This window comes from Eriocheir sinensis, unplaced genomic scaffold (genome assembly GCF_024679095.1).
Source record: "Eriocheir sinensis breed Jianghai 21 unplaced genomic scaffold, ASM2467909v1 Scaffold156, whole genome shotgun sequence".
Taxonomy (NCBI): domain Eukaryota; kingdom Metazoa; phylum Arthropoda; class Malacostraca; order Decapoda; family Varunidae; genus Eriocheir; species Eriocheir sinensis.
Window position 1 is genome coordinate 546,174 of NW_026110917.1, and position 72,089 is coordinate 618,262.

The 72,089-nt window shown below is 45.4% G+C and overlaps 1 protein-coding gene and 1 long non-coding RNA gene across 8 annotated transcripts; both read left to right on the forward strand.

Moving 5' to 3' along the window:
- The first annotated feature begins 33,023 nt into the window (after positions 1–33,023).
- LOC126990336 (uncharacterized) lies at positions 33,024–51,649 on the forward strand. Of its 7 annotated transcripts, XR_007744218.1 has the most exons (7): positions 33,024–33,174; positions 33,633–33,974; positions 34,559–34,722; positions 35,745–35,972; positions 36,500–36,593; positions 41,542–41,653; positions 41,997–42,495. XR_007744218.1 is itself a non-coding variant. In XM_050848907.1 (6 exons), the coding sequence occupies exons 3-6, from the start codon at positions 35,798–35,800 to the stop codon at positions 42,012–42,014; spliced, it is 399 nt and encodes a 132-aa protein (XP_050704864.1). In that variant the 5' UTR covers positions 33,527–33,974; positions 34,559–34,722; positions 35,745–35,797; the 3' UTR covers positions 42,015–42,495. The 7 variants fall into 7 exon arrangements, 2 of the variants coding, with proteins under 2 accessions (XP_050704864.1, XP_050704865.1); XM_050848907.1 differs by lacking the exon at positions 33,024–33,174 and having other exon boundaries at positions 33,527–33,974; XR_007744217.1 differs by lacking the exon at positions 33,024–33,174 and having other exon boundaries at positions 33,532–33,974; positions 36,442–36,593.
- Positions 51,650–51,707: 58 nt separating this feature from the next.
- On the forward strand, positions 51,708–58,759 carry LOC126990335 (uncharacterized). Its single transcript, XR_007744215.1, has 3 exons — positions 51,708–51,726; positions 52,480–52,646; positions 58,471–58,759. It is a non-coding gene; the product is annotated as an uncharacterized LOC126990335 (long non-coding RNA).
- The last annotated feature ends 13,330 nt before the right edge of the window (positions 58,760–72,089 follow it).

Below are 72,089 nucleotides of genomic sequence, written 5' to 3' on the forward strand. Positions count from 1 at the left end.
TCAACATTCAAACCTTGTCTGGCAAAGGAACATTTCATTCAATGGGTGGAATAAAGTGCATAACTCCATCAAGAACTGTAAGAACTCAGGAAACCTTAATCTCTACTCTACAATGTAATCTATATGGCATTTTGATGAGGAATTATCAGTTTCAGAGTTATAAAGCGAAGCGTAAGGACAAAATGATTTTTTTTAATATCGGCGAAAATGAGTCTACTACTTTCGACCTCATTTCCGCAAAAACCGTAATATTTAGAGCAAAAAGACATAGAGATGAAGTTGTGGAGAATTAAATTTTCTATTTTTTTGCTCCACATACCTTTTACCCGTCCGATGCACCGTTTTTGAGAAAAAAGAGTAAATATGAGAAGTACCCTCCAAAGGGGGGTTTCCCCCAAAAAAAGGGGGAAGCACACACTTGATGGAGGGGAACTCTTTAGATCTTTGTTCTATGACCCTTGAAGAGTCTTCCTGCCAAATATAAAAAACTTATGATATTTTTCCCCTAAAACTGCTAATTTGCCTGGACTAATAGTGAAAAAAATCAAGTAAGTTAGTCAAACACGAAAGTTTACTACGGAAGCCATGTTGCGAATTATTTATTATATTATTTTCTTCGAAGAATTTCACCATATTGTCGCGAATGATAGTCTCCATTAACTTACAAACAATCGATGTCAGGCTAATTGGTCGATAGCTTCCTGGATGAGACTTGTCCCCCTTTTTGAAAATTGGTGTGACATTTGCAAGTTTCCAATCCGACGTAACTTTTCCATCTGTTAAAGATTTATTGAATATGATGGAGAGCGGTTTACAAATTTGATGTTTGATTTCTTTTAAGACCCTAGGGGTAATTTTGTCTGGACCAGGAGCTTTGCTTACTTTAATCTTTTCAATTGTGCGTAAAATGTCACTTTCTACGATGAGCACGCCACTTAACATCTTTTCGGCCCTTCTAACCTCCGGCGGTTGAGGTGATAAACAATCTTCGTCGGTAAATACGGATGCGAAAAAGTTATTTAGGATTGTAGCCATTTCATTTTCATCGTTCGTGTGGTTACCATTTTCATTAGCAAGCGGTCCGATACCACAAGTGAGTGACTTTTTATTATTTACATAGCTAAAAACTTCTTTAGGGTTAGATTTACTTGTTTCCGCTATATATTCTTCAAGATTTTTCTTGCTTCGTTTTATTAATTTCTTGGTTTCGCGGCGAATTCTGTCCAACTCTAGTTTGTCAGCCTCGCTCTGAGTTGATATGTAACTACTGTATACGCATTTTTTAAGAGATAGGCTATTTTGATTTTCGTTATTCCACCATTTGGGTTTCTTCTTTGAAGCTGAACGTCTGTTACGATAGGGTACGCATATGCTTATGGCATTGTTCAATATTGTGGTGAAGGCCCCCCAAGATTTATCAATATCTGTTTCCGCCGTGATTTCAGTCCAGTCAGAATTATTTAGAATTGATCGGAGTCTTACGAAATTCGCTGTCTGATAATCAGGCACCTTTTCTTTACTAGGAGTTACTTTACTTTCTTTCATATTGATGCTGAATGTGATTGTTCGGTGATCGCTAGAACTAAAAATTGGACCAACATTTACTTCGTTAACTAGATCAGCTGTCGTTGAAAAGATAAGGTCAAGTATATTATTTTCCCGAGTCGGTTCTTGAGCGTGTTGATGCAAATCACTTTCTAGTAAATTTGTATACAGGTCGAGCCCTGTATGACAGTTCAACGGTTCACCCCATCTTTTCACTGGCAAGTTAAAGTCCCCAACAATTACTGCCTCGCAACTGCTACTTGTTTTTAATAATAATTCACTTAATGCATGGTCGATATCAAGAGTCTGCCTTGGCGGTCTGTAGATAAGTCCAATTACTATTTTACAAGATTTATTTTTAATTTCAATGAAGACCGTGTCTACATTGGTTATAATATCTGTTTTCACGGATACTGGATGGAGAGAGTTGTGGATATAAAAGATAACGCCTCCACCCTGTCTGTTCTCTCTTTCATGACTAAAAATGGTATAACCCGGTAATCTATATTCCGCAATGAAATCTCTATTTGAAGTGTCTATCCAAGATTCTGTGACTCCGATGATGTGATAATGATTTGTAGCTGCGAGGACTTCTAAGTCTTCAAATTTGTTACGTAGGCTACGAGCGTTTACATAGCAAGCTTTAATGTGATTCGAGTCGGGAGTTTTGCGGGTTGAGTGCACCCTTAGGGTTGAGCTGCTGGTGTTCTCGCCTCCGCGTTTTTTGGCTTTCGAAGAGCCACTTGGTCACAGAGCAGCCTCCCGAGACGGGCTGCTCCAACAAGGTTTAAGTGAATGCCATCAGGAAGGAACAAGTCTGAATCGTAGTAAAAATTGTTCCACAAGTTAGCGAACTGGACGTTTTCTTGTGAGCAAAGGGATTGAAGTTTGTTGCTTGTGCTGAAGGCCTTACTGTAAAAGCTAGACTCGGCACCAACCCTCGGGAGGATTCCTGAGATTATGATGTTACTGGCATCCGTTTTACGTTTATACTGCTTGATCATGCGGCGGTATTTCTCAAGCAGTTCCTCAGAACGGGTTGTCTTTACGTCATTCGTCCCCGCGTGAATGACAAAGAGGGTGTTTCGGTCGGCATTTCTCGTGACATCATCGCACGCTGCGGTGATGTCGTCCAGTCTGGCACCTGGATAGCAGTAACGTTTTCTGCGGCCGTTTGATGAACGACCACAGAACTCAACCAGCTGGCCACGCACCATGGAGTCCCCAACTAGGCGAGTCTCGAACTCATCCTCCATGGTGTCTGCCAGCACCTGGAACCTATTGAAGGTAGTGGGGGTCAGCAAATCCTTGGTTGCCTGCTTCGGTTTGGCTCCATTCCTTACAGGTTGGAACCCGACATCCTGTGAAGCAGGAAGAGAAGCGTTAAGTGGGGCAGGCTGGAAGTTGTCCTGTGAGGCAGGCTGGGAGTTAGCCTGTGAGGCAGGCTGGGAGTTAGCCTGTGAAGCAGGCTGGGGGTTAGCCTGTGAAGCAGGCTGGGGGTTAGCCTGTGAGGCAGGCTGGGGGTCAGCCTGTGAGGCAGGCTGGCGGTTGTCCTGTGAGGCAGGCCGGGGGTAAGCATGTGAGGCAGGATGGGCGATAGCCTGTGAGGCAGGCTGGGGGTTAGCCTGTGAGGCAGGCTGGGGGTTATCCTGTGAGGCAGGCTGGGAGTCAACCTGTGAGGCAGGTAACACGTCCTCCCGTGAAGCAGGAGGGTCGTCTGGAGAGGGCACAGTCTCGGTGGAGGGCCTCTCCACCATCGATGGTGGAGTCACTGCCACATTAGTTAAAACAAATTCCTGAAGGGCTACAAATTTCTTTTCAAGATCATTGTGCTTGACTTTCCATTCACTCACAGCCTTCTGAAGATGTAATCTTTGAACGCAGAGGCGGCAAGTTTTACTCAGCTGGAAGAACTGAGCTGCAAAACGTCCGGGACAGACGTCACACTTAATGTTCGAAGGCATTGTTAGAAATTTAAGCGAGTTAACAGTTTGGGCAAATATTATAAGCGCTTTCGAAATAACTTAAATTGTGACCATAAACTAAATTGTATAAAAATTGTGCATGGACATTAGATACTGCTGTGTTAGATGCCTCCAACACTGGGAGTTCGCTCCCACAGGGTTTTGAAACGCCTCAAAGACCAATCGCTTGTCCTGAGCCTCGGTCACGAGAGAGACTTTCACAACCCGGCGCTTTTCAGCTATTGTCCTCGAAGTTTTGTCCCATAGAACGGGGCCGGCGTAGTCACACAGAGCAGAGCTGGCAAGGGAGGAGAGGAACCAGCAATTCGTTCCCACTTTCCGAAACGTCTAACCCAACTCTGCGACCCTTTCGAGGCCTCGCCAGTGGCACCTGTCACCAGGTGTTCTCCACCAACTCTAGAGAGTATCAGACGCCCTTCCTGAGAGACCAAAAGACTGAAATATTCCTTGAGTATAAGAAAAAACCCTCAGAAACTCCACCTAGAAGCCGGGAGGTACAACCTCAAATGGCCCACGGAAGACATTTCTTTCAGGAGAAAACAAGAACCAGCTGTTATGCAGAATAGGGATGGGATTACCGTCGATAGAGGGGAGGGACTGGGAGCTCACACCGACAACTGGTTCCCAGGGAGGCTTTTTAGTGTAGAGGTCGCCACACTCCTCTACACCGCAGGCCTAAATAACTAGGCACGGTCCAGCTGACTAGGACCCTGGAACTCCAGCCATCGTCTCATAAGGGGAGGCGGTGGCTGAATCAACAGAGTAACACCACCGCGTTCAGGAGGACGCGAGTTCAATCCCCGCCCGGTGCCACCAAGCTGGGATTTTTCAGCCGCCGCCGAGTGGCTTAAAACTACCCACATGCTGTCCAGAAGACCACCTATCAACCCGGACTCTAGATTCTAGGATTAAAGATGAGCTCCGGGAGGGCAGCATGAGCCAATGCAAGATGGCGCCACTATAAACACTCGCCTGCGCCAGAACGGGCTGGGCCGACCATCAGGACCCACCGGGAAGAAGCCTTGGGCCGACCATCAGGCCCCACCGGGAAAAAGCCTACCGGCGCTATAGGCCGCGACGTAAAAAAAAAAATAAATAAATAAAATAAAGAGATCCTCTGCCTGCAGTCCAGTCCACCACTGCTGCTGCCCAGAGGCTTCACCATGACCCTGGCACGGGAGACAGATCAGGTATTACACCTTGTCCAAGGGTGACCTGAGACTATGCAGGGCAGGGACGTCTAGTTCCCTGAGATGAAAACAATTTACCCGCATACCGGGTCGTTTCTAATACCCTGATATGTAGGCGATCAGACCCCTTATCTTAACCTCATTAGATGGTAACGCTGCCCCCTAAGTACTTACAAGTTACACCCTAGTAGCTCCCATTTCCCCCCTCCCCCCTCCCCCCTCCTTCCCCTTCCCCTTCCCCTTCCCGTTACCCCCATCCGTCTGGTAGGCTCCCGGGAAGGTCCATCAGGTTAAGCCGCCTCCCCACGCTGCCCTCATCTCCGCATTTGTTCTCCACACTGTTAGCGGGTTTAGTCTCCTTGCTGGCCTCCACTTATCTCCCGTGCCCTGAATACCTCCACTTCAACAGCGGTCTTGTATCCTCCCTCTCACAATCTCCACTACTGATCTATCTCTTGCCTTGCCTTACCTTACCCTACCTCACCTTACCTTACCTTTCCTTACCTTACCTTACTTTACCTTATCTTACTTTCTTTACCTATCTCCACTGGCCTCCACTTGCTATCTTTCTATTTACCTTTTATTTTTCTTCTCTCCCAGCATCCTCCACGAATTGCCAGTCATCCACCTGCCTCCTCCTCCTTTCTCCCTCCTTTCTCCTCCTCTAGGGATATCCACTGCCCACCTTTCTCTTATCTGTCTCCCCTTCACTTCATCCTCTTTTGTTTCTTTTTTCTATATTTTCTTTTCTACTACAAAACCACCTTTCTTTACCTGCCACCACTTTGAACCAGTCTGCATCCTCTTCCTCTTTTTCTTCCTCCTCCTCCTCCAATATCCACCCCAAACACCTCCATCTCTCCTTCATTTCCCTCAGTGTGATGTCAACTTATGCTAATCTCCATGTTCTTCAATCCTACCAATTTCCTCCTCCTCCTCCTACTACTACTACTACTACTACTACTACTACTACGAACATGGCAAATGAATTTCAATATTGAAAAGTGCAAGGTTATGCATATCGGAATCAACAACGATCGTATTCATTATCAAATTAACGGAGTGCGACTTTCTGAAGCTAGCAAATAAAAGGATCTTGGAGTAATAAGTTCGAGCGATCACCTTACTATAGAATGGATATCAAAATGTTAGAATCGGTGCAGAGGAGGAGGACTAAGATGATTCAGGGGTTAAGAAACTCGCCATTATTATTATTTTTTTTTTTACGTCTCTGCCTATTGCGCCGGTAGGCTTGCTTGAGGGGCCTGGATGGTATTCGACCCCAGCCCGTCATGGCGCAGGCAAGTGTTTATAGTGGCGCCATACGAGGAAAGACTCAAACAGTTAAACTTGCATTCTCTAGAAAGGCGAAGGGTGCGTGGAGACATGCTCGAGGTTTATAAATGGATGAAGGGCTTTAACAAGGGGGATATTCATAAGGTTTTGTTGGTAAGAGAACCGGATAGGACTCGAAGTAATGGGTTTAAACTGGATAAATTCAGAGTCAACAGGGACATTGGCAAAAATTGGTTTACTAACAGGGTGGTGGATGAGTGGAATAAGCTTAGCAGTCACGTGGTGAATGCCAATACAATTATCACCTTCAAAAATAGATTAGATAAATTCATGGACAGCGATATTAGGTGGGGTTAGATACACGGGAGCCTAGGTTCAAAGGAGCTGCCTTGTACAGGCCTACCGGCCTCTTGCAGACTCCTACGTTCTTTTGATCTTATGTTAGCTGAACTTATTCAGCTTATCAAAGGCAGGCTAAGAGGTGACCTTGTCTAAGTATTTAAAATGTTCAAGGGATTCGACAACGTTAATGTTCATGATTATTTTACAGTCTCTCAATCAAGCGTAACAAGAAACAATGGATACAAAATAACGAGGAAGCGTTTCAACTCAAATGAATCAAAGCACTTCTTCTTTACACTCGTCATCAATGTATGGAATGGTCTGCCTCAAAACGTCGCCGGAAGCGAAACTATTTGCACGTTCAAAAACCGACTAGACATATTTAGAAGCTAACCCGAACATCCGCTATTTTGCTCCGGTCCAACAGAAAGTAGTGTTAGCTTAGTTGTCGTGTATGATCTTCCTTCTGTCCATGTAAAATTCCATTGTAGTTTTTTATATACTACATGGTATTCAATATTCATCCTTTTCATGCCAGCCTCGGCTGGAGGGACTGATGGGAGGGGAGGAGCCTTCTTCTTTGCTGTCCTGTGTCTCTGACTCGTAGATTAGAGTAGATGGTAGCAACAATAAAAAGGCTACAGCCTAGTTAGTACCAAGAGGTCTGTTGATGTTTGCTTTTCCTTTGTACTCCTTTGTTCTACTACTACTACTACTACTACTACTACTACTACTACTACTACTACTACTACTTCTTCTACTGCTGCTACTACTACTACTACTACTACTACTACTACTACTACTACTACTACTTCTTCTTTTACTACTACTACTACTACGGGCCTCCATCTATTAGAGATGCGTTGTGAGCGGTATATTCTCTCATATCCTTTCACAAAGCAATTCATTGGCCCCACCCCGCCAATGACTGTGGCCGACAACCATCTTTATTTAATATTACAAACTTTACTAAACATTTTATTTTTAAGCTAACAGAGCTTGTGGTTGATACGACTATCAACCACCGTCGCCTCAAAGTCCAGGTCAGCAATGCGGGTGGTTTTGGGTGCAGGTGACCTGGTTCCTCTCAGGCAGACTAAGGCTGACCTCAGGAGGGAGAAGGACAGCCTGCACCTCATCCAGGCGACCACACTGCTTCTTGGCTGCTGTTTCCTATCCGCCAGTGTTTCGGCGAGTCTTGCGTAGAAGCTCTGCGCCCTTGGTCCCATCCCTCCTGCCGTCGTGAATACTACCGGGGTGAAGGAGCCCTGGTCCACATTCTGTATTCTTTCTTCATATGCTCTGTTCTTCTCTTGTTCGTTTCTTCTGTGGGCTGCATCAAGGGTCAGGTCTCTGTGGCAATGGGCCATGGGATCAAAGATCCTTATGTCAAAATATGCCCTTTGTCCACGAGTCCAAAACCCTCTGGCGCTAACATCCACTCGTGCTTCGTTCGAAACATTAGCGGTGCGTCTGGCGAGGTGTTCGCCTTGCAGAGGGAGCAGCATGGGTTCCACAGTCACGTCGTGGCAGACTTCTTTCAGCATCTGAGCTGTTACGTCTCTTACTTCATCATGTCTCATGCAGACGAAACCTCCTCTCTTGCATGTCATGGCATGATTTTGGTTGAAGGGTGAGCCACAGTTACACATGTTTGGGAGCCCATCCACTGGCCAGCCATACCTGAGGGCAGGGGCATCAGTAAATTCTTTTTTGTTTAAGTTGAAGCCTTTTGCCCTGATAGGTAGTGTGGTTAGCCAGTTTGAAGCGCCCACTTCCTGTGCAATATCTGTCCTCCTAGTGACCTAATATCTTGAGGGTTGTCTTCTCCCCTTTCATTTTGATTGGTAATATATCCGGTCAATGAGGCTGGGATTCGGATTGAGTTCCCGAATTCAGACACAGCCAGATTTTGCGGGTTGGTGATGCCGAGCCCACCCATTCTTGGCGGCAACTCCAGCAATCTTCTCTCCTGGTCACTGGGAAATCTCCCATTTGCTATCGCCGGTATGAAGGTGTTTCTGATAGCATCTTCCAGAGGTTTTAGTAACGGAGCAACATCAGGAACTGTCCTCATGAGGTAGTTCCATTTATGCTTGACACCGTACGTAAATGCTGCGTAGGCTGCCTGCGGTTCTGTTTTGGCGATCTCGCTCAGCCTCTGCAGTTCGGACTCCCAGCGCTTTACAGCCGTTTTCACATATTCGGTTCTGTATTCAGCTGTTCCAATGGCTGCCCCGAGGTGTCTTTCTCCAGTCACTGACAGTTTCACGTTACTGCCCTGGAATGCTGTTTTGGCCCGATCGTATGCCTCTGGTTTTACAATCACCACAGACCTCGTGGCGTTGGGACGGTACCTTATTTTAGGGCCGTGTTCATTGACGAGGTCCCACCATTTCCTGAGGTCTGCAGACTTTCCTACCCCGGTGAGGTCATCCGCATACGCCACCTGTTTGACGTTGGTGTTTTCATGGCGGATGATGTCCTGCAGCTTCATCATTCCCAGGGCAAACATTGCCATGGCCACTGGGTTCCCCTGGGTGGTGCCCTCTGAGGATTGTATGGCCACCGGGTCTCCAAGTCGTTGGTCATTATGACTGCTGATGAACAGTCTGGCAGGTTCCTTGTATGTATTTTCAATATATTGGGCGAATATAGGGCACTTGATTTTGATGTTGTGCAGTGCTGTTTCCCTATTGATGTTGTTGAACGCATTTGCAGCGTCCACCATCAGCACCGCCTCGCATTCTGGGTCTTCGAACATTTTCCTGACGGCGTGAATGGCCGCTTCACATCCAGCCTGCTGACCCGCACACACTTGGAGGTTTCCCACCGCCTTCCTCACGTCGTCCTTCACCACCTCCATGACAGCCTTGCCTATGATCCTCCTGAGCACCTCCCCCATCCCGATGGGGCGACAGCCTGGTTTTTTATCCAGCGGGATGAGCCGGCAGGCCATCAAAGGCTCGAGGTGTTGGCAATTCTCTGACGCCAATTTTCTTGCTAGGGCGGCTATTGCGTCGCGAAGATCCACAGCTGGATTACCAAAGATGTTCTTACTGAGGAGGTGTTTCCACCCTTTGGCATCCAAGCCTGATGGTCCAGCCGCTCCCTGCGTGTGAAGGGCGTGCTTCCAGATCACGTCACCGCTGATATGGTTGAAGACAACTCGATGCGGCGGGGTGTAGTCCCCAAGGAACTTCATTTTTGGGTGTGCAGGTTTAGCATCTGGATGCTTGTCCTTAAGGATCTGGCGTGTCTCTTCCGTCATGGGAAGGACTCCCGCTGCCTCATCTTCTAGTGACAGTGACCTATTTGCCATGGCCACTTTGCCTTGTCTCATCTTGTCAGCAAAGTTTCTAGCCCTGTCGTTACTGTCCTTCTTGCGACTGTTACGTCTGCCTAGTCTCTCCTGCAGTGTTTTTGCCTCGTCAAGTAGCTTCCGGACGTCTCCTTCATTCTTCTTTGTACCGCCTTCACGTCCTCAGATTGTTTCGACTTTTTGTGAGTCCGTTGGCATATGAGGTGCGGTAGTATGGCCAGAATCTTTAAAGCGTAGGGGGCGATTTGCGTGGAGTTGTTGTACGCTCTAATGAGGTAGGTTTTCTCCTCTATCAAGGTTTTGGTGGCGTTACATCTCTGGGCCTCAAATACGTTATTGGGAGAAAACGTTCCCACATGATTGTAAGCGTCTCGCACCCACTCCTCTGACTCCTCAGTGTCCACCTCTGCCAGATGCTGAGCTCGCGCGAGGCGTCCTCACCCTGGTCACCTTGCCCTTGTCTCTCGCCACCTGCACCCCCTCCACCTGATCATCTCCAGCGCCTTCATTGGCCTGTCCACCCAGCACCACTTGTGGTTGCTCCCCATTTTCCACATCCTGCCGTTGAGGGTTTGAGTTTCGACAATCTCCACCTCTCTTACAGCTCACGAGCACTGAACACAGTTTTGATTTCGAGACGAACAAATGCAACATTGAGGGGGCTCCATTTCGGTGCCATTATGCATGCTAGTGTATCTTAGTTGCTATTTGTGGTGATGAATAGAGCAATAGTAGTAGACCCCACTTTGACTCATGTCTCCCCCCATATACCTACACACAGACATACACTTACATATGCTTACTCTGCCTTTACGGTAATACTAGAATGATTGTTTATTTTTCACTACCATTGCTCCTCGCCAACACTTAGATATATTGTTAGGTTTATAATTAATACAATAGGCTGACACATTGTTTTCAAAGGGTGAAAGAGAGAAGAGAGTAAGAGAGAGTAATTGCATCAGAACAGAAGTAAACAAAGTATTAAAAGTATATTAATGTCACTAACGTCAATAATAATGTAAGCAGTAGTTTTGATAGCAGTGATAATATGAACACAATCAATATGGATAATAATAATAATGACAAGGATATTATAGTAATACTAATAATAATAGCAACAACAACAATGGCAACGCTAATAATAGTAGCAATGACAAAAAAAAAAATAATAATAATAATAATAATAATAATAATAATAATAATAATAATAATAATAATAATAATAATAATAATAGTGTCACTAAATAAACGTTGTAGCCTATTTCAAGGTGTATGAAATGATTAATTGATTCATATGACAAAATTTAAGCTGCAAAGGCGCTGTAGCTGGCTCCGTTTCTTTCCTTTACGTTAACTTATGTCTCCATATCAATCATTTCATTACGCTAAGTAAATATATTTGCTTTTTTTTCTGGTGGATATGAAATATAAATGAAAATATTGATAACACTGATTCGACCATACCCAACAACAACACCGCCCCACCGGTGCGCACCGTATGCAGTTGTCTGCGGGTCGACTGCCAACACCGGTTTTTCACTCTCTTTCAAGGCTAATATGAACTAAATACAAGTAATAAATTAATTATACATAGCTACAGAACCGCCAGTTTGGGAGGTGCGGGGCGAGCCTCTCTTGTCGCTTCATATGGTTTTCCTGTGGGTAGCTGGCAACCCTCCGTCCCAGCCCATTAACTGCACGGTCAGAGGTCAGGGCGGGGCATCGACGGTCGCCACCCGCCGTTCTCTCTTAAGATGCCCAACCCGTGTGTTTTACGATATTTCTTAATCACACATCACTATAGACACGAGCCTACACGTCCATCGAGATTTCCTTGCTGCACTGATATTCACTTCCTTAATCACTACGTCTAATTTTACAGACTCAAGGTGTTTGCACCAGAAAAAAAAAACAGCATATAAACACGGAGCGACCCACAAACACGCCCTACCCCTACCAAGGCTACTACTACTACTACTCATTATCGGACTCAGCCATTTAACGTGTGTGTGTGTGTGTGTGTGTGTGTGTGTGTGTGTGTGCGCGCGCGCACGTGTGTGCTTGTGCGTGTATGTGTGTGTGTTGCTGCCACGACCCACGATTTGATATGCACAATGAAAATGTATAATGTGTGTGTGTGTGTTTGCGCGCGCGCGCGCGCGAGAGAGAGAGAGAGAGAGAGAGAGAGAGAGAGAGCTGTGTTGCTGCAATCAATACAACGTTGAATGTTATATAAAACGTAAACACACACACACACACACACACACACACACACACACACACACACTAACTACCACATCCCTATTGTCCTATTAAAGCCACTTCATCCGTCTCTTGAGGTACAGGTGTTTAATTAGACAGGTGTACAGGCTCGAATACGAACAGATAAAGCCCCAGTCACACTGACTTTACGACCTAATAACGACAATCAGCGACCTGTAATTCGCGGGAGGTTACACAGGGTCGTGACTGTGATCGGCACGTGTTTCCGACCCCCGTACGATCGAAAAGGTCAGCTTGAGGTTATTGGTGCTGCACTATAGCGTTACTGGGGCGCCGAACAGCAGATAATTTACATGACAAAATCTGCAGCCTATCACGGTTCAGCAGCAGCCTTTGGAAACCGTTGAAATGACCTGGAAAAAGATTGAGTAACTTTAAAATGGTGTAAAAGAAAAGGCCGGCAATGGGCACCTATAGAGGGAGTCGACAGAGGAAAGAGACGGAAGAAAGGATGATGAAAGAGAAGGAAAAGGACACTGCAAAAAACAAGAAGTGTTTGAACAGACACAAGCTAGAACGGAACACGTCAGGTTTCGTATGGTGCGGCTTCATTAGATATACATGTCGGTTACGGGAAAGGAACAGAAATATCAAACGGGTGAATGTATAGGAAGATAGAGACAGTAACCGCAAGGAAATATAAAGACAAATAAATAGAAAGTGAGATAAGTAGAGGAATTCATAATAGGAGGAAAAGTTGAAAAAGGTCAATAGATACAGACTTAAGAAAATACTTGCATTTACACATAGCTTGAAAGATGAACTAGTATGAATATAACGTAGAATCACTTGAATTGTCTGTGGCTAAGAAAAAGAGAAAATAAAGTAAGTAAGAAACTTTGTCACTATGTATAACAGAAAACAAGAAAAATATAGTAAAAAGTAAAAGTAAAGCACAAATTATAATAAGTAAAATAAAAAAAATAAAAAAATGTTGAAAGAGACTTTATTACTGTCGGTATAAAAGAAAAAAACAGTAAAAAAGGAGAAAAAGGAAGAAAAAGACTCACTGTAAAAAGGAAATATCGATAGAAGATAGAAAGGGAGGCACCATGGCGGCGGAATTTAAGAGGTAGAAGACTATCAGTAAGAGGAGGAGAGCTGATGAGACGAAGAGCCTTAGTAAACTCTCCTGACCAAGTAAATTATTCATACAGTACATCATAAAATAGGGATGTGCTACAGAATGAAAACCTGATGTGTTAGCAAAAAATGGATGACATATTTAACATCAGCACCTTAAAACTACCTAAAACAAGCAACCACAAAACCTGAGTCAGCAAAGAGTGTGTTGACCACTGATATAATCAATAAAGGACAGCATCTCTCTCTCTCTCTCTCTCTCTCTCTCTCTCTCTCTCTCTCTCTCTCTCTCTCTCTCTCTCTCTCTCTCTCTCTCTCTCTCTCTCTCTCTCTCTCTCTCTCTCTCTCTCTCTCTCTCTCTCTCTCTCTCTCTCTCTCTCTCTCTCTCTCTCTCTCTCTCTCATCATCACCATCAGCCTGTAACGTTCCCCTGCAGAAGTCCTCGGCCTCACACAAACGTTTCCACTCGTTCTTGTCTTGTGCCTCTAATTCACAGCCTCTACTACACGTCCCTCATTCTTCTCTGTATCACCACGCCATCTGCTGAAAGCCCTTCTCGTCAGTGCTTTTATAAGCATTAATTTCTCTCCGTCACTCTTTTAATCAATCTGAAGTCCTCTCTCCTATATGTCTTGATAATTGCATTTTTTAAGTGGCTTTATTGTGTCATCTAATTATATCTTTTCTCTCATCCATTTGCAGTCCCTTTTTGGTCTGATACAGTGACTCCTGGAAGTAATCTCTCCATTCCTCTCTGGGCACTTCGCAGTTTCCATTCCAAAAGCCGTGAAAGTCTATCCTCTGTGTCTCAGGCCCACAGGTCGTGACAAGAACAACACACTGCTGGTTATGTCTTGCTTCAAGCACATTGGTATGGAGCCGCTCGATATATTACCTTGTTTTAAAAGCTCCAGCTTTATGTGTATATTGATTTCCTGTTCGAATAAAGGGAGTCATCGCGAGTGGCCCAAGGCTGTCCTAATGACCATCACAAATGACCTCCGGGAGGCAGCATGAGCCAAGCAAGTCATCCTCTTCCAGTGTTTTTTTGTGTTTAAACCCTTTTCTGGATGTTCTGTGATGGTTAGGATGACCCCCCCCCCCCTCAGAAAAGACTCGCCCTTTTTTTATGATGTTGGTGCTCAGACATTAAGGCGAATGATGTCCTTTTCTTATATTTGATCTTTAAAATATTTTTAAAATTTTATATAATTATATTGTTGTTATTTATTTATTTATTTAACTTATTTTACTTTAAACTATTTTTTCCTTTGCTTGGTGTTTTCTTTTTCTTTTCATTTTTTCTGCTTTTATCTAATTTTCTTGGTGTTCTTTTAGTATCATCCTTTTTTATGTTCCTTGGTCTGGATGAGCCTCTTTCACCCCAGAAAAGACTCACCCATGATTTTGGATGTTAGTCAGGGCCGAAACGTGGATGATTTGTCTATATATTTATTTTTATCGATGTGATTCCATATCATTTTTTTGGTGTTCTTCATCTATATTTTCCTTCTTTATTCTTTTTCTAAATTTCGCCTATACTCTGGTGTTGTTTTGATTCTATACTCTTTCCTCGGTGTTCTCTTCTATCGCCTTTTCTTGGTGCTGTGTGCGGGTACTCGTGAGTCTCCTTCACCCCAGAAAAGACCTACTCGTACCAACACACAACACCACACGCCTCAATGCTTGATATGTTTGCCTTTTTGCATCTGATTTTTTTGTTTATTTTTGTAGTTGATGAGATGACACGATGGTTTCCTTTTTCGATGTTGTGATCCTGTATTATCATTTTTTGGTGGTCTTTTTCTATATCTTCCTTCTTCTTTTATTCTCTTTCTTTATTATTACTTTTCTGGTATTATTTCTGTTCTATCCTTTTTCTCGGTTTTCTCTCGTATCGCCTTTTATTGGTGCTGTGTGCTGGTACTCCTGAGTCTCCTTCACCCCAGAAAAGACCCACTCGTCCCAGCATACAACACCAAACGCCTTCTTCTTTTATTTCTCTTCTATACCATTCATATTTCTGGTGTTGTTTCTTTTCTATCCTCTTTTCTCGCTGTTCTCCTGCATCGCCTTTTCTTGGTGCTGTGTGCTGGTACGGGCAAGTCTCCGTCACCCCAGAAAAGACCCACTCGTACCAACACACAACACCACACGCCTTAATGCTAGATATTTTTTGCCTTTTCGTTCCTGTGATTTTTTTGTTCATTTTTGTAGTTGATGAGATAACACGATAGTTTCCTTTTATCGATGTTGTGGTTCTGTATTATCATTTTTGGTGGCCTTTTTCTATATCTTCCTTCTTCTTTTATTCTCTTTCTATATAATTACTTGTCTGGTATTGTTTCTGTTCTATCCTTTTTCTCGGTGTTCTCCTGCATCGCCTTTTCTTGGTGCTGTGTGCTGGTACGGGCAAGTCTCCTTCACCCCAGAAAAGGCTAACTCATGCCAGCACACAACACCACAGGTGACACGCCTTTATGATAGATTTTTGTCTTTTCTGATTTTTTCTGTTGTTTTTGTAGAGATGGCACGATTGCCTTCAGTTCTTTCCTTCTACAACCTGTAATGAGCGTTTCATTACCTGGGTCGTCTAGTTATTGAGAAGGTCTTGCTGGCCCCGCCCCCCGCCCCTGGACCCTCGGGGTCTCCAGCACCGCCATGAACGCCCCGGGGGAGCCGAGGCGCTCTGCCAGGACTCCTGGGCCCTGCGACGCCCGCCAGGAAGACCTTGGGCCCCCTGACGCTCCCCAGCCCGCCGAGGCGAGGAGGGTTGGAGCAAGACTTGCCTCTTAAAACCACCAGACGGGAATATTAAGTTAATCGAAAATACCGTGAAGGCGCCGATCACGGAGTTTGTCGGATCCGGGATGGCAGGACGAAGGGCCGAAGGAGCGTGACAGATCATCCTGAGAAATGGAATGGTTTCCGGGGCAGAATCCATTTGTCTCTTCCCTTCTTGCTTCCTTTTTTGCTCTCTCTCTCTCTCTCTCTCTCTCTCTCTCTCTCTCTCTCTCTCTCTCTCTCTCTCTCTCTCTCTCTCTCTCTCTCTCTCTCTCTCTCTCTCTCTCTCTCTCTCTCTCTCTCTCTCTTAAACAATATAGTAGTAGTAGTAGTAATAGTAGTAGTAGTAGTAGCAGTAGTAGTAGTAGTAGTAGAAAAAGTAGTTAGACCAAATCTGAGTACTGTTTCGTGTGTGTCAGGTCTTGATATGCCTTAACTACACATACCTAACCACGGCCCGGCGGACATAGAATCATAAGAGGGCAAAGGACGGAGCCTAAGAGTAATTACTGGGCTGCAAAGTTGGAACAGGGAAGGGAGGGCTGAGTTATCATTAGGCTGAAAGAGTGTCTGGGATGAAGGCAGGAAGAATGGGAAAAGAGGAGGGGAAGGAGGAACTGGGAGGGAGAAAAGGAAGAAGAGGAAGGTAGAAAGGGGATTGAAGAAGGGAAGGAGGAAGAACAAGCAGTAGAAAACGGAGGGAATTTAGGAGGGAGAGAAGGACATTAAGAAACGAGAATGGGAAGGAATAATGGAGATGAACGGGAGGTAGAAAATGTGAGAGGGAGGGAAAAAGAGTAAGTTGTATGAGAAGCGAAGAAGAGAAGAGGGAGGAGGAGAAGGAGCGGGAAGATAGAAAAGGGAACGAACAGGAGAAGGAAGAACGAGAAGTAGAAACAGGAGGGAACTTTGGAGGAAGCGAGGAAGGAAAGGAATACTGGAGATGAACGGGAGGTGGATAATGTGAGAGAGAGGATGGGGAGTAAGGTGAATGAGAAACAGAGAAAAGAGAAGAAGAAATGGGAAGAAACACGGAGTGGAAGGGAGGGAGTAGGGTGAGGATGGGGAGTAAGGTGAATGAGAAACAGAGAAAAGAGAAGAAGAAATGGGAAGAAATACGGAGTGGAAGGGAAGGAGTAGGGTGAGGATGGGGGGTGAATGAGAAACAGAGAAAAGAGAAGAAGAAATGGGAAGAAACACGGAGTGGAAGGGAAGGAGTAGGGTGAGGATGCATTCTAAGGTATGATGAATTGGTGATTGGTGCGTGTGCGTGTGTGTGTGTGTGTGTGTGTGTGTGTGTGTGTGTGTGTGTGTGTGGACGCGCGCGCGATGCGTGTCTAATAATTCACTGGCCTACAAATTTTAACTTTTTTCTAGTGACCTAAGTTTGAGACCTGTTTTTGGGTAATTTGGTGTCACTGAGTTTACAAAAGACAATAGTTTTTTTCTATCACGTCAAGTTTTTTTTATCTATGGGCTGGTCCATATTGGCCCCAGCCATAGCTATAAGAGATATCACAGGTAATCATATATGTTGATATTTATTTTATCTATTTATTTAGACAGTTATTTATCTATCTAGACACACGCAAATATATAAATATATTGTATCTGTTAAAAGCGATGGTTGCTCTACACGAGTCTACAGTATGATCCTCATGAATGGAGACTCTTTATAGATAGTTCAAAAAAGATTTTAAAATATGTATTACTCCTACTGGTCACTCTGTGCATTTAAAGAGAATCCTGAACACATTAAAACTGTATTAGACTTACTCAAGTTTGATTAACACAAATGGGTCATATGTGTGGATCTGAAAATGGTCAACTTTTACTCGGCCAACAAGGAGGGCATACAAAATATCCGTGTTTCCTGTGTTTATGGGACAGCCGAGCGAAAGACAAACTTTGGGAACAGAAACTCTGGCCAGTTAAAAGAAGAAAGTTTGACTGTTGGGAAGAAGAATATCATGCACCAACCCCTTGTTGAGAAGGAGAAAATCATCTTCCCAGCCCTTCATATTAAACTAGGACTAATGAAGCACTTTGTCGAAGCTCTTAATGTGTAGGGTGACTGTTTCAAATTCATATGTATACACCATTTCCTGGCCTAAGTTATGATAATATAAAGGCTGGTGTTTTTGACGGGACAGAAAGTTAATGAAATGCCAAGACTTCTCGAGCTCGATGACTGACGTAGGAAAAAGAGCTTGGGACTCATTGGTGGCTGTTGTGAAGGGATTTTTAGGGAGCAAAAAGGCAGCAAGCTACAAGGGTTGGTGGAGACATTGCTTGATAGCTCTCATCTTTTAGGCTGCAGCATGAGCATAAAGGTTCATTTCCTCTAGAGCCATCTCGATGATTTCCTGCTACTCTTGGAGACGTGAGCGATGAGCATGGCGAGCGCCTTCATCAAGATATCAAGGTTATGGGGGAGAGATATCAAGGCAGGTGGCACACACACATGTTGGAGTTAGACCTCATCTTGACTATGCGGTTCAGTTCTGGTCACCTTACTATAGAATGGATATCAAAATGTTAGAATCAGTGCAGAGGAGGATGACTAAGATGATTCAGGGGTTGAGAAACTTGCCATACGAGGAAAGACTCAAGCAGTTAAACTTGCATTCTCTAGAAAGGCGAAGGGTGCGTGGAGACATGATCGAGGTTTATAAATGGATGAAGGGCTTTAATAAGGAGACATTCAGAAGGTTTTGTTGGTAAGAGAACCGGGTAGGAGACGAAGTAATGGGTTTAAACTGGATAAATTCAGATTCAACAGGGACATAGGCAAAAATTGGTTTACTAACAGGGTGGTGGATGAGTGGAATAGGCTTAGCAGTAATGTGATGAGTGCCAATACAATTGTCACATTAAAAAATAGATAAGATAAACTCATGGACAGCGATATTAGGTGGGGTTAGATACACGGGAGCTTACGTTCAAAGGAGCTGCCTCGAACAGGCCTACCGGCCTCTTGCAGACTCCTGCGTTCTTATGTTCTTATGTTCTTATGATGGCAGACTACTACTCAGAGTCCTTTCCTTGTCTCTATCTTCACCTTCTTGTCTCCTTTTCATCTCCTCACCTCTACCACACCTTCTTGTCACCTTTTCATCTCCTCACCTCTACCACACCTTCTTGTCACCTTTTCATCTCCTCACCTCTACCACACCTTCTTGTCACCTTTTCATCTCCTCTACCACACCTTCTTGTCTCCTTTTCATCTCCTCTACCACACCTTCTTGTCACCTTTTCATCTCCTCACCTCTACCACACCTTCTTGTCACCTTTTCATCTCCTCTACCACACCTTCTTGTCACCTTTTCATCTCCTCTACCACACCTTCTTGTCACCTTTTCATCTCCTCTACCACACCTTCTTGTCACCTTTTCATCTCCTCACCTCTACCACACCTTCTTGTCACCTTTTCATCTCCTCTACCACACCTTCTTGTCACCTTTTCATCTCCTTCTTGTCACCTTTTCATCTCCTCACCTCTACCACACCTTCTTGTCACCTTTTCATCTCCTCACCTCTACCACACCTTCTTGTCACCTTTTCATCTCCTCACCTCTACCACACCTTCTTGTCACCTTTTCATCTCCTCACCTCTACCACACCTTCTTGTCACCTTTTCATCTCCTCACCTCTACCACACCTTCTTGTCACCTTTTCATCTCCTCACCTCTACCACACCTTCTTGTCACCTTTTCATCTCCTCTCCTCTACCACACCTTCTTGTCACCTTTTCATCTCCTCACCTCTACCACACCTTCTTGTCACCTTTTCATCTCCTCACCTCTACCACACCTTCTTGTCACCTTTTCATCTCCTCTCATCTACCACACCTTCTTGTCTCCTTTTCATCTCCTCACCTCTACCACACCTTCTTGTCACCTTTTCATCTCCTCACCTCTACCACACCTTCTTGTCACCTTTTCATCTCCTCTACACCTTCTTGTCTCCTTTTCATCTCCTCACCTCTACCACACCTTCTTGTCTCCTTTTCATCTCCTCACCTCTACCACACCTTCTTGTCACCTTTTCATCTCCTCACCTCTACCACACCTTCTTGTCTCCTTTTCACCTCCTCACCTCTACCACACCTTCTTCCCCTCATCTCCTCCTTCTAACCTTCATCCAAGAAGAGCAGGAAGAGGCAGGAATAGGTGACCTCAGACCTCCCTTTCTCCCCTGTCTTCTCACTTTCTTTCCTCTCTTCTCACTTTCCTCTTCTCACCTTCTCTTCTTACCTGTCCTTCATATCCTTTTTCCAGGTCTCACACAGTATAACCAGGAACAGGAGGACTAGGTTAACTCTGAACTCCTTTAATCACCCATTTCCTCTACTCTTTTCACCTTCTTACCTCTTCTCTTCTCACCTTATCTCCTCACCTGTCCTCCATCTCCTTTTTCCAACTCTCACACAGTATAACCAGGAACAGAAGGACTAGGTTAGCTCCGAACTCCTTTAATCACTCATTTCCTCTACTCTTTCCACCATTTTACCTCTTCTCTTCTCACCTTATCTCCTCACCTTTCCCTCATCTCGTAACCCTCTCCCATGAAAACCATTAACAAGGAAGGAATGGACGAATTCTGAGCTCCTTTTCCCTTACCTCTTATCACTTTCTTCCCCCTCATCTCTGCTGCTCCGTGTGTCTTCTATTTCCACCTCGCCTCTTTACCTGCCCCTTACCTTCTCTTTCCAACCCTCACACGGGAAAACCAGGAGAGGAAGGAATAGATGAACCCAGAGCTCCCTTTGTCTCCTCTCCTCTTGCTTATTCTTGCTCCTCACCTCCGCTTTCTCCTCTTTCACCCAAGGACAGGAATACGTATAGATGAACTTAGAGCTCCTTTTGTTTCCTCACTTTTAACCTTCATCTCCTCTTCACCTCCTCATCTCCTCACCACTTTTCTCCTCATCCCCTCACCACCTTTCTCCTCATCTCCTTTTCCTCTCTTTCACCAACGAACAGAAAGTAATATGTGAAATCAGACCTCCTGTCTCTCCTCACTTCTCACATTCATCTCCTCTCTCCATCCTCATCTTCTTCACCCAAGACCATTAAGGACGAGGTTAAGTCTGACCTCCCTTCCTCTCCTCCCTCTCACCTTCTTGTCCCCGAGCTGCCTGACGCCGCAGGTGAGGTTGGCCGGGATGCCCACAGGTGTGGTGACCTCGACGGACGTGGGCAGGAAGTAAGGACAGGTGGGACACAGCTGATCCGCCTCCAGGGTTCTGTGGGCGGCACCTGCGGAGGAGAGGGGGGTGGGGGTTCGTTTGGTGTGGGAGGCAGCGATGTGAGGGTTGGAGGAAGGAGGGAGGGTACAGGGGGAAGGGGGAAAGGGGTTGTTTGGTGTAGGAGGCAGGGGTGTGGTGGGGGGAGGAGTGGAGGGGGAGGAGGTAGAGAGGGGGATAGGGATTGGGGTAGAAGAAAGTGTTGGGAAACATCTGTGAGGTGGTGAGGTTGGTTGTACGTAGGTTTGTGGGCGGGAAGAGGGGAGGGGAAACTTTGGGGAGAGAACGTGAGGGAAGAGTGGAGGGGAAACTATGGGGAGAGACCGTGAGGGAGGAGTGGAGGGGAAACTTTGGAGAGAGAACGTGAGGGAAGAGGGGAGGGGAAAATTTGGGGAGAGAACGTGAGGGAAGAGGGGGGAAACTTTGGGGAGAGAACGTGAGGGAAGAGTGGAGGGGGAACTCTGGGGAGATAACGTGAGGGAAGAGTGGAGGGGAAACTTTGGGGAGAGAACGTGAGGGAAGAGGGGAGGAGGAACTTTGGGGAGAGAACGTGAGGGAAGAGGGGAGGAGTAACTTTGGGGAGAGACCGTGAGGGAAGAGGGGAGGTGTAACTTTGGGGAGAGAACGTGAGGGAAGAGGGGAGGAGGAACTTTGGGGAGAGAGCGTGAGGGAAGAGTGGAGGGGAAACTTTGGGGATAGAACGTGAGGGAAGAGCGGAGGGGAAATTTTGGGGAGAGAACGTGAGGGAAGAGTGGAGGAAACTTTGGGGAGAGAACGTGAGGGAAGAGGGAGGAAACTTTGGGAGAGAACGTGACGGAAGAGTGAAGAGGAAACTTTGGGGAGAGAACGTGAGGGAGGAAGGAGGAAACTTTGGGGAGAGAACGTGAGGGAAGAGTGGAGGAAACTTTGGGAGAGAACGTGAGGGAAGAGGAGGGAAACTTTGGGGAGAGAACGTGAGGGAAGAATGAGGAAACTTGGGGGAGAGAACGTGAGGGAAGAGGGGAGGGGAAACTTTGGGGAGAGAACGTGAGGGAAGAGTGGAGGGGAAAATTTGGGGAGAGAACGTGAGGGAAGAATGAGGAAACTTTGGGGAGAGAACGTGAGGGAAGAGTGGAGGAAACTTTGGGAGAGAACGTGAGGGAAGAGTGGAGGAAACTTTGGGAAGAGAACGTGATTGAAGAGTGGAGGAAACTTTGGGAGAGAACGTGAGGGAAGAGTGGAGGAAACTTTGGGGAGAGAACGTGAGGGAAGAGTGGAGGAAACTTTGGGGAGAGAACGTGAGGGAAGAGTGGAGGGAAACTTTGGGGAGAGAACGTGAGGAAGAGTGGAGGAAACTTTGGGAGAGAACGTGAGGGAAGAGTGGAGGAGCTGATTGGAAGGCTTCAGAGAGAGAGAGAGAGAGAGAGAGAGAATATCATTATAATATTATCACACACACATTTGACCTTCTGTCTGATCGCCAGTATGGGTTCCGCAAGGGGCGTTCTACTGGTGATCTCCTAGCCTTCTTAACTGACTCTTGGTCATCCTCTCTTAGCCGTTTCGGTGAAACTTTTGCTATTGCGCTGGACATATCAAAAGCTTTTGATAGGGTCTGGCACAAATCTTTGCTTTCCAAACTACCCTCCTACGGTTTCTATCCTTCTCTCTGTACCTTTATCTCCAGTTTCCTTTCTGACCGTTCTATTTCTGCCGTGGTAGACGGTCAGTGTTCTTCCCCTAAATCTATTAACAGTGGTGTCCCACAGGGTTCTGTCCTATCTCCCACTCTTTTTCTGTTGTTCATTGATGATCTTCTTTCCAAAACGAACTGTCCTATCCATTCCTACGCCGATGATTCCACTCTGCATTACTCAACTTCTTTTAATAGAAGACCCACCCTTCAGGAACTTAACGACTCAAGGCTGGAGGCTGCAGAACGCTTAGCCTCAGCCCTTACTATTATTTCCGATTGGGGCAAGAAGAACCTGGTGTCCTTCAACGCCTCAAAAACACAGTTTCTCCACCTATCCACTCGACACAATCTTCCAAACGACTATCCCCTATTCTTTGACAACACCCAGCTATCACCTTCCTCAACACTAAACATCCTCGGTCTATCCTTAACTCAAAATCTCAACTGGAAACTTCATATCTCATTTCTTACTAAATCAGCTTCCTCGAGGCTGGGCGTTCTGTACCGTCTCCGCCAGTTCTTCTCCCCTGCACAGTTGCTGTCCATATACAGGGGCCCTGTCCGCCCTCGTATGGAGTATGCATCTCTTGTGTGGGGGGGCTCCACTCACACAGCTCTTCTGGACAGAGTGGAGGCTAAGGCTCTTCGTCTCATCAGCTCTCCTCCTCATACTGATAGTCTTCTAGCTCTTAAATTCCGCCGCAATGTTGCCTCTCTTTCTATCTTCTATCGATATTTCCACGCTGACTGCTCTTCTGAACTTGCTAACTGCATGCCTCCCCCCCTCCCGCGGCTCCACTGCACTCGACTTTCTACTCATGCTCATCCCTCTACTGTCCAAACCCCTTATGCAAGAGTTAACCAGCATCTTCACTCTTTCATCCCTCACGCTGGTAAACTCTGGAACAATCTTCCTTCATCTGTATTTCCTCCTGCCTACGACTTGAACTCTTTCAAGAGGAGGGTATCAGGACATCTCTCCTCCCGTATTTGATCTTTCTTTCGGCCACCTCTTTTGTTTCTTTTTTAGGAGCAGCGAGTAGCGGTCTTTTTTTTATTATTGTTTTCTTTTTTGTGTGTGCCCTTGAGCTGCCTCCTTTGTTGTAAAAAAAAAAAAAACTGAACCACTCACCAAATAAGTTCTAACACACTCTAGGAAATGGGGAAGCCATGTTTGTTTATGAGAAACATTTGCCATGGTTCATGATGAGTCTGGTGTGTGTGTGTGTGTGTGTGTGTGTGTGTGTGTGTGTGTGTGTGTGTGTGTGTGTGTGTGTGTGTGTGTGTGTCTGCTTGTTGTTACTCTATCCACGTGTTTATGTGGTCGGAGTCTAGATGGGTGGGTTGGCCGCTCATGCGCAATGATAGCAATGAGAACTGGCACGGAGGACCCACAGACACCACACCCACAACAGCTTCTTCCTTCCATTTAACTGCAGCAACAAGTCCATAACTTGGGTAATGGCAGCACAAGCCGCGGCAGCCCTTACTTTAGCAGACGACACCATGTCGATACAGGGCAAGTGCTTTGTTTACGTTGTGGATGTGGATACGGGCAACCGACCTTGGCCGTGTGTGACGCACACCCGGAAAACGTGGATTTGCCGGTTGCCCAAGCTGCCGCCAACGCGATGGGAAGAAAAAGGCCCGGTGTGACACCAGGTTACGGACAACCGACAACTCGCTCCCGGGTGGGCGCACGGTCGTTGCCAGTAGCCACAACGGTTAGAGGAAGACGGCCAGTGTGACACTGCCCCAAGTCAGCGAGGCCGCTGACCGGGTGAGCGCCGCCGATTACGTCATCGGACTCCCAGCGAATCACAAGCGTGTTTTCAGAGCTCAACAAATCGTAAGGCTTCATCTGTGGCCTTAAAACGACCCATTCTCTCTTCCTGTCTTCTTCCTTTTTCCAATGTATAGCAAGGGAGTAAAGGAGGAAAAAAAGTGAGCTCCGGGGGGCAGCATGAGCCAATTATAATAGCGCCACTATAAACAGTTGCCTGTGCCATGATGGGCTAGGGGCCGTCCATCAGGCCCAGATGGATAGTCTACCGGCGCCATAGCCCACATGAAAAAGAAAAAGAAAAAAAAAATCCACGGGTCGGAACAGATAAGCGCTTTTTCAGTGTTTTCAATACCTCGAGTTTCACGATCCTCGAGTTTAGCGCTATACCTTCGGAAAGAGGCGAGCGCGAAACTCGAGATGGTTCTGTATGTATATATATATATATATATATATATATATATATATATATATATATATATATATGTTTATATATATATATATATATATATATATATATATATATATATATATATATAAGGTAAAGGGCAAATAAGAGAAAGCACAGGACGAAGGGAGGGTGGAGGGAGGGAAGGAAATTGGCTGTGAATAAAGGAAGACGAGGAAGGGTTAGGGAAGGAAAAGGGGAGGAGGAAGGGAAGGGGCAGGGAAAGGGCTATTGTGGCGTCAGACAGAGGAGAGGGAGGATGGATGGGGCGATGGGGAGTACATGAACGTAAGGCGACTGTGATTTGTGATGATGGGGAGACGGGAAGGGGCAGGGGGGGGTGAGATTGGGGAATGGTATGAGGTAGGAAAGTAGGGCAATGATGGGAGGTGATGAAGGTAGAGATAAGGGGGAAGGGAGAGACAGAATAGGGTTCGTGGATGAGATTAAGAGAGAGTGAAGTTTTGTAAGGGAAATAGGGGACGGGGGAAGTGGGAGACGCGTTGTTGGGGTAAGGATTTTGTAAGGGAAGAGGTAGAGAGTGAAGGGGTAAGAGGGGAAGGAGTGGTGGGGATGGGAAGGAGGAGGGGCAGGCGATGTGGGGAGAGGGGGTGAGGGGGGTTCAGCTCCCTCCAAACAGTGAAATACGGTTATGGCATTACAAGCGTGACAGTTGAAGCGGTGATAGCGGTGAACGACTGTGTGTGTGTGTGTGTGTGTAATTCACCTCTTGGTCTGCTGCGGGTCTCTCGAGACAGCCAGCCGTTCCCCGACTGAAGAGCACATAGCTCGTAGTACCGATCTTTGGGTAGACCACTCACACACAACACACCGCGACAACGAGGTCACAACTCCTTGCCTGACGTCGCGTACCTACTCACTGCTAGGTGAACAGGGGCTACACGTGAAAGAAGATAAACCCAACTTATCTTCCACGGCCGGGGAATCGAACCCCGATCCTTCTGGTTGTGAGCCAGACGCTCTACCCCTGAGCTACCGTGTGTGTGTGTGTGTGTGTGTGTGTGTTATTCCCATCACCCTCTTTGCCACACATAAACCTTCCCTGCACATCCACACACTCATTGGCGCTTGAGAAGTGAGGAATTCCTGGGTTAATTTTTTTCGTTGTTATTTCATATTGATTTTTAATGTTATTTATAGATCGCTTAAATTATTCTTCTTATCATTGTTGTCATTGTTCATATTTTTCGTTGTTATTTCGTATTAGTTATTTATTGAAGTCTTCGAGCGTTGTTCCTATTCATGTTTTTTTTTTGTTGTTGTTTTTTTCATAGTAGTGTTTTTTATTGATGTCTTAATATATTATTGTTTTCGTTCATGTACAGCTTTCCATTGTCACGTTTCTCATACAGCCCCCATCACAAATAAAAAAAAAGGTTCCCACGCCTTCAGAAAAGTTTCCACGCCTTCAAAAAAGTTTCCACGCATATAAAAAAAATTCCACGGTAGTCGCCACGTTCGGACAAGTGCTGTGCTTTTTCGGGCAGCTTGTGGACACTTCTTACATGGCGAATATGAAACCGAAGGTGACAAAAATTGCATATGATGTTAATAGCCAAGTTTCTGTAAAGTGACGACTAGTGGATAATAGTGGAAGTTAATCGTAGTGTTAATAACGGTGAAGACGAGGACACGTCTGATGATGAGGCTAATAATGCGTGGTGGTGATGTGTAGGGAGTGGACTGGGAGGTAACGCAGGATACTAAATTTAACGGTGATATCTGCTACAGCGAACGAGTTAAATACGATATGAGAAACGGACACGCTGGGGATGAAAAATAAACACAGAGAGAGCGTGGCCTTCTGTGCTGCAAGGCGGGGCAGAGGGCATGACACAAGCCCTCTCCTCCCGACTCTTGGCCCTCCAGAGGCGACATGTGCCCCACCGAGAGTTTACCACCAGACCAGCGGATCAACCATGGTTTGGTTACCGCTGCCGTGTTGCTGCTGACGCTAAGTATTCAGCGTGGCTCCGCTACAAGCGGAACCCGACTCGGCGCAAGAAGGTCCTGCACCGTGCGGCCTGCAGGAGGATGGTGGTGACCAGCAAGTGGGCCATAAGGAAGTGGGAGGAAAACATGAGGCGCAAGCTGTGTGGAGCAGGGGTAGGAAATAAGACCTGGTGGTCCCTCGTCAAGGAAAGGCAGGGGATCAGCCGCCAGGACGCGATTCCTCCTCTCTCAAGACATAATGGAGCAGTGGCCACCAGCAGCAAGGATAAAGCCCAGCTGCTGGCCAGTCTCTTCGCCGAGAAGATGAAGGTGGGTAACCCGGACAGACACCGCCACATCTGGAACAGCAGTGCGAGGAGACTGTCACGAAAGTGGAGGTGACACAGGTGTTGGTCGAGCGCCTGCTGCGAGGGCTGGACACCCAGAAGGCGACCGGCCCCGATGACCTCAGCCCGCACCTGCTGAAGCAATCCTCGACTGGTCATCCCGGTCGCGACCCGCTCGCTGCCAGATTCTCCAGATAGCTCCCGAGTTGCCATACAAGCAGGTCGCTATCCATGGCCCAACCCCCGTGACGTAGGCTGACGCCACGCCCCCTATGCACAGGCCTTCTCCTTTTAGAAGGCCTTGGATGGGGGCGGTGGTCCCGCTTAATCCACACAGGTCTAGGATCTTGGAGAACCACCTGCTGATGTTTTCCTGCTTGAGCTTGTGTATCTTGTTAGTGTAGTATGTTAGTTTTGCTGACTTGATTTCCCGTATCACATTGTTCCGGAGATGCTTGAAGAGGGAGGGGTTGGTGAAGAATGCGCGCGCGTGTGTGTGTGTTTGTATGTGTGTGTGTATATGTGTGTGTGTGTGTGTGTGTGTGTGTGTGTGTGTGTGTGTGTGTGTGTGTGTGTGTGTGTGTGTGTGTGTGTGTGTGTGTGTGTGTGTGTGTGTGTATATATATATATATATATATTTATATATATATATATATATATATATATATATATATATATATATATTTATATTTATATTTATATTTATATATATATATATATATATATATATATATATATATATATAATTTTTTTTTTTTAAGTCTTAGTATGTTATTTGTAGGTGTAAAGGTATGATACCTGTGAATTTCATTAAATTCGGGTGAAGTTTAGGAGAAACTGAAACAAAGCATATTTTTCTTTTTTCTTTTTTGTTTCATAGATCTTATTTTTCAGTTAATCACTTTGAAGAATATCATAAAACCTTTGCTTACCTATCTACATTTCCCAGCTAGAAAATTTTTGATTTTTTGTTTTGTCTTCGAAAAAATAAAATTACAATTTTTTGTCTTATAATTTTCTCCACTGTGTCCCGTTTTCTTTTGACATTTTTTGGAAATTTTATAGCGGTCAAAATTTTTCCTTTAGTTGTAGTTTTAAATGATACCTTACAAAAGTCGGTCAGACGTTTTACCGATTTTGTGAAATTTTTTGAAGTGTAAAAAACTACTTTTCGAGATATTGGCTCCTAAAGATTTTTTTTCCATTTCTCCCTGTCATGCCATTTGTATTTATCTAATTGGCATGAAATTTTCACATATTAATGTGTGTACCTTGTTGACTTACTGGAGAATGATAAGGAATCTGGTCCCCCTTTATAAAAAAGTTTTAATCAACCAAAGGTGAGGGTGTCAGAAGGTCAAGGTGTTCCTACATGACCGTACTGGGCAATTCTATCTCTCGAACAGTGTTTGTAGCTTTTTCTGGTTGCCTTGCGCTTGTAAAATCATTTGAAAGGACGTTTTTTTGGCTAGAGTGGAGGGAAAATTTCAACGCACCTCGCTCGTTTGTGTCGCGCGAGGCATTGCAGTGCTGAGCGGCTCGCCGCTTCCTCCCTCCTCCCAGCGGAAAATGAGGATCACAAGTGGCAAAATTTATTGAGAAAAAAAATTCTAATACAATTTTACGTATATACAAGCATTGAATGATACTGCATATGTTGAGGCGTGTGTCTGGCTATGAAGCAACAGCGCGGGACATTTGAAAATGGTCTCCAGCGGAGAGGGGTTTTAATTTTACGAAAGCAAACTCCACCACACGGCAATTTACCCTTTCAAGGGCCTTTTGAGCTAAAAACCTCTTCTTATCCGATTTTAAATTTATTCCTCGAAGATACCCCGTAGCCAACCCCCTTAAATGCGTCAATGTAAACTTTCTGCAATATATAATGTATGTCACTCTATCAAGCACTGCTTACATAAGTATTTGCCACATAATATTTTCCATTATAGAAATGTACCTAAAATGCATTAATGTTTCGGTTTTCAACGTTTGTTTGATTTGCTGTAGTACCAACACTACACGGAAGGATAGCTTGGAAGGGGGAAGAGATTGTAGCCATTTGTAGGATTCACGCATACCCTTAACAGAAACAAACTCTCTAAGCGACGCTACGACGAAGAGGGAAGAGCTTCACTGGAAATTCCGCCGCAAGGGTCATGTCAGGGTAGGGAGAAGGAGGAGGTGGCGAGCTGTCCTTCCAGTTTTACACAAAGTTCATGACCTCAGCTTTTCTTTGCTTATTCAACTTTCTCTTTTCCCCTTCGCCTTCTAATCATCCCTCCCCCTCTACTCCTCATCCCCTTCCCTCCCTTAGCTTCCTCTACCTTCCCTTCCCCTCCTGTCTTCCTCCCCACCAAAACTCATTTATTACGCTCCTCCTCCCCATAATAATGGCGGAAACAGTCCCCCTCTCAGTGGCAGATCCAGCTCCCAGGTGAAGAGGGGGCTGATATACAAGATGGGCCATGCCATATATATATATATATATATATATATATATATATATATATATATATATATATATATATATATATATATATATATATATATATATATATATATATATATATATATACTTTCTGAATAGAAATCAAGGCGCATACCAACCATGCCACCTCATGAGTCTTTTAGCTCATCAGGTGGCATGGTTGGTATGTCTTGATTTCTATGCAGAAAGACAGGTTCCTGATATATATATATATATATATATATATATATATATATATATATATATATATATATATATATATATATATATATATATATATATATATATATATATATATATATATATATATATATATATATATATATATATATATATATATATATATATATATATATATATATATATATATATATATATATAATAATAATATTAGTAATAATAATAATAATAATAATAATAATAATAATAATAATAATAATAATAATAATATATATATATATATATATATATATATATATATATATATATATATATATATATATATATATATATATATATATATATATATATATATATATATATATATATATATATATATATATATATATATATATATATATATATATATATATTTACATACATACATACATACATACAGTAGTAGTAGTAGTAGTAGTAGTAGTAGTAGTAGTAGTAGTAGTAGTAGTAGTAGTAGTAGTAGTAGTAGTAGTATTGTTATTATTATTATCATTTTAATTACAAGGCTAGTAGTAGTGTTCACAGGAATGATGGCCCCCAGTTCTCAGTGAATCCACCCCCTTCTACCAGCCCCACCCCCAGGCGTTTCTAGTATTACCGTCCATATGTACGTGTAAACGGGTGGTTTTCAGGTTTTGTAAGTTTTCTAAAATACAAATAATGAAAATTTGAATTCAACTATGTTTTTTTTATTTGAAATATCAATATAGTATCGTTTTCGCCTGTCGAACTTATCGCTATAGTCCGGCAAATCTTAAGTGGCGGCTCTGACGTAGATAGCCCGCAAGACCCTGTTGCCACGTCTCCAACTGACCTCGCACACCCTTCTCTCTCTCTCTCTCTCTCTCTCTCTCTCTCTCTCTCTCTCTCTCTCTCTCTCTCTCTCTCTCTTTGTCTGTGTGTGTGTGTGCGAAAGAGAGAAAAGTGGGGGTGTACTCTCATTCGGGGAGCATGGTGCACAACAATGCATAATAATAATAATAATATTAATAATAAACCTCTTAAAAAATCGTACCAAGACTCTACCCCTTGGGTGGTGTGGAAATAAGGTCAAAGTGTAATATTTTAATGTTCTTAGCGACCACTCCTTCCCCACTCCCTGGCCATCCCCAGCGGAACCTCACCATTCACCTACATATGACTCACATCAGAATTTGCTTGACGGTCCTGGCATTCCATGTACAGGTACAGTCTCCATATTTTATCATAATTATGCCATATGGCTGACATTGACAGCAGATGGCAGACACACACTAAAAAATGGCAGAAATGCGATAATTAAAGCAGGCAGAGCAACTGGCAACTGCGGTGTGTTGGGTTGAGAAGAGCATGACAACGCCGCGGTGGCCAAGTGTTGTACAAATTTCTTTGTATTCACTCACAGATAGAGAATCAATCATAAAAAACATATCTGTTTTTATACTAGAGTGAGAGTGAAAGAGAGACACGGGGAGAGAGAGAGAGAGAAGGGTGTGAGAGGCACGGTACGCGAGGTCAGTTGGAGACATAGCACCAGTGTCTAGCGGGCTGTCTACGTCAGAGCCGCCACTTAAGATTTGCCGGACTTTAGCTAGTATCGGAATAATGGATTTATATCGGTTATCGGTTATCGCTTATATTTGTGTCTGCAGTTAACGAATATCGGTTATCACCGATAAGGTTTTCCATTATCAGTTATCGGGTATCGGGAATAAGGTTAATTTTCTGTTATCGTGCCCATCTATGGTCGTCACTACCGTCAGCATTAATACTTGCTGCGGCAGAGGCACTGGAAACAATCTTATGAGCGTTGGTCTTACTATATGAGCTCAAGCCCCCCCGGCCTCCTCGACCACCACGTCCTCGGGCATATGTTCCCACTGGACGGACGTCCTTGGTGCAGTACGAGACGAATAACAAGTCCCCACGTTGTATCGTACAAACAACCCTTTGAGCAGAACCAGCAGCCGGAAATGATAGAAAAAAAATATTACTGATACTGAACAAGCAAACGCAAACTGTAACGGAAACGAGACAGGAATGTCACGGGATTGTGCTCCCGCTGCAAGGGCGCCAACCCACGTACATCATCGTCATCATCTGCAGGGAAGGTAAACACAGCACGGGGCGCCGCTCTGCAACACGGAAGCTGAGGATCACCAGCGGCTGTAAGGCTGCAGGGTTTGTAGTGCAGTATGCTTAGTGTAGAGGAGAGTGCCAGAGGAAGAAGTGAGTATGTGTTCACGGGTTTATCTTTCTCAGTTGGTAAATGTGCCAGAACGAACTGTTGTAGGAATCTCCTTGATGCTCCTGTTCCTCTACCATACTGTATAGGAAACCAAGCCATTCAAGATGTACGAGATAACTATAAATATCTTGGGGTCAGGGTGTATTCCTCCTTAAGGTTTCACTTGCATGTGAGAGAAATCACTGGCAAGGCTGGAGGCATTGGTTACTGTATTTTAAAGGGTACCCTTTGCTGATTTCATGAAGGCAGTTTTCATCTCTCATATTCACCCTATCTTGGACTTTGCCTCTGTGGTTTGGTTCACTGTTTATACAGGTGACATGACCCAGGCTTTTAGAAAATGTTCAGAGGAGATGGACCAAGAAAATTGCCGGTTTCCACGATCTACCATATAGTGAACGTCTCGCTAGATTGAGTCTTGACTCCATTAAAGGAAGGTTGATCAGAGCTGATCCTATTATGGTGTTCAACATTCTGAAAGGGTTTTGTCCTAATCTAGGTCACCTCTTTGCTAAAAATCACAACAGACAAGCTTTGTGTGCCTCGTTACAACACTGATGTTCGAGCTCATGTCTTCTCAGTGCGGGTCATTAGCATTTGGAATAATTTACCAGAATCAGTTGTCTTGGTGAATTCTATTAATGCTTTTAAACAGCATCTCGACACTTCTTTTGGTCAAATTTTGTGTGATTTTCATTGACTTTGGGTTGTTGAGTATGACTTTGAATTGTAAAATTGTGTCCTGTGCTGTGCTGTGTCTCCACTCTGGATTTCCAACCTGACTGCATTGTCTTGCCACTTGCTCAAGAGTGTTATGGCAGTGGTTTGTGTGGTCTTGGTGATGCCACATTAGCCAACCATCAGATCATCTAAAGGACAATCTACTTGCTGTCTTGGTTGTAGGCGTCACCTGATTCTAGATGGGGTTCTCCCCATCTAGGTAAGAAATGTAGGTAAGAAACCACAATAATGAAACCACCTCCAGAACATTGCCCTGGGCTACACCACTCATAACATCTGTCCAGTCAAAACTACACCATTCTTCTATACTCAGTAAGGTCATTAATATATATATATATATATCTATATATATATATATCTCTATATATATATAAATATATATATATATATATATATATATATATATATATATATATATATATATATATATATATATATATATATATATATACACACACACACACTATATACGATACCATAAGTAATACTGCCTCTAGAACATTACCCTGGGCTGCACCACTCATAACATCTGTCCAGTCAAAACTGCACTATATTCAGTAAGATCATAAATATATACCACAAATAATGAGACTAAAACATTGCCCTGGGGTACTCCACTTGTCTTTCCCATCAAAAATTGTAACATTCACTTGTACTGTCTGCTTGATAGGTCTCAAATAAAGGAACAAGACTTCAGACAAAAGCCAGATTGGTGAGGATCATTGTGCTGGAACATCATCATCATTTCATAGACGCCTGCTCCTAGGAGCTGCCACCAGGGGACGGCCACGGCAGAAGAGTTTCCAACTGTAACGCATCACAGCAATGCTAGGGATGCTAACACAGGCCTCCCCACAGAGTAGCAGAGGGCAGAGGGCGGCGTGCGGCCCTGCATTGCATCAAATCAGCTGCCCCATCACGGCCATGCCCACGCCCGTCATTCTGGGCCAAGGAGAACCTCGGGTGGCAGGCAGCATAGCGGGGGAGGCGGCGGTGCCAGGCCAGGAGGAATGTAAGGGGGAGGAGGAGGAGAGGTGTATTTTGGGATATCTGTTGCCTTGTCTCTCTGTCCCTCCACTTGTATGATCTTCTACAGTATCTCAGCTTCTTTCTAGTTTTCTCATTGCTTTAGCTTTCCTTCTTGTGGTCTGCGGTGTGTGTGGGCTGCTGGAGTGGAAGCTCACAGTGTCAGCCTTCCTCCCTTTCTGCCTGATTTGTCTCTCATAATAATAACTGTAATAAGAAGGAAAAGGAGGAGGAAGGGGAGCTCAAGTTGGCTTGTAACACTTTTTGCTTCAGCTCTTGGAAATCAAACTAAACTAAACCATTTGTTTTACCACTATATGTTTACTATAAATAGTACATTCAAACCTCTGCAAAGTTGTGGTCAATTACTTGGTGTTCCTCTCACAACCCACGCCACAACTGGGCCACAATATTTGCTGATGTGTAGACTGACTGACATCTTGCAGGCTTTTAAGTTTAAATGTTCAAATAATACATGACATTATATCTCATGAAATCTTTATATAACATATGACATAATATAGCCCAAGAATTTATGTACGTATATACTGCATGAAATTACGTCTGCAGTTGGCGATGACATTTACCGTCTGGCGAGGGAGCAGCCGTGGGTGGTGGCAGCAACTCATCGAGCGGCGTGGAGGAGGGAGCCGCCAGGGTGGACCACGCCTACAGCCTGCACGTCACCGCCCGCCATGCACTAAGGGCTGTGGGCGTGCATGACCGCCAACCAAGTAAGGGACATGTTTTTAAACGTATCCTATTTTTGTGCATATGTCCATTTTCCTTGTCCTTGTATATCATTGTGTGTTCTCATCCTGTCCCTGTGTGCCCTGAAGTAAATTCCTTCTGTCCCTGTAAATACTTCTAGTCATAAGAACATTAGGAGTCTGCAAGGGACCGCCACTGTGTGTCTCTGGGTATCCTCCCACACACACACGCACACACACACACACACACACACACACACACATTGCAATCCATCTGTGTAGATTATGAATACGAATGATTTAGCTGAAATGAACAATGAAGAATAAAAATGTATACAAATATTTGGCCCATGAACAACTGTGCTCAACTGTAAAAAAACAAAAATAGATGATAAAACTCTGGAAAATATTGAAAAACGAGGAAATTAACAGCCAGCCTATCTTCCAGCCTCTCATTCTTCTTACCGTTGTCAGAGCAGCGTCCAGCAGGCTTTTATGTTGATGCATTCACTATTCCTTTTCCCTCCTCCTCCTCTCTCTCTTCTCTTTCTCTTCCTGTCTCCCCTTCTCCTTTTCCTTTCCCTCCTCTTTCTCTTCCTTTCCCCTCCTCCTCTTTTCTTCCTATCCCCTTCTCTTCCTCCTTTTCTTCCTCTTCAAAGCATATATATTAGGTAAGGAGTTGGAGGAGATAGAGAGAGAAAGAGAAGGAGAAGAAGTAGGAGGGGGCAGGAAGAGAAGGAGGAGCAGGGGATAGGAAGAGAAAGAGATGTAGGAAGAGGAAGAGGGGGAGGGTGTTTGTAGTGCGAGCCAGTCCTTCAAAACCATTCTGTCCTAAATGTTGGCCCTGAAACATTGGTGTGTGCTCATTCTCTTTTCCTTGGTGAGAGCAGCGTCCAGCAGGCTTTTTTGTCGCTGCTAATGTGATTTTTGTCCATTAAGCTGCCTCCCTTGCTGTTGAAAGAAGCTTGTAGCGACTGCACTCTTCCCTCTGTACGTGCATTGTCTCCTATAGTAATGCCTTGATGAATGCTGCTTTCCCATTTCAGAGACTCAGCCCAGAGGAAGAGCCAGGCCAGCACCACCACAGGGACAGAGGACGATGAGGAGAGTGTTCCAACGCTGCTCCAACTCAAGGTTCATAGGCCACACGCTGAGCCCTGCCAAGATGTCCTGCCAGGTGGTCGGCCTCCACCCCTACACCTCCCACTGGTTCCTCCTGCTGCCCCACTACAAGGATGTGCCAAGTATGCCCTCCAGCCTGCAGTCCTTGGATGGTGAGTGCAGTAACGTGCCCCATGCCTCACCCACCCTTGCCTTCATGTCACCTGGCAATGCAACTCTGCCTCAGACTCCAGTAATTTATGTTCACCCACCCTGCTGCCAGCATTTGTTAGGATATAGGAACACACCAATGCTTTTTTATTCCCCTTTCTCCTCCTCCTCCTCCTTTAGATAGTCTATTTCAGAGAGACACCAACACAATAACACGCAGCAACGGTATGAAGTAGAAGTGAAACTGATGTAACACATTGGTGCGCAAAAGTTTTTTCAATAATAGAGTCGTCGATCACTGGAATAGACTCCCACCGTCAGTAGTTAGCGCACAGAGTATCAATAGCTTCAAGTCTTCATTGGATAAGTACTTCAGGGATATAAGATTATACTGACCCTTCTTCGCATGTTTTCAGACAGATTGCAGCAAGACCTCAACCTAAATCCATATTATTCTCTCCCACAACCTAGATTGCAAGTAGCGTAAGTTAACAAAAGAGTAAAGTAACAGTTAATGTCCGCATGACAGATGGAGTGAGGTGTGGGTGCAGTAAGGTGACAGGTTACTGGTGCGTGCCTAGTACCGCCGGTAAAACGAGGATCAAGCCTCCACCTCACCCATCGTGAGTATTAGGGGGGATTCTGGGGCTGTCCTGTGTAGGCCACTTGGCCTCTTCAAGTCTGCCTGTGTTTCTATGTTCTTATGTTCTTATGTAATGTAGTCATTTTCCACACAGCTTAGGTTACCAGTAGTGTAAGTTAAGGGTAGTAATTTCCTCTTATTTCTCTCTTTACTGTAAAATTTCCATGTCCCTTTCTTCCTTAAAGGTACATGGTGTTCTCTTCTAACTATTTCCTGCACGTTGCCGGAGGGAGAGGTGGGTGGGAAGGAGCCTTCATCTTTTCTGTCCTGTTCTACCACACGTAGATTACTAGTAGTAGCGGTAGTAAACTGACACCTCGCCATAGACCGATAGGTCTTCTAGTGTCTGTTCTTCCTATGTATTCCTCCTCCTCCTCCTCTCCTCCTCCTGTTTTACTACTCTCCATTATCAATCAGTCAGCCAGCACCAAGCTTAACAAGGACAAAAGGCATATTTAAATGCATTTTACCATGATAAAAAGTATAAAAATATAGTGGAAAATTACAGAGTTGGCAATGATTAAATCAAATTGATTTAATCAAATGATTAAATCATTGATTTTTTACTAAAAATCATGATTTTTTTTTTAACTAAAAGTCTTCCATAAGTTAAATGATGTGCTCCAAAGATGGTAAAGTAAAACAACCTATTCATATGTATTGATTCATTTATTCTCTTCGAGGTATATACGCCCCCCCCAAAATTATTAAATAGATAAATAAATAAATACTCCTACATTGTTATATCCTCTTGCTCTATTGTTGCCAACTTGCCATATGTTTTTACTTGGTAAAAATCAGGCGCCTTCTAAGCATCAAAACTATTCCAAGGGTGTCAGGCCTATCAAAACGCCAAAAGACTATCTTTTCACAGCATCCAAAAGATGTATCTAATCACGTTATAAAAAAGCTTAAACTGCCTGTATGTTATCAAATCAACAAAAACAATAGATGGCTTCAAAGCATCAAAAATGGATAAAATCAAATCAATGCATCCAAAACTTCATATATTTCCAAAATGTCAAAAACATCTTCAGATCTTAGCAAAACATCGACACATTATGTTCAGGTCCAGCAGATGAAGCGCGAGGCAGCACAACAAGATACATATCAATATCAGTCTTTATTTCAAGTGACTTTTTTTTACAATAAATAACCTAAGAACCATAAAATTGAGAGTGTCATTCTTCCCTCTGAGGACTGGGGTTGCAATTAATCAGCAGCGTTCAAAACTAGAAATGAAGCAGCAGTATTTCATATCTTGCTGAGTGAATATTTCTAATCACTCCTGCACCTGGCCCCTGCAGATAGGACATGGATACCTCATGGTTTCTGTGACGCTGTTGCAGCCTACACAGACCTGTGCATTATTGCAAGGCCTGAAGCAGATCGTTCTCTCTAGGGGTGCCAGACACACAGCGCAGGGACAATGATTCTGTTGCTGAGAAGGTTGATTTTCTTAGTCAACAGCAGCTTCATCAGCATCATCTGAATCGTATCTGTCTCGAGTGTGGGCCGCCTCTAGAAACTAAAGGTGCCTGTCCATCGTGTGGCCCACAGCTGAGATAAACTGCATATGAATATACTGTCCATTTCCATGGTGGATCTTACCCCGGATAATGGAGTAGTTGGCCGGCATCTTATTGATAGATGGCACTTTACATTTCTGTTAATTCCTCAGGCTGAAGTGCTCCTGGTGCTACAAGGTACAGACCCCGTTCTGATCTGTCAAGGGTATGACTGAGGCTTTCATTGATATTGCCTCGTGACCCCGAACAGAGTATCACTTGTTAGTTCGAGAATTTGGTTCCCAAGTTAGTCTCGATCATACTGTGTCACACCACTTTACTCGTTGATGTAGAAACATTTGCATTAATGGTAGTTGTGATGGTGTACCATTGTCAGGTAGTTGTGATGGTGTACCATTGTCACATTGTCAGGTAGTTGTGATGGTGTACCATTGTCAGGTAGTTGTGATGGTGTACCATTGTCAGGTAGTTTTGATGGTGTACCATTGTCAGGTAGTTGTGATGGTGTACCATTGTGAATGTCGTAATACCCATAGTGTCATCATGGACTAGACTTTTGATGCTTTGATAACTTTGATTTTTTTATGCTCAGATGACTTTTAACAATTTGATGCTTTGATAACATCTGGATTTATTGATATATTGATGCCTTCTCATTTTGATGCATTGAAATGATATGAACTTGTTGCTACACTGATGGGATAAGGGTAAAAAGCTGTTTTTGACAAAATGGAAACATTGGAAAATTTGATGGATTTAGTTTTTTGCTGATTTGATGAAATGACAGGACCAGTTTTTGACACATTGATTCTCCCCCCAAAATCCTCCTCCTTTAGTCTTTACTAACTTGGCAGGCAATGTATCATAATAATAACCAAGGTTAGCAACCAAACAGTAACAGAAGTAGATATTCTTCTCTGTGGTAATAATATAATATTCTGTCATGAAAATGACAACTTCAGGCAACTCTATCTGTCCTAAACCTGCTCCTGTACCAACTACAAACAAGTATTGAACAAGTATGTATCTGGATCCTTGACTGTGCTCAGACTTACAGGCCCTAAACTTAAACTTAAAGTAACCTATGGAGACTTTCAAATCACTCAGCAGGATATATATTTATAAAAAAAAAATAATAATAATAAAAAAATCTGAAAATTAAAAAAAAAAAAAATCAATGATTTTTTGATTTCTTTGATTTAAAAAAAAAATCACCAACCCAGGAAAATTATTCTAGCTACTCCTTCTCCTCTACCCCCCAACACCCCACTGCATTAGAAAGCTGGACAGCATAACGATAGGCTTGATCAAGGTCATTCATCATGTTTGAGTGCCTGCAGTGGCCGGCCCTCACTACCAGTGCATGATGGATGAGTGGAACAGAACTGGCAGCCATGAGGTGGGTGTCATAATGAGACTCCTTCAGGAAAACTAGAATTAATCCTTGGCAGAGAGGACTGGTGCCATTACTTACTAGAACTATCAACAGTGGTGTTCCACAGGGCTCTGTCCTATCACCCACTCTGTTCCTGTTATTCATCAATGATCTTTCCTTAACAAACTGTCCTGTCCACTCATACGCTGATGGCTCAACTCTGCATTATTCAACTTCTTTCAACAGAAGACCCTCTCAACAGGAATTACATGACTCCAGGCTGGAGGCTGCAGAACGCTTAACCTCAGACCTTGCTATCATTTCTGATTGGGATAAAAGGAACCTTGTGTCCTTCAATGCCTCAAAAACTCAATTTCTCCGCCTATCAACTCGACACAATCTTCCAAACACCTCTCCCATATTCATCAATAACACTCAGCTGTCACCTTCTTCAACACTAAATATCCTCGGTCTATCCTTAACTAAAAATCTCAACTCGAAACTTCACATCTCTCTCACTAAATCAGCTTCCTCAAGGTTGGGCGTTCTGTACAGTCTCCGCCAGTTCTTCTTCCCCGCACAGATGCTTTCCATATATAAGAGTCTTGTCCGCCCTCGTATGGAGTATGCATCTCACGTGTGGGGGGGCTCCACTCACACAGCTCTTCTGGACAGAGTGGAGGCTAAGGCTCTACGTCTCATCAGCTCTCCTCCTCTTGTTGATAGTCTTTTACCTCTTAAATTCCGCCGCCATGTTTCAACTCTTTCTATCTTCTATCGAAATTTTCATGCTGACTGCTCTTCGAAACTTGCTAACTGCATGCCTCCCCCCCTCCCACAGCCACGCTGCAATCGACTTTCTAATCAAGCTATTCAATATACTGTCCAAACACTTTATGCAAGACTTAACCAGTATCTCCATTCTTTAATCCGAGTCACTGGTAAACTCTGGAACAGCCTTCCTTCGTCTGTATTTCCTCCTGCCTATGACTTGACTTCTTTCAAGAAGAGAGTATCAAGACACTTCTCCACCCGAAATTGACCTCTCTATTGGCCACTCTAGACTTATTGCTGTATGAGCGGAACAGTTATTTTGATTTTTACATCTTTTTGTTGCCCTTGAGTTGCTCTCTGTGCTGTAAATAAATAAAAAATAGAAGACCATTAAATAATGAGAGTAAACTTATTTGCCCGGTTAATATTGATAGAAAATAATAGAATACAAAAAATGGAGAATATATATAGTAAAGTCACAACCATAAGTATTGTATGGCCACGGGGACGCTCACATAACTCACGACTCATGTAACTCTTAGAATGGGAAGGGCAGCTACATGGAGGCTTACCCAAGTTGACCGTATGGGGTGCAGTCAGCGGGTGAGTGAAGAGACGCACCTTAAACATGCTCCTTGTTAGCAGTGGTGACTAGCTGTCAGCAAGCATGCAGGCAGGCCGTCACTGTTTTGCCACCCTCAGAATATACTGCAAGTGTTTGTGACAAGTATAATTATGGCTTGGCCAAAGACATAGTTGCCCCCTTTGTGTTACATGACTGTTGGTAATATTCCTTACAGTGTCTTGCCACCCTCAGAATATACTGCAAGTGTTTGTGACAAGTATAATTATGGACTGGCCAAAGACATAGCTGCCCCCTTTGTGTTACATGACTGTTGGTAATATTCCTCACAGTGTCTTGCCACCCTCAGAATGTGCTGCAAGTGTTTGTGGTTTAACTCTATCCTCTCCAAGGGAACTGGAGTACTCTAATGATGGTGATTATTACTGATGTCACTGCTTAACTTGTGTGTGTGTGTGTGTGTGTGTGTGTGTGTGTGTGTGTGTGTGTGTGTGTGTAACCAATATATATTTTTTGCTCTGCCAGTCACTAGGATTATCTTAGGTTGAATTTCTCATGTTGAAAGTCCGACATCATGTGTAACCAAGCCTAAAACGATTATCTGATCTAGAACTCCTCACATGAAAAGTCCAGCATGATGTGTAAGTCTGTGGCGCGCACCTTTCAGACCCTCCGCGTGCCGTGGATTAAGGCCAACCTTAACGTGTGCATATCTGGTGAGCTCTGGGACCACCCTGCCCTCCCTCACCCACAGGGATGAGCTTATCAAGGAGTGGGCGGTAAGGAGCCAGGCCTCACGTTGCCTCTCTTCCTGCCAAAGAGATAACAGGCTGAGGGTGCTGGAGAAAGTGCTCCTACTCCTCCTTATGCAGTGCTTTTGTTATGTCACTGATTGATGTACTTTGTCTGCCCTTGGATAGGTAAAGAATCATTTAGATATGCAGCATTGCTGGCCTGCTTTTAATGAAGGCTGTTTTCATGCCTCTCTCTAGGCTCAGGGGATGAGTTCATTGATGATAAAGAATTAAATAAAAGCTCAGAAGTGTTAGAGGAAGGTAGCTGGTGAAGATGCAGCTCTCCAACAGCCCAACATAACTGCCACTTTTATCCTCCTCCCTGCAGAAACCCTCCACACTCTGACCTGTGTGTTGGCCCGCCATGTGTACGCCCTCGGCCTCAGCAGTCTGCCGCTGGAGCGCGTCGGTGAACGGCGACTCGTCAGGAGGGGCTTCACCAAGCGCTCCGGCCTGGATGTTAGTGCTGAGTGTTGCCTCCCAGATAGTGAAGTCGGTTAGTCTGAATTGGTCTTAGAAATCACTACGTTTACCTCAGTTTACTAAGGAGGAAATTACACTGAAATCTAGGCGTCCGGATTCTGATGTGCAGGGATTTGTAAGGGATGTGAGTGCCTGAGTGTTGCTGTTGGTGTCGTGGAAGTCCAGGAGTCTGAATTGGTCTGAAAAATCCCAGTAAAATTTATTTTTGCTAACGGGGATTTTGTAAGCTGAAATATAGTTGTCCAAATTCTGAAATGCAGGAAATTCATAAAAGTAACAAGTGCCAGAGTGCTGGTAGTGATTCAGTAACAGTCTGTCAGTACAAATTCCATTGCTCTGAAGAATCTTAATTTTATAACCTGAATTTACTGAGGTGGGAAGTTGTCAGCTGATGCAGGATTGCCCAAAGAGACATCCTACCTACCATCCTGTCCTTCATCCCATCCTAAAACACATCCTAGCACCCTGTCCTTGAACCCATCCTAAAACACATCCTAGCACCCTGTCCTTGAACCCATCCTAAAACACATCCTAGCACCCTGTCCTTGAACCCATCCTAAAACACATCCTAGCACCCTGTCCTTCAACCCATCCTAAAACACATCCTAGCACCCTGTCCTTGAACCCATCCTTTCCCTTTTGTCTCATCAACACCAGAGAGCAGTTCAGCATGCTCTCTAAAGACAGTTCCTCTCTCTTTTTACACCACACAACATTCACACAACACACACACCTTTCCCAAAATTCAAAATTTAAAATGGCGAAAAATTACAGAGCCTCGGGAGTCCCCGCCTGGGGGGGGGATACCATAAATTCCCCCAGGGAGGACTCCCCTTCTGGCTGCCGACTTGAGAGGCGTCCTGATAACTCCTAAAAACCTCCTCCTTATCAATTTCTGCAACATTCGCAGTCTTCGTTCTAATTTTCATTCTTTGGAACACCATTTCTCCTCCTTTAAACCTCACCTTCTCTTCCTCACCGAAACACAGGTTTCTGAGGCTACTGACAGTTATCTCTACTCTGTTCCCTCCTACTATCTCTATCCTAAATTTCAATTCAAAGCTGGATGTTGTGCCAACGTGCGCAACGACATCACTTGCTCTCATGCCCACGACCTTCACTCCAGAATTTTCTACCATCTGGCTAAGACTTCATTGTCATTCTATTACTAAATACATCTGTGCTGTTTATCTCTCACCTAACTCTACTAACTATGTAAAATTCTTTGACTATTTGAACTCAAAAGTGGAGCACATCTTGACCCACTCTCCCTTCGCTGAAATCTCCATCTTGGGAGATTTCAATGTTCACCACCAGCTTTGGCTTTCATCCTCTTTCACTGACCAGCCAGGTGAACAAGCCTACAACTTTGCTCTCCTCAATGACCTAGAGCAGTTGGTTCAGCACCCTACTCGTATTCCTGACCATCTTGGAGACAGGCCTAACATTCTACACTAAGAAGACCTCTTCCTTACCTCTAATCCTTCTGCATACTCTGTCAAACTGTTCTCTCCGTTGGGCTCCTCCTCCTTATTTCTGTATCCTGTCCTATCGCTCCTGTACATCCTCTGGACCCACCGAAGAGGCAATGCTTCTGGCATTTTGCTTCAGCTCGGTGGGACGACCTGAGGATGTACTTTTCCGATTTCGTGGAATGATTACTGCTTCCAGGATAGAGACCCCTCTGTGTGTGCCCAGCACATCATGGAGGTGATTGTCTCTGGAATGGAGGCATACATTCCACGTTCTTTCTCTACTCCTCACGCTAAAAAGCCTTGGTTTAATCACGCTTGTTCTCGTGCTATAAAAGATAGAGGCAGCTCACAAAAGGTTCCAGAGCCTTCGAACACCGCTAACTTTGACCTTTACATTTCAGCCCAGAATCGTGCCAAATCTATTCTCCGACTTACCAGAACTTCTTTTATCAATAGAAAATGTCAACATCTTGCTTCTTCTAATTCTTCCCATGATTTCTGGCATCTAGCCAAAAATATCTCCTCCAGTTTCACTTCTTCCTCTTCCTCCTCTCCTTAACCCTGACGGCAGCACTGCCGTCTCATCTGTCTCTAAGGCTGAAGTCTTCGCTCAAACTTTCTGTAAGAACTCCACCCTGGACGATTCTGGGTATATTCCTCCTACTCATCCCCCCTCTGACTCCTTTATGCCTGCTATTAAAATTCTTCCAAATGATGTTTTCTATGCCCTCTCTGGCCTCAACTCTCAGAAGGCTTATGGACCTGATGGAGTGCCTCCTATTGTCCTTAAAAACTGTGCTTCCGTGTTGACACCCTGCCTGGTCAAACTCTTTCGTCTCTGCCTATCAACATCTACCTTTCCTTCCTGCTGGAAGTATGCCTTTGTACAGCCTGTGCCTAAGAAGGGTGACCGTTCCAATCCTTCAAACTACCGCCCTATAGCTTTACTTTCTTGTCTATCTAAAGCTTTTGAATCAATCCTTAACCGGAAGATTCAAAAGCACCTTTCCACTTCTAACCTTCTATCTGATCGCCAGTATCTAAGTTATTCCCAGAGACTGAAGGCTTTGGACTTGTACTCTGTCCATGGTCGGCTGCTACGACATGACATGGTAAAGTATTGGCAAATATTTCACGGTTTTTGTGCTATTGCCCCCGAGGATATGTTTGTCAGTCCACCTCTTGGCACCACAAGAGGCCGTCAGTATAAGGTTGCACCCTAAATCTATTAACAGTGGTGTCCTGCAGGGCTCTGTCCTATCTCCCACTCTCTTTCCGTTCTTCATTGATGATCTCCTTTCCAAAACGAACTATCCTATCCATTCTTATGCCGATGATTCCATTCTGCATTACTCAACTTCTTTTAATAGAAGACCCACTCCACAGGAACTTAACGATTCAAGGCTGGAGGCAACAGAACGCTTAGGGCAAGAGGAACCTGGTGTCCTTCAACGCCTCAAAAACACAGTTTCTCCACTCAACACAATCTTCCAAACAACTATCCCCTATTCTTTGACAACACTCAGCTATCACCTTCTTCAACACTAAACATCCCTGGTCTATCCTTAACTCAAAATCTCAACTGGAAACTTCATATCTCATCTCTTACTAATTCAGCTTCCTCGAGCCATTTCTTCTTCCCCGCACGGTTGCTGTCCATATACAGGGGCCTGGTCCGCCCTCGTATGGAGTATGCATCTTGTGTGGGGGGGGTCCACTCACACAGGTCTTCTTGACAGAGTGGAGTCAAAGGCTCTTCATCTCATCAACTCACCTCCTCATACTGATAGTCTTCTACCTCTCAAATTCCGCCGCCATGTTGCCTCTCTTTCTATCTTCTATCGACATTTTCATGCTGACTGCTCTTCTGAACTTGCTAACTGCATGCCTCCCCTCCTCCTGCGGCCCCGCTGCACGACTTTCTACTCATGCTCATCCCTATACTGTCCAAACCCCTTATGCAGGAATCAACCAGCTCCTTCACTCTTTCATCCCTCGCGCTGGTAAACTCTGGAACAATCTTCCTTCATCTGTATTTCCTCCTGCCTATGACTTGAACTCTTTCAAGAGGAGGGTATCAGGACACCTCTCCTCCTGAAATTGACCTCTCTTTTTGGACACTCCCTTGACCTCTATTCAGGAGCAGTGAGTAGGGCTTTTTTTTCTTTGTGCCCTTGAACTGTCTCCTTAGCTGTAAAAAAAAAAATCCTAAAATCATCCTAGCACCCTGTCTTTGAACCCATCCTAAAACCCATCCTAGCACTCTGCCCTTGAACACATCCTAAAACACATCCTAGCACCCTGTCCTTGAACCCATCCTAAAACACATCCTAGCACCCTGTCCTTGAACCCATCCTAAAACACATCCTAGCACCCTGTCCTTGAACCCATCCTAAAACACATCCTAGCACCCTGTCCTTGAACCCATCCTAAAACACATCCTAGCACCCTGTCCTTGAACCCATCCTAAAACACATCCTAGCACCCTGTCCTTGAACCCATCCTAAAACTGTTGTGATACAGTGACTTTACCGTACCCAACGTTTATGTTTCTCGCAAGACACATGAACCACACCAAGACAACTCCACAAAAAGACACACAAACCACTTACCACTAATACAGCAGGGGTGCCTGGCTTTCCCCTACAAGCACCTCCCAGCGTTACAACGATAATCCTAACAGGCCTGATAGTAATACCTAGTTGTAATCACTGTAGGAGGCACTTATCTTTCGAAGGGTTTCAAAAGAAGTGGTCTCTTGAAGTAAGTTCTGGAGGAGTACTGTTGTCCTCGAGACTAAGTTTAAATCAGCACTGCCACGAGTTAATATGGGGCGAAAGCGCTGAGGTGTTGTTAGCTTGAGAGCAGGTGATGTTGTGGGCCGAAAGCCAACCATGTAGGTCAGAAGGGGTATTTTGAATTATCCTTGCCGCAAGGGCAATTATTTATTATTTCATGAAAGGAAACACTGAACTATTGTTATTCCTTTCATGGTAAATGTGTTTAGTCTTCAGGCAGTGAATACGATGATACTGTCTCGGTCTGGGAGCCGATGAGCGAAGTATGTAAGTACCATCCAAGGCTTATTTGAGCTCAGACGATACTCTTAGTTGGCTTGAACTCCTGGCCCGAGACTAGTTCCATAAAGGAAATCGTTAATTTGTCTAATCCCCTGGTTAACTGACCTAATTCCTAAGAAAACACATCCTAGCACCCTGTCCTTGAACCCATCCTAAAGCACGTCCTAAAACACATCCTACCATCCTGTCCTTGAACCCATCCTAAAACACATCCTACCATCCTGTCCTTCAACACATCCTAAAACACATCCTAGCACCCTGTCCTTCAACACATCCTAAAACACATCCTACCATCCTGTCCTTCAACACATCCTAGCACCCTGTCCTTGAACCCATCCTAAAATCATGTCCCTTAGCCCTTCCTCAAACCCATCCTGGCACTCCCTCTTCCACCATTAACGGTAAAAAATCCGAATGGGGTAATGTTACCAGTGGGGTTCATCAAGGTTCAGTTTTAGGCCTGCTTTTATTCATTGTCTATTTCAATGACATAGACAATGTGTTAACTAGTGACATAGGTAAATTTAAAGATGACACAAAAATAGGTCGCACTATTAGGACAAGGGAGGATGTTAGAGCACTGCAGGAGGACCTTAACAAACTGTCAGCTTGGTCAGAGAAATGGCAGATGAGTTTTAATATCACCAAGTGTAGCGTACTAAGTGTAGGAACACAAAATCCATTACACGGGTATAGTTCAGACTCCACAGCGATAGGCAGGTCTAAGTGTGAAAGGGATCTGGGAGTGTTGGTGATCTCTGACCTAAAACTAAGGAAGCAATGTATTAGTGCGAGGAATAGGGCTAACAGGGTATTGGGTTTTATTAACAGGACGGTAACCAACAAAAGTGCAGAGGTCATTCTCAGACTCTATTTAGCGTTAGTTAGGCCACACTTAGATTATGCTGTCCAGTTTTGGTGCCCACACTACAGAATGGACATCAACTTGCTAGAATCAGTTCAGAGGAGGATGACCAAGATGATTCAGGGACTGAGGAACCTCTCATATCAAGATAGGCTGAAACATGTAAACTTACATTCTCTAGAAAGATGAAGAGTGGGGAGATCTGATAGAAGTATTCAAATGGGTCAAGGGTTACAACAAAGGCGATATAAGTAAATTACTGAGAATTAGCCAGCAGGATAGAACTCGCAGTAATGGATTTAAATTAGAAAAGTATAGATTTAGGAGGAAATTAGCAAGCATACTTTTATCTAGTTTTTAGAGGCAGGAGCGATGGCCAGAGGGCGGCAGAAGAGAAAGGAATGTATGAGACTGGTGTCTATTAATGTGAATGGTTTAGGTGGTGAGGAAAGAGGAGAGTGATGATTGAAATTTTTTTAAATGTTAGAGTAGATGTTTTGGGAGTGAGTGAAACACATATTCGAGGAACTGGTGTGAGTGATGGTAGAGAGGGTACGTGGGAGGGTGTGCCTGGGGGGGTTGTATGGACGGGATAGATGAGAAGTATGGAGGCAGGAGTAAGGAAGGATGTGCTATTGTGATGTCTGAAAGAGTGTGGAATGGTGTGACTGATTATGGTTGGAAGGGATCAGGAATTGTGTGGGTGAAAGGAGAAGACTGAGAGAAAGGAAGCTTTTTGGGAGGAAGTGAATGCATGTTTGAAGAGTTTTGAGAAAGAAAGGAAACTTTTTATGATGGGAGATATGAATGCTAAAGTGGGTGATGAATGTGTGATGGATGTGGTGGGAAAATGGGGGATAATGGAGAGTGCCTGGTGGATGTCTGTGCTGAGAGGGAATGTTCCTAGCGAACACCTTCTTTCAGCACGAGAATATCCACCGATACACATGGAGGAGGGGAGAAGATAATGAGCAAAAAGGATTGATTGATTATGTGGCAGTAGATGAAAGGCTTAAAAAATAAATTTGTGACACAAAGGTAGTAAGAGGAATGTTCGATGGATCTGACCATCTTGCAGTGCTGGCAAAGTTAAAGCTGAAAGAAAAGTGGGTGTTTGAAAAGAAAGGTGAAGTAAAAAATGAAATACTGAAGATAGAAAAGTTACAGGAAAAATAAATAAAAGATGAGTATAACCGTGAGATGGCAGAGGCCTTAAGTGAAAAATGGGAAAGTGTAAAAGATAATACAAATATTGAAAAAGGTTTTGGAACATTTTAAGAAATAATGGTAACTACAACAAAAAAGTGTTAGGGATGAAAGTGGTGAGAGATGGAAAAAGAAAAGGAAATTCCTGGTGGAGAAAAGAGATAAGGAGGATAGTAAAGGAGAAAAGGGAACTTTTTAAGAAAACTCAAGAAAGAAATGTGGCTAAACAAGTAAAAAGGGAAAGGAAAAAGAAATATAGAGAATGCAAAATGAAATTAAAACAAGCAATAAAAGAAAGTAAGAAGAGAGTTGATGAAGACTGGAAAAAGACTAAGTGAAAAATATAAAGGGAACAGGAAATCATATTGGAAAGAAGTAAAAAACGAAAGAAATGCAGAAAATATCTCCTCAAATAAAATAAATGAAGTTATGGATGAGAATGGAAAGATGTTGAAAGACAGGAAGCTGTGAAGAGAGATGGAGAGAATATTTCAAAAACTTAATGAATTTTGAGGATGGACGTCCAGCAGCTGTAACAGCAGCAGTTTTGAGTAGAGGCAGAGGAGTATATAAAGAAAGAACTATAACATATGAACAAGTAAATCAGGCAATAAAAAGATTATAAAATGGAAAGGCAGCAGGAATTGATGGAATCACAGCAGAAATGTTGAAGTGTGGAGGAGATGAAGTCGTGAAATGGATGGTCAAGATATGTGAGGTAGCATGGGAGGGGGGGTGCCAGCAGACTGGACGAAAGCCATCATTGTCCCAGTTTACAAGGGGAAGGGCAGGAAAGGGGAATGTGGGAGCTATAGAGGTATAAGTCTCCTGAGTATACCCGGAAAGGTATATGGAAAAGTCATAATAGAGAGGGTGCAAAGACTTACAGAAGAGAAAATCAGTGAAGAACAAGGAGGCTTCAGGAAGGGAAGGGGATGTGTGGATCAGATATTTGCCTTCAGGATGGTACTAGAAAAAATAATAGCAAAAGGAAATAAACTATACGCTGCCTTCATGGATTTGGAAAAAGCTTATGACAGAGTTGATTGGATGGCATTGTGGGATGTTTTAAAGATTTATGGTGTGGGAGGAAAACTGCTTAGTGCAATGAAGTCTTTCTATGAGGATGCATCTGCATGTGTCAAAATTACTGGAGAAACAAGTGAACATTTTGAGATAAAAGTGGGCTTAAGACAAGGGTGTCACCATGGTTATTCAATATTTATATGGATGGTGTCATTAGAGAAATGAAGGGCAAAGTTGGAAAAGTTGGAGTAAGACTGTTCGATGAGGGAGGGAAGTGGGTACTGAATTCAGTACTGTTTGCTGATGACACGATGCTCATTGCAGAAAGTGAGATTGACCTACAAAATTTGGTCAGTGTTTTTGACAGTGTCTGTAACAGGAAAAAGCTGAAAATGTCAACAAAAGTAAAATGATGGTTTGTGAGCAAAGTAGAAGTGAGGTTGTAGATTTTGTATGCCCTGAGAGTGGGAATTGAATGTGAAAAAGAATGCAAAATATTTTGAATGGTGAAGAAATGGAGGAGGTCAATGAGTTTAAGTATCTTGATCAGTTATGTGCAAGCATGGTGGTACGGAGGGAGAGACAAGAGAAAGGGCATTGCAAGGAAGAAGGGTGGTAGGGTCTTTGGGACGAATCATGAATGGCAGAAGTGTGAGCATGGAGGTAAAGAGGGATTTGAGAAATACAGTAATAGTACCAACCCTCACATATGTAAGTGAAACGTGGGCCTGGAATGAAAGTCAGAGGTCTAGAGTGCAGGCAGTGGAAATGAGTTATTTGAGGAGTGCTTGTGGTGTGAGTAGAATGGATGGAATGAGTAATGAAAGTGTGTACGAGCATTTTGGAATGTGTCACAGGGGTGAAGGGAAGAAGTGTGGAGTGGTGGAAGGAGTGAAGCGACAGACTTTAAAGTGGTTTGGCCACATGGAGTGAATGGAGGAGAGTAAGATGACCAGAAGGGTGTATGTGAGCGAGATAGAAGGAGGGAATGCTTGAGGACAACCTCCAGTGAAATGGAGGTATAGGGTGCAAGAGTACCTTAGGGAGGGGGAAAGATCCTTGAGAAACTTTGAGCAGGCAAGGATGGAGTGTCTGGATAGAGGAAGATGGAAGCTCTTCTGCCGTGGCCATCCCCTGGTGGGAGCTCCTAGGAGCAGGCGTCGATTAAATGAATGAATGAATGAATTATCAAGCATTGGTTTAGTAATAGGGTGGTGGGGGAATGGAATAGACTCAGCAATCACATAGTTAGTGCAGGGACGATAGCTTGTTTTAAGAGTAGACTGGATAGCTACATGGACGAGGATGACAGGTGGCAGTGAGGTGTGGGTGCAGTAAGGTGACAGGGTACTGGAGCGTACGCCCGTACCGAAGGTAGACGAGGATCAAGCCTCTACCTGTAACTCCTGAAACTACACCTCCTCACCCATCGTGAGTAGTGGGGGGATTCTGGAGCTGCCCCGTGTAGGCCACTCGGCCTCTTGCAGTCTCCCTGTGTTCTTATGTTCTTCTTATGTTAGCACTCCTCATAACACCTCCCAGCACCTTCCTTCCTTCCCTTCTCAGCAGCCACACCCTTTAGTGATGTTGAGGCTGGCAGCACTCCCCCTCATAACACCTCCCTGCACCTTCCTTCCTTCCCTTCTCAGCAGCCACACCCTTTAGTGATGTTGAGGCTGGCAGCACTCCCCCTCATAACACCTCCCAGCACCTTCCTTCCTCCCCTTCTCAGCAGCCACACCCTTTAGTGCTGTTGAGGCTGGCAGCACTCCCCCTCATAACACTTTCCAGCACCTTCCTTCCTCCCCTTCTCAGCAATCACCTAAGATGGAAGCCTTGGGTCTGCTGCCGCTGTGGTCCCTGCCCCTGCTGTCACCTCCCAGCCCCTGCCTCTCCCCTCAACTGAACTGCTCTGACGTGAAGGTGAGGAGAGTAGAGGTGTTAGTGTTTGTTTCTGTCCCTTTCTTCTTATCCTCTTCACTTGAGTGTCTTTGAGAACTATTTCTTATTTTTCATATTCGTGTCTGCTCATTATGGGGACTTTGATTGTGTCTATACCAGTTTTACTTCCCTTGATGCCCCTTTATTGATCTATAATAATAATAATAATAATAATAATAATAATAATAATAATAATAATAATAATAATAATAATAATAATAATAATAATGTCTGGTATAGTTTTGATTCAGCCTCCTCTGTGTCCCTTAAACTACTGTAATGTCATGGTGGGGAGGGACAGAGGCATTGTGTGTTTGCAGCCCTCCTGCTGTGTACTCCTGATTGCCTGCACCTCCCTACACAGGAAACAGAGGAGGCACCTACATGTGTTTATTAAGGTGGACAGCATGATTCTACTCTCACATGATAACTTCTTCAATGTGATGCCAGGGAATGAAGATGCAGCTAACTCTTGCATTACAAAGTTGGGCAGCTTGACTCTACTCCCCCTTTTTATCCTCACATATGATTACTTGGTCAACTTGCTGCCATGGAGTGAAGATGCAGGCTAACTCTTGCGTTACAAAGCTGGACAGCATGATTCTGTTCCTATTTTTCACCCTCACTCATAATTACTTGGTCAACATGCTGCCAGGGAGTGAAGATGCAGGCTAACTCTTGCATTACAAAGCTGGACAGCATGACTCTATTCACCTTTTTCACCTGCATTCACAGGATCACTTGGTCAACATGCTGCTGAATAGTGGAAAGTGTGACGGTGGTGGCGGACAAGATCGCTGGCCCTTTCCACCTTGGCCATCCACCTCTACCACGAGTTGGCCCACCAAACACTCCACACCAAGGTTAACAAGGCCATCAATGTGCTCCAGGCATACCTCAAGGTTTGGCTTTACTCCCCTCGTTGTTTTGGTGGTGTAGTAAGTGTGGGTCAGGGATGTTGCGGGATTCAGTTCCCGTCTTTTGTCCCTCCCTCATCCCTGATCTCCCTGTCCTTATACCAACAAGAACCAGTCAGTCAGTCCCTCAAGGTCCGGGTATGCGGGTGAAGTGTTTTCACCTCAAGGAACTAGACGTCCCTGCCCTGCATAGTCTCAGGTCACCCTTGGACAAGGTGTAATACCTGATCTGTCTCCCGTGCCAGTGTCACGGTGAAGCCTCTGGGCAGCAGCAGTGGTGGATTGGATTGCAGGCAGAGGATCTCTTTATGAGACAATGGCTGGATTTCCAGGGTCCTAGTCAGCTGGACCGTGCCTAATTATTTAGGCCTGCGGTGTAGAGGAGTGTGGCGACCTCTTCACTAAAAAGCCTCCCTGGGAACCAGTTGTCGGTGTGAGCTCCCCGTCCCTCCCTTCTATCGACGGTACTCCCATCCCTATTCTGCATAACAGCTGGTTCTTGTTTTCTCCTGAAAGAGATGTCTTCCGTGGGTCATTTGAGATTGTACCTCCCGGCTTCTAGGTGGAGTTTCTGAGGGTTTTTCTTATACTCAAGGAATATTTCAGCTTTTTGTCTCTCAGGAAGGGCGTCTGATACTCTCTAGAGTTGGTGGAGAACACCTGGTGACAGGTGCCACTGGCCAGGCCTCGAAAGGGTCGCAGAGTTGGGTTAGACGTTTCGGAAAGTGGGAACGAATTGCTGATTCCTTTTCTTTCTTTGCCAGCTCTGCTCTGTGTGACTACACCGGCCCCATTCTATGGGACAAAACTTCAAGGACAATTGCTGAAAAGTGCCGGGTTGTGAAAGTCTCTCTCGTGACTGAGGCTCAGGACAAGCGATTGGTCTTTGAGGCATTTTCAAGACCCAGTGGGAGCGAACTCCCAGTGTTGGAGGCATCTAACACATCAGTATCTAATTTCCATGCACAATGTTTCTCCAAGTCAATTTATGGTCACACTTTAAGTTATTTCGAAAGCGCTTTTAATATTTGCCCTAACTGTTAACTCGCTTAAATTTCTAACAATGCCTTCGAACCTCCGTAAGTGTGACGTCTGTCCCGGACGATTTGCAGCTCAGTACTTCCAGCTGAGTAGAACTTGCCGCCTCTGCGTTCAAAGATTACAACTTCAGAAGGCTGTGACTGAATTTGTTTTAAGTAATGTGGCAGTGACTCCACCATCGATGGTGGAGGCCCTCCACCGAGATTGTGCCCTCTCCAGACGACCCTCCTGCTTCACGGGAGGACGTGTTACCTGCCTCACAGGTTGACTCCCAGCCTGCCTCACAGGCTAACTCCCAGCCTGCCTCACAGGCTAACCCCCAGCCTGCCTCACAGGCTAAACCCCAGCCTGCCTAACAGGCTAAACCCCAGACGGCCTCACAGTCTAACCACCAGCCTGCCTCACAGGCTAACCCCCAGCCTGCCTCACAGGACAACCGCCAGCCTGCCTCACAGGCTGACCATCAGCCTGCCTCACAGGCTAACCCCCAGCCTGCTTCACAGGCTAACTCCCAGCCTGCCCCACAGGACAACTTCCAGCCTGCCCCACTTAACGCTTCTCTTCCTGCTTCACAGGATGTCGGGTTCCAACCTGTAGGGAATGGAGCCAAACTGAAGCAGGCAACCAAGGATTTACTGACCCCCACTACCTTCAATAGGTTCCAGGTGCTGGCAGACACCATGGAGGATGAGTTCGAGACTCGCCTAGTTGGGGACTCCATGGTGCGTGGCCAGCACACTCCTGCCTTTCCTTCCCTTACCATTCACTGGCACATACACACACACCCATGCACACCTTACTGCCCCTATCTTCCCTGTCATCCACACCACCCTGGCACCACACCACCCATGGCCATCCACACACACCCATGCACACCTTACTGCCCCTATCTTCCCTGTCATCCACACCACCCTGGCACCACACCACCCATGGCCATCCACACACACCCTGGCACCACACCACCCATGGCCGTGATGATAAGAGTATAAAGAAAAATTGTCTTCTGATATGAATAGTCCACTGCAAAATAAAGGTCTGTCCAAGCATCTTCCACCTGGTTCTCTTGTCTGGTGTTAGTGTGCTCCATCCTGCCCCAACAAAGGTTATAATTCCACCTCTCCACCTGGTTCTCTTGTCTGGTGTTAGTGTGCTCCATCCTGCCCCAACAAAGGTTATAATTCCACCTCTCCACCTGGTTCTCTTGTCTGGTGTTAGTGTGCCGCACAGTTGAGGTTTTTCAGTCACTGCCGAGTGGCCTAAGACTACCCACATGCTGGCCTGAAGACCACCCATCAACTTGGGCTCTAGATAACCTCTCCAAAGAAAGGCTCAAAGATGAGTTCCGGGGGGCAGCATGGGCCAACACAAGATGGCGCCACTATCAACACTCGCCTGCGCCAGAACGGGCTGGGCCGACCATCAGGCCCCACCGGGAAGAAGCCTTGGGCGGACCAACCCGCCCCACCGGGAAGAAGCCTACCGGCGCAATAGGCCGCGACAAAAAAAAAAAAAAAAAAAAAAAAAAAAAAAAAATTGGTGTATTGAGGTCTTTGCAAAAGATAACTATAGATCCACAGTATTAGATTACTGTTGATATTCATCTCTGGTAATTTGTTAAGTAAAATATGTGGCTGAATTGTAATGAAAGCGCTGCTAAAATCTATAAATATAATTCTAACCTGTGAATTTCGGATTTCTAAATGTTCGTAAGTTTGGTGAAGTAAGGTTAACCCAGCATCCTGAACACTCATACCTTGACAATAAGCAAATTGCAAAATATCTGTCAAGGGATCTACGCTTGAACAAATGTACCTCTTCACAATGTGCTCCAAACATTTCATTATAATTGATGTTAAGGCTACGGGTCGAAGATCATTAAACTCCCTTGGGTGGTTGTTTTTGGGTACTGGAATAATCTCTGACATTTTCCACACATCCGGTACTGTACTCTGATCAAGTGAAGCTTGGAAAAGTTTACACAGTGGATCAGCAAGTTGCTCGGCACAGGATTTTAGTAGTTTAGAACCAATTTTATCGGGTCCACTTGCTTTTCCACATTGTATACGTTTCATGGAGTTCATCGTATCATCACGAGTTATTATTATTCGTTCTACATTGATGCCCCTAACCATTGACAAAATATTTTCACATTCAGTATTAAAATGGTGCACATCAAACCTTGCATGGAAGGAGTTCAAATCATTTACATGTTTGGTGGGTCTTTTAATGACCTTTTCTTTTTAGAGCCACTCAGTAGTTTACCCCTGTCCAAGCATCTTTTGACTTATTTGACTTAAATAAGTTTTCAATTTTAACTTTATTTGACTGTTTAGCATCTAGTATTTTCCTATTTAATTGGCTTTGTATCACTTTACTTTGCATGCAGTCACCATTTATAAAAGTTCTCTTCTTTTCAATCAATAACGCTTTGATATCAGAATTTATCCAGGGTTTGTTATTTGGATAAATGCTAATTTCCTTAGTTGGAACAATCATGTTGGTACAAAAGTTAATTTATGAATTTAAAACATCTACATTTACATTAATAGAGTTGGACTTATTATACAACACATCCCAGTCTGTACAATATATGAATTTAAAACATCTACATTTGCACTAATAGAGTTGGACTCATCATACAACACATCCCAGTCTGTACAATATATGAATTTAAAACATCTACATTTGCACTAATAGAGTTGGACTCACTATACAACACATCCCAGTCTGTACAATCAAAACAGCCTTGAAGACTCACCATGTGCTCATTATTCCAATCCTGCACCTTAATTTTCTTGCACAGTTTACATTTCAGAGTTTGCTTACATGTGGGAGCCAAAAACACCATATTGTGGCCAGATTTACCTAATTTAGGCTTTTGATAAGAACGATAACCGTTCCTTACATTACAATACATTTTATCTCTAGTGGGGCAAGTTACAGTTTGCTGATACAAAGGTACATATGGTTGGAAATTACAGTGGTTAAAATCCCCCAACACTTTCATAATTCCTTCAGGATTTTCATTTTCGTATTTTCTAACACAATTTAGTGATAACTTACTCGCTATTGCCTCAGTGGCATCAGTCGGGATGTATACAGTTATAATCGTCACATTATTAAATTCACGTGGTAGGTAAAAAGGTCTACATGATATTACTAAATATTCCAGGTCGTCACAACAAAAATGTTCCTTTATGTTAACCTGAGTACACCATCTCTCATTTATGTACACCGCCGCCCCTCCTCCCTTCTGTTTCACCACGTCCTTCATGTCTCCCCTGACTATCAAGAAACCATCAATATTTACTGTTTCGTCAACATCCTTGTCTTCAAGCCAGGTTTCGGTTAATGCTATGAAGCTACTCTCTCGGTAGTTCCCTATATATTCACAGTTTGCTGCTAATTCATCTATTTTATTTCGAGTTGATTGTACATTACCGAAAGTTACTGTAGGCAGTGGTGTCCTTATACCCCGCCTCCTCAATCTCGCCTGCACTCTACCTCTCCACCTGGTTCTCTGTCTGGTGTTAGTGTGCTCCATCGTGCCCCAACAAAGGGTTCTAATTCTACCGCTCCACCTGGTTCTCTGTCAGGTGTTAGTGTGCTCCATCCTGCCCCAGCAAAGTTTATAATTCCACCGCTCCACCTGGTTCTCTGTCTGGTGTTAGTGTATTCCATCCTGCCCCGGCAAAGGTTTTAATTCCACCTCTCCACCTGGTTCTCTGTCTGGAGTTAGTGTGCTCCATCCTGCCCCAACAAAGGATCTAATCAACCGCGTCACCAGCAGGTGGAGAGGTGGAATTAGAACCTTTGTTGGGGCAGGATTGAGTAGACTAACACCAGACAGAGAACCAGGTGGAGAAGTGGAATTATAACCTTTACCGGGGCAGGATGGAGCACACTAACACCAAACAGAGAACCAGGTGGAGGTGGAATTAGAACATTTGCCGGGGCAGGATGGAGCACACTAACGCCAGACAGAGAACCAGGTGGAGGTGGAATTAGAACATTTGAAGGGGCAGGATGGAGCACACTAACGCCAGACAGAGAACTAGGCGGAAAAATGGAATTAGCCTGCATTAGCCTGAACAGGGAGGAGTATACTAACAGGACAGGAGAATTAGAGCATCCTAGGAAAGGCCATAATCCTGTAGTGGACTGTTGATGGTTAACCTGTCCGCTGCGATTGTCAGGGATTTGTCCTTTGCTGGTAACCTGGTAACATACACTCCCAGGTCTTTCTCTGCCTCTGTGGTGGATAGTGGAGTGTTTCCCATGTGGTATTGGTGTGCTGGATATCCTCTCCCAAGGTGCAGGACTTTACATTTTTCTTCACTGAATTATAGCAGACACTTTGTTCCACTCCTGTAGCTTGGTGAGGTCTTCTGGTAGGAAATCCACAGTCAAGGGTTAAACATAGTAATGTAATGCCATTTTCTTGCATGGGATGTGCATTAATACTGTGTAACCCTAATGTGAAATTTGTCATGTGTGAGAGGAATGAAAAGTCATGTTTGGTTGTTGTTCAGCAGTACAGTGATCAGGATCCTCAAGCAGACCAAGCACTGGGGTTTGGGAGTGTATTTTTTCTTTTTACAATTCTTTGCCAAACTGAAGGGCTTGCTCAACAGTTATTTAGCAAGACTGAATTAGTTTCCATTCTTGTCTCCAGTATACTGATGGACACAAAGAGGTGAAGCTTGTGGTTGTTGCAGCATCTTTTTTCTTCTTTCTACAAACACTGTTTTTCAACTTTCTTCTGCAGAGCCCGTCCAGCGCTGGGCCCGGCCACTGCAAGCCTTGTTGGGTCAATGTGTGGGAAATCAGCCAAGGTGGAGTTTGAGTCGGTCGGCCTCAACCATGAGGGTGCGCATGGAGTCATTGTCATGTTCCGTTGATAACCTCCTAATTGATTCATGTTGGTTGATGTTTCACTCTGATATTGCAGTAAATATTTAGTTGTATCATTGTGCATCATCTGGATAACCCCAAAGTGTTCCTAAGGTATAATGATTGAATGTTTTGACAAGAATATGAACATTCACTCTTAGTTAGTAAGAAACTGTGTATGTGAGGGAGGAAGAGCTTACAATAAATCATAAAGGAACGAAAGGAGAAGATAAGTAGACAATATGAGAGGAAGGAAGGAGGAGGAGAACGAGAAGAATGAAGTCATATTAGAAAATTGGAAAATATTGGAAGAGAAGGAGAGAGAAAGAGGCGAGATTACAGTAAACAATAAAGGAAGGAAAGAAATACCCGAGAAGAAAAAAAAACAATGAGAGAAAGAACTCGAGAAGATGAGAAAAAGGAAAACAATAACAATAAAGGGAAAATTGGAAGATAAAACAATGATAAACCAAGGTATTTAAAGAAAGATAATAAAGGAAAGAAGGAAAAAAATGATAATAGATTTGAAAGAAGAAAAAAGGAGAGAAAAGAAGATGAAAGAAAAATACAAACAAATAACAAAATGAGAAATATTGAAAGATAATAAAACGAAAAACAAAGATATTAAAGAAGAGTAATAAAGGAAAGAGAGAAAAAACTGAAAAGAAAATATAAGAGAGGACAACGGAGGGATAAAACTAAGGAATGTACGAAGAGATAGAGAAGGTGAAAAGAACAACAATAAAGGAAAGAAGAAATAAGCTGGAGTTGGGAAGATTATGATAAGCAGCAAAAAATATAAAAAAAAAAAGTGCTGCAAGACAGAGAGAGAGAGAGAGAGAGAGAGAGAGAGAGAGAGAGAGAGAGAGAGAGAGAGAGAGAGAGAGAGAGAGAGAGAGAGAGAGAGAGAGAGAGAGAGAGAGAGAGAGAGAGAGACTAAACGATAAAATATATGAACCCGTTTGTTTCTTACCAGCTTTAACATTTTTTTCGGTTGTTTGTTAATACCAAACTTTAAGAAACACACACACACACACACACACACACACACACACACACACACACACACACACACACACACACACACACACACACACACACACACACACATACACACACACACACACACACACACACACACACACACACACACACACACACACACACACACACACACACACACACACACACACACACACACACACACACACACACACACACACACACACACACACGTATATTTTTGCCCCTTGATATTCATTCTTGCATTGAATTTAACATTTATATATACTCTCTCTCTCTCTCTCTCTCTCTCTCTCTCTCTCTCTCTCTCTCTCTCTCTCTCTCTCTCTCTCTCTCTCTCTCTCTTTTTTTTTTTTATTTAAACTGACGATTCTATAGTTACACAACAGATTTGTATTTCGCCGACACTTTATGCGATCGTTCGAGTAGCATATGTTTCTCTGTGCACATTTTAGGGCTTAAAATGTCACTTTTTCTCGTGCATTATTTTAAAAGCCCTTTACACTTGCTCACTGTGTATTTAGCATCACTAGTGGCGTGGGGCATGTTCTTCGCCACCTGTGAGCAGCCACTTTTACCTGCTGGGTGGACATTAGGGCGGATCGTTTTTCAACTTTTTTATTTTTTTTTGTTCCTATAGTGATAAAAAAAATATTTGCAAAGTTTCAGGTGTCTGCGATGATGTCTTCTGCCTCCCCAATTAAAATCACTTTATCAATATTTTATTTTATTTTTATTTTTTTTTTTTATGCGCCTATAGTGATAAACTATCTTTAAGTGGTGTATTTAGCTCTATTATTAATAAATATTAGAAAATGCAGAAAAAACTCATAATTTTAAAAATTCCCAAAATAAAATATCTAATGTTTTTTTCCTATACACACAATTATTTGTAAAATATAAACATTGAATATCAACATCAGACAGCTTAAATTTAAGTAAATTAAATATAATACACATGAGTTTCCAATATTTTTAACTACCTTTAAATGTTTTAATGTTATTCTAACATGTTGATAAAACTTCATCACATCTTCCACGTTGGTAAACACGTAAGAGACAGATCCTAGGGCACACAACACTCACATTCCTTTTGAACCTTGTTTGTGGGCCATTCTGAAACAATAATGTTTATGTATGTAATTAAACCTAAAAACGCACATATATATATATATATATATATATATATATATATATATATATATATATATATATATATATATATATATATATATATATATATATATATATATATATATATATATATATAATATATATATATATATATATATATATGCCTAGGGAATAATGTGAAATAATTTTTAGTGAATATATGAGTGAAATGCTTTTAGTTTTGGTGTGTTATTTTAGGTTAGGTTAGGTTAGGTTAGGTTAGTTTAGGTTAGGTTTAGTTTAGTTAGGGTTTAGTAGGGGTTATAAGTTAGAGTTAGGTTAGATTTAGTTTAGGTAGGGTTAGGTTAGAAGAGATTTGTTTAAGTTAGAGGGTTAGGTTTAGTTAGGGTTAGGTTAAGTTAGACTAGATTAGAGGATTAGATATGTTTAGACTAGATTAGGTTCCAGAATAGGTTAGAAAAATTTAGATTCATTATATTAATACAGCAAAAGAAAATTATTCATATATATATATATATATATATATATATATATATATATATATATATATATATATATATATATATATATATATATATATATATATATATATATATATATATATATATATATATATATATATATATACAGTTATACACATATATATATATATAAAACATTATATATATATATATTTATTAATTAGACACACATCAGAGAGAGAAACACAAATGCAAACCTCTCTCTCACAACAGAGCACACACTGAAGGGGAAGGAAGAGCGTGTGAGAGAGGTGTGGTGACTGACTCTCATTCTCTCTCTCTCTCCTCCTCTCCCTCCCTCTCAATCGCCCTCCCCTCCTTGGTCATGCCTCATACCACACCACCATGTACTACACACACAACACACACACAGTATATTCCGTATGTTATTTAGTATTTAAGTATATAAGCTATAAGAAAGCCTGATACTGATTGACTTTATGAAAAAAAAAATTTAAAAAACTCATGTATTATTTATTTTTATTTAAATTGTAAATTTAATGGAGACAAAAGAAAAATGATATTTTTATTTTGTTTTATATTTACTATACATGAACTACAAATAATTTTGTTTTATATTTTGTTATATAAGAAATTATATTTTTTTTTATTTTTTTTTTAAATTATTTTATTTTTTTTTTTTTTTTTTTTTATTTCAGACCATTTGGGGGAGGATAAGATAAAGACTTGAGACGTTAGATAAAAGAAATAAAAAATAAAATTAAATAATATTAATTCTATTAATAATAAATAAAAAAAAAAAAAAAAAATAAAATAAAATAAAATAAAAAATAAAAAAAAACTTTAAAAAAATTTTTTGAATTCTTTTAAAATAAAAGCAGACATCATACATCAATTTGGACAAAAATTTTTTTTATTTTTGATTTTTTTTATAATATTTTTATAAACAAAAAAAAAAAAAAAAAAAAAAAAAAAAAAAAAAAAAAAAAATGGACATTTCCGTCACTGTTGGCCCTGCTGTAGTGAATGTGTTCCACAGGCGGGACACCCTGGAGGTGAAGGTCCGTTGGTGCTGGCTGGCGCGTGACCTCGGCACCCCGACCTGCTCGTGGCTGGAGAGTACCGTTCTCGTATCTCTCACAGCCTCTCGCGGGGGGAGCCTCAGTCTCGCCAGGTGTGGTACTCCTTGCACCTGGGCCTTGTGGAACACCACCAGCGCAGCGACGTCCCGGCGGTGCTCCAGAGTGTCTAGATGTATAATGTCCTGAGGGGGCGGCTGGGAGTTGTTCTCCTGTAACAGTCGCTGCACCCGTCGCTCCACCTTGTCCAGTCTCTGCAGGTGTGTGGCAGCGCTGGACATCCAGGTCAGAGCTCCGTACTCCAGGTAGGATCTTACCTGGGCCTTGTAGAGGAGCATAATTCCTCGCTTGTCGAGGAAATTAGCCACTCTACGAAGGGCAGAGACACGTAGGGAGGCTTGGTGGGCGACGTGTTTCAGGTGGCGGTAGAAGCGCAGCTCTCGGTCCAAGTCCACTCCGAGGATCATGACGTAATCCTGGAGCGGGAGGGTGACGGAGCCAAACATCACCCTTCCTTCGACAGCTTGTGTGGCTGCCGGGGACCGAGAGATCACCATCGCCTGAGTCTTCTCAGGAGCAAAGTTCACCTGCCAGCGCTCCCCCCACTCCCGTATCAAGCGTAGTTGCTGGTTGACCTCAGCAACCGCTTGCTGGCTTTCTTGGCGAGGGTAGGAGAGGGAGAGCGTGCAGTCGTCAGCGTATGCAGAGACTGCTGGCAGACTCCTGAGAAGGTCGTCGATGTACAGATTCCAGAGGACAGGTCCCAGCACAGATCCTTGAGGGACTGAGGCACCCACTGGGAGGTCCTTGGACTGCTGGCCGCCGACGACGACGTGGAGGCTTCTTCCTTGAAGGTAGTCGCTCATCAGCATCAGCAGGTGTCCTTGGATGCCTTTGGCACGAAGCTTCTCCAGCAAGCCCGCGTGCCACACCCGGTCAAAAGCACCCGCGATGTCGAGAGCAACGACAATGGTATCCAGGCCGGTGTCTAGTGAGTCCTGCCAATCCCTGGAGAGGAGCAGCAGGAGGTCTGAAGTGGAGCGGCCAGATCTGAACCCAAACTGCTGGTCAGTGATGAGGGCGTTGTTCTCGAGGTGGCGGGTGATGGCCTCCACCACTATTCTCTCGAAGATTTTTCCAACTACAGACAGGAGGGAGATAGGTCTGTAGTTGGCAGGGTCAGATCTGGCCCGCTTTTTGTGAACCGGCACCACGCGAGCCTCCTTCCATATAGAGGGCCAGGTGTTCTCCCGGACACAGGCCCCGAACACCTCCGAGAGGGGTCCTGCCTGCTCACTGGAGCAGTGACGCAGCACATGTGGGCTAACGTTGTCAGGACCAGTGGCCTTCCTGACGTCCACCGCTCTTAGAAGGCGCTCCACTTGCTCCCGGTGTACCGCAACCTCTGTCAGGGTCTGGTTGCATTCATGTGGCAGTTGTGGTGGAGGTCTGGTGGGGTCGGCGACGGACATCTTGGCAGAGAAAAGGTCAGCCAGGAGCTCTGCCTTCTCCCTGCTGCTGGTGGCTGTGGTGCCGTCCTGCTTGGTGAGGGGAGGGATTGTTTCTTGGTGGCTGCTGCCTTGCTCTTCCTTAACAAGGGTCCACCAGGTTTTGCTGCCCACCCCTGGCCCGCACAGCTTGGCGCGGAGGTCTCTTTCCCACCTCCGTTTCGCCCATTTACTGGTGGCCACCATATTGTTGCACGCTGCTCGATGCAGGGCTTTGTTGCGGCGGGTTGGGCTCCTTTTGTAGCGGAGCCACGCAGAATATTTTCTTTCTGCAGCAAGGCGGCAGCGGTAACCAAACCAGGGCTGATCGGTGGGCTTGGAGGTGTACTGGCGGTGTGGAATGTGCTCTCGTTGGAGAGCTTTGAGACGTTCAGTAAAGGCCTTCGCCATGGGCTCTGCTCGCCCAGACAGAAGGGTGTGCCAGTCTGTTTGCTGCAGGTCTCTTTTAAGGGAGGGCCAGTCAGCTCTGTCCCACAGCCAGATAGTGTGGGAAGTGGCCTCATCCCGCGCCACGCCCACGTCTGCTCGGGTCAGGATGGCGTGGTGGTCAGAGCTGCCTACCGGCCCAAGCTGTTGGCACGTGACCCTGCCCTCTCCCAGGTCCGAGATAACGGGATCCAGCGTCCCGCCTCGCTCATGGGTCGGGAAGGTGACATGATCTGTCAGACCCTGCACCGTCAGGAGATTCTCGTAGGCGGCTCCCTCCATGTGCTGGTTTAAGTCGCCCACGATTAGGACATGCCTGCAGCGATGGCGAGTCAGCAGGTCGTCCATTTGCTCCGTCAGAAAATCCAGGGGGGCAGGCCCTTGCCTTGGGGGGCGGTACATGACATACAGGAGGAGGGCTGTGCCATCTGTCAGAATTACTTTGAGAAACACCGCCTCTGTCGTGGGTGGTGTCTCTACTTCAAGTCTCTGGGCCTGCACTCCTTCCTTGAGGCACACTGCCACACCGCCGCCTTGTCTTCCCTGCCGGTCTCTCCTGATCCAGTGGGTGTAGCCTGGAATCCTGCCGAAGGATAACTCCACCTCACTGTTGAGCCACGTTTCAGTCACCACAGCTATGTCCACGCGGTGCCTCAGGACAAAGCTATGGGTCAGGTCCCCGATGTTCGTGCGGAGGCCTCGCACGTTGGCGGAGAGAAGCACCAGCTGGTGACGAGTCCTCGGCGTGTTTGCCATCCTACCTGAGTTGGTGATGGGTGCTGGAGCTACTCAGGTAGGAGGGAGGGGTCGACCACTGCCAGCCAGGTGTATGGCCCCAGGAAGGAGGCTGTGGCGCGATGTGTGAGGGTCCCGGTGGAGGGGGCAGGTGACTGGAGACAGGCTGCCTAACCTCAGCAATCACACGTCTGAGGAGGTGCTCTTGCCTCTCGTCTGCAGCCCTCGCGTGACACTCCTCTGCTGCGTGTCCCCGACGGGAGCAGTAGTCACACACCTTGTCGCGGCGTCGAGGAGCGGGTTGGTGTCCGTGGGCGGGTCGGCTGTGGTGGCCTTGTCTGGCCGGGTGACGACGAGGTGGGGGAGGCGTCTGCCGAGAGGAACCGCGGTGAGCAGCGTTTGATGGGTGTCTCTCCGCCTCCTGCTGCTGCCTCCTGTTTGCTCCTCGCCACCTCTGCGGTTGTCGGTTGGAGTGTACTCCCCGGACGTTGTCTCGACTGTTCCCTCTTCTTGTTGCGCCCTCAGCGTCACCGGCACTAGGGCGGGAGCGAGGGGAGCCGCGGTTGTTGTCGTTGCTGCTGCTGGCGTCTGTGTCCTCGCGCTCGCTGGCCTGAGCTGCGCCTCCGCTCGCGGTGCTGGTAGTGGCGGTGGTGTCGTCGGAGGTTGTGGAGGTGTTGCTGCTGTCCGAGCCAATGGCGACTTCGACGCTAGGTGAGGGAGGCAAGCAGTCCACGAGTTTGGCGAGTTTGCGTGGCCTGCCTGACGTCCACCAGCTTCGCCAGGAGAGGGATTCGGAGCACACTTCCCCCCAGTCTGTGTCAATCTTGCTGGGTAGTGCACTCGTGGCGATGTTGGCAATTTGTGGGTGATTTTGCTCCAACTCAGAGGTTTCGATCTGTTCAAGGAGACTTAGAGTTTTTGCTATTACGACTTTTTGATTCAGGACAAGCTTTTTTTCCTCCTTGTATCTTGTTATGATTAGTTTCTGCCTCTGAGTCTCTTGCTGGAGCTGAACGAGACGCCTTGCGAGCTCCTCCTTGCTGGAGGAAGCGATGATATGCTGTACGATGTTTTCTGGCTCTTCCACCTGCACGTCTTGTTCGCCTTGTTTGTCTACGTTCTCGTGGTTGGCTTCCTCGGGCTCCGAGATGGTGGTTGAGGTCACCTCGTAAGTCACCGACCGGGAGATGCCGTGGGCACGCCTTAATTCAGTTGTCTGGGAGCGGCAGAATTCGGCGTCTGAGAAGCACTCACGGCACACAGAGTTGGGGCAGTTTTCCCCGGAGCAGGGCGTTACAGGCTTGTCTCGTGTAGAGTAGCTGCAGATGCAGCAGTATCTGGCGCCAGGAAAGCCTGCTTGGCCGGCCCAGGCAATTTTGCTGTGTGGAGGGATAGAGCCAGCCATGTGCGTGCGAGATGGTAAGATGTGGGAGAGGTCAGGTCAGGGTGGGGCCACGTAGGAGGGTGGCCGCACTAATCTCCTGTGGAACGCAGTGCAGCTGTGGAGGGGGTGGAGAGGACGTCCCAGGGGATTTAAATCCTCTGAGCGTATGGGGTCAGGCAACAAAGGCTGGGTCAAGGAGGCAGGACGCGCCACAGTGACCCCGCTGGCTGGCGTACACCTTGCTGCTATACACACTGTCCTTAAAAACACTCCACTGCACTGTTCACAGGGCACTACACACTTTTCACTACACAGAACACGTTGCAGTGGTGGTGATGAAGTGGTGTTGTAGGTGGTGAGGGCGTCTGGGAAGCCTGAGGCAACCTCAGGAGTGGCTACTCGGAGCGTCGATCGTGTACGTCCTCTCCCTGTGACTGCTGACCTCTCTCTCTCTCTCTCTCTCTCTCTCTCTCTCTCTCTCTCTCTCTCTCTCTCTCTCTCTCTCTCTCTCTCTCTCTCTCTCTCTCTCTCTCTCTCTCTCTCTCTCTCTCTCTCTCTCTCTCTCTCTCTCTCTCTCTCTTTTTTTTTTTTTATTTAAACGTGTTCAGTACATTAGTACATGGCAGTATTATTTGTCTATGCTAAAGTTCCCCCGACCGTTGGGGAGCTATTTAAAAGCTTCTGCCGATTATATTATACAATTATTATACAATATATTATACAATTATATATATACATATTTACGGTGGGTGTAGGAGTAGCCACCTGTGGGACGCAACCTTCATCTGCTGAGTGGACAGTTGTGTCACATCCACATCAGCAGTGAGGTTGTTCCACCACACCACCGCTGCGATGGAGAAGGCACGTTGGTGGGTGCTGGAGCGGGCCATTGGCACTTCCAGGAGGGAGGCGTTGCTCAGCACCGTTCTCGTGCTGCGCTCAGACCTCCTCCAGGTAGCCCTCAGGTCCGTCAGGTGGGGCACTAGGCCCACTTGTGCCTTGTGTAGCACCGTCAGGGCAGCGACGCGGCGACGGTGCTCCAGGCTATTCAGCTGGTTCGTGGCTGGTCTTGCCCTTCCTTCGTGTGGGTGTTGTTGTTGTTGTTGTTGTTGTCGCTGTGTCTCCCACTGGCTCGGTCGGTGGTGCTGGGTGCCGTTGATGAGGCGTTCAGCCCTCCTCTGCACCTTGTCTAGCAGGTTGAGGTGGCAGCGGGCGCTGGCCATCCAGGTGAGCGGTGCATACTCCATCACTGGACGGACTTGTGCCTTATAGAGGGTGTGCAGGCCTTCAGCATCGAGGAGGTTCTTCATGCGGCGCAGGAGGTTCACCTTCTGGGAGGCTTTTTGCGCCACCCTTTCAAGGTGACGGTCAAACCGCAGCTGGGAGTCCACCTCCACGCCCAGGATGTCGACGCTGGACTGCAGAGGGATGGTGTCATTCCCGAATCTCAGTCTGCCGTGGAGTTGCCTCGCGTCCTCCCGAGAACGTGATATTACCATGGCCTGGGTTTTGTCAGGGGCAAACCTGACTTGCCACCTCTTTCCCCAGGCCATTATGTCTGCCAACTGTCTGTTGACGGACTCTATCACGTCCTGGGCTTCCTCCCTCTTGTATGATCTGGAGAGGGTGCAGTCGTCGGCGTAAGCGCTTGCTGCCGGGATGGTTTGCAGGAGGTCGTTAAAGTATATGTTCCACAGAATAGGTCCAAGGACGGACCCCTGTGGAACGGAGGCCTCCACCGGGAAGCTGGTCGAGGTGCTTCCGTTGACTGCTACGTGGAGGCTCCTGCCTAACAGGTAGTTTGAGAGCAGGCGCAGCAGGTCCCCGTGATGCCTAGTTGCTGTAGCTTCGCCGTCAGACCGCGGTGCCAAACGGAGTCGAACGCGCCAGCTATATCCAGGGCAATCACGAGAGAGGGGTGGCCGTCATCAAGGGCGTCATGCCAGGACTTTGAGAGGAGAAGGAGGAGGTCTGAGGTAGAGCGGCCCTTCCGAAAACCAAACTGCTTCGGTGACTGCAGGTGGTTTTCCTCGAGGAAGGATGTCAATTGCTCCCCGATGATCCTCTCAAATATCTTGCTGATGATTGGGAGGAGTGATATTGGCCTGTAATTGCCTGGCTCGGACCTGGATTTTTCTTGTGTACGGGTGTGACTCTGGCCTCCTTCCACTGTGCAGGCCACACCCCGCTCTGCAGGCATCGCCGGAAGATCTGGGCGAGGGGGCTGGTGAGCTCATCGGAGCATCGCCGCAGTAAGTATGGACTCACGCTGTCAGGGCCTGGCGCCTTCCTGGTGTTGACGCCCCTCAGATGTCTCCTGACAGCGTCCTCAGAGATTAGCACATTCTCTAGTCTTGAGGCGATGAGTTGGGGGAGGGTGGGCGGCTGCCTGTCTGGCTCCTGGGTTGTCATCTTTTGACTGAAGTGACAGGCCAGCAGGTCAGCCTTTTCCCGGCTGGTGATGGCCAGGTCTCCGTCAGGTTTCCTCAGGGGCGGGATACGTTCCTGGGGGGTATGGCCTTGCTGTTCCTTCACCAGCCCCAACCACTGTTTCGGGTCGGTTTGGTTAGAGGACAGCTTTCTCCTCCTGTCGGCGTCCCACCTTTCTTTTGCCCACTTTGCTGTCCTCGTCATATTTTTGCAGGCTCGTCTGTGTTGGGCCTTATTTTCCTGCGTGGGGTGTCTTTTATATCTTGTCGAAGCCTTGTATTTCCTTTCGGCTGCAATACGGCACCTGTACCCGAACCAAGGCTGGTCTTTTGGGCTGGATGAGTAGGTGCGGTGGGGGACGTGTTGCTGCTGGACGGTATTGAGGACAGTGGTGAGGGCGGAGACGTCATGTTGTGGGTCACCGTTAAGGACTGTGCCCCAAGCAGTCGCTGCCAGGGCCTGCCTTGCAGCCGTCCAGTCCGCGCGGTCCCACAGCCAGATGACTCGCTGGTGTTCCTCTTCACGCGCTGGGGCCAGGCTGATGGTGGTGAGTATGGCATTGTGGTCGGAACTGCCCACACGGTCTAGTGGGCAGCACAGCACGCAGTCACTCGGCAGGTCTGTGAGCACAGGGTCCAGGGAGCCTCCTCGCTGATGTGTCGGGAACTCAACATGGTTGTGCAATCCATGCACCGCTGTGAGCTCGGTGAAGGCCCTCGCCACCAGGTGTTGATTTAGGTCGCCCACAACCATCGCGTACTGACAGCTGTGGGCAGCCATAAGGTCGTCCAGGTGCTCTGTGAGGTAGGTGAGGGGGGCGCTGCCTTGCCACTGTGGCCGGTACATGGCACAGAGAAGCAGAGCGCTCCTGTCCTCGAGAATGATGCGGAGGAACATCATCTCCATTTCCAGGGGAGTGTCTGTGGTGAGGGCGTCCATCTACAGGCCGTTTCGGTGGCAAACAGCAATGCCTCCCCCCTGTCCTGTGTGGCGGTCTCGTCTGGCCCAGTGCGAGTACCCGGGGATCTTATCACAGGTGGTGGCACATGTGTCGTCCAGGAAGGTCTCCACTGTCACCACTATGTCGATGTGGTGCCTGAGGACGAAGGCGTGTGTCAGCTCCCCGATGTTGGTCCTAAAGCCTCTCTCTCTCTCTCTCTCTCTCTCTCTCTCTCTCTCTCTCTCTCTCTCTCTCTCTCTCTCTCTCTCTCTCTCTCTCTCTCTCTCTCTCTCTCTCTCTCTCTCTCTCTCTCTCTCTCTCTCTCTCTCTCTCTCTCTCTCTCTCTCTCTCTCTCTCTCTCTCTCTCTCTCTCTCTCTCTCTCTCTCTCTCTCTCTCTCTCTCTCTCTCTCTCTCTCTCTCTCTCTCTCTCTCTCTCTCTCTCTCTCTCTCTCTCTCTCTCTCTCTCTCTCTCTCTCTCTCTCTCTCTCTCTCTCTCTCTCTCTCTCTCTCTCTCTCTCTCTCTCTCTCTCTCTCTCTCTCTCTCTCTCTCTCTCTCTCTCTCTCTCTCTCTCTCTCTCTCTCTCTCTCTCTCTCTCTCTCTCTCTCTCTCTCTCTCTCTCTCTCTCTCTCTCTCTCTCTCTCTCTCTCTCTCTCTCTCTCTCTCTCTCTCTCTCTCTCTCTCTCTCTCTCTCTCTCTCTCTCTCTCTCTCTCTCTCTCTCTCTCTCTCTCTCTCTCTCTCTCTCTCTCTCTCTCTCTCTCTCTCTCTCTCTCTCTCTCTCTCTCTCTCTCTCTCTCTCTCTCTCTCTCTCTCTCTCTCTCTCTCTCTCTCTCTCTTTCTCTCTCTATCTCTCTATCTCTCTCTCTCTCTCTATCTCTCTCTCTCTCTCTCTCTCTCTCTCTCTCTCTCTCTCTCTCTCTCTCTCTCTCTCTCTCTCTCTCTCTCTCTCTCTTTTTTTTTTATTTAAACGTGTTCAGTACATTAGTACATGGCAGTATTATTTGTCTATGCTAAAGTTCCCCCGACCGTTGGGGAGCTATTTAAAAGCTTCTGCCGATTATATTATACAATTATTATACAATATATTATACAATTATATATATACATATTTACGGTGGGTGTAGTAGTAGCCACCTGTGGGACGCAACCTTCATCTGCTGAGTGGACAGTTGTGTCACATCCACATCAGCAGTGAGGTTGTTCCACCACACCACCGCTGCGATGGAGAAGGCACGTTGGTGGGTGCTGGAGCGGGCCATTGGCACTTCCAGGAGGGAGGCGTTGCTCAGCACCGTTCTCGTGCTGCGCTCAGACCTCCTCCAGGTAGCCCTCAGGTCCGTCAGGTGGGGCACTAGGCCCACTTGTGCCTTGTGTAGCACCGTCAGGGCAGCGACGCGGCGACGGTGCTCCAGGCTATTCAGCTGGTTCGTGGCTGGTCTTGCCCTTCCTTCGTGTGGGTGTTGTTGTTGTTGTTGTTGTCGCTGTGTCTCCCACTGGCTCGGTCGGTGGTGCTGGGTGCCGTTGATGAGGCGTTCAGCCCTCCTCTGCACCTTGTCTAGCAGGTTGAGGTGGCAGCGGGCGCTGGCCATCCAGGTGAGCGGTGCATACTCCATCACTGGACGGACTTGTGCCTTATAGAGGGTGTTCAGGCCTTCAGCATCGAGGAGGTTCTTCATGCGGCGCAGGAGGTTCACCTTCTGGGAGGCTTTGCGCCACCCTTTCAAGGTGACGGTCAAACCGCAGCTGAGTCCACCTCCACGCCCAGGATGTCGACGCTGGACTGCAGAGGGGTGGTGTCATTCCCGAATCTCAGTCTGCCGTGGGTTGCCTCGCGTCCTCCCGAGAACGTGATATTACCATGGCCTGGGTTTTGTCAGGGCAAACCTGACTTGCCACCTCGTTCCCCAGGCCATTATGTCTGCCAACTGTCTGTTGACGGACTCTATCACGTCCTGGGCTTCCTCCCTCTTGTATGTTCTGGAGAGGGTGCAGTCGTCGGCGTAAGCGCTTGCTGCCGGGATGGTGTGCAGGAGGTCGTTAAAGTATATGTTCCACAGAATAGGTCAAGGACGGACCCCTGTGGAACAGAGGCCTCCACCGGGAAGATGGTCGAGGTGCTTCCGTTGACTGCTACGTGGGCTCCTGCCTAACAGGTAGTTTGAGCAGGCGCAGCAGGTCCCCCGTGATGCCTGGTTGCTGTAGCTTCGCCGTCAGACCGCGGTGCCAAACAGAGTCGAACGCGCCAGCTATATCCAGGGCAATCACGAGAGAGGGTGGCCGTCATCAAGGGCGTCATGCCAGGACTTTGAGAGGAAGGAGGAGGTCTGAGGTAGAGCTGCCCTTCCGAAAACCA

What these genes read in the sequence shown, in the direction of transcription:
- LOC126990336 (XM_050848907.1), top strand. Translation starts at nt 35,798, where the DNA reads ATGAGGAGAGTGTTCCAACGCTGCTCCAACTCAAGGTTCATAGGCCAC. An exon ending in CAGCCTGCAGTCCTTGGATG is followed by an intron (nt 35,973 to 36,499) that starts GTGAGTGCAGTA and finishes TCCGCATGACAG; the next exon opens with ATGGAGTGAGGTGTGGGTGC. An exon ending in AAGCCTCCACCTCACCCATC is followed by an intron (nt 36,594 to 41,541) that starts GTGAGTATTAGG and finishes CGCACCTTTCAG; the next exon opens with ACCCTCCGCGTGCCGTGGAT.